At 39.8% G+C, this 72089-nt stretch overlaps 1 protein-coding gene and 1 long non-coding RNA gene across 14 annotated transcripts, besides 3 other annotated features; one reads left to right on the forward strand and one right to left on the reverse strand.

Annotated features, from left to right (window-relative positions):
- Window positions 2708–2944: a silencer, noted in NCBI's record as "fragment chr16:71289688-71289924 (GRCh37/hg19 assembly coordinates)". NCBI's record gives its function as "represses an EF-1alpha promoter that drives an FKBP-Casp9 reporter gene in an ReSE screen in HepG2 liver carcinoma cells {active_cell/tissue: HepG2}" and the evidence as "EXISTENCE:reporter gene assay evidence [ECO:0000049][PMID:32094911]".
- Window positions 28315–36645, reverse strand: CMTR2 (cap methyltransferase 2). Of its 11 annotated transcripts, none has more exons than NM_001324377.2 (3): window positions 36610–36645; window positions 35801–35860; window positions 28315–32862 (listed from the first exon to the last, which is right to left on the reverse strand). In NM_001324377.2, exon 3 carries the CDS (start codon window positions 32841–32843, stop codon window positions 30531–30533), a length of 2313 nt encoding a protein of 770 aa, NP_001311306.1. In that variant the 5' UTR covers window positions 32844–32862; window positions 35801–35860; window positions 36610–36645; the 3' UTR covers window positions 28315–30530. The 11 variants fall into 11 exon arrangements, with proteins under 11 accessions (NP_001311306.1, XP_016878933.1, NP_001311303.1 ...); XM_017023444.2 differs by having other exon boundaries at window positions 35479–35860; NM_001324374.2 differs by lacking the exon at window positions 36610–36645 and adding an exon at window positions 36275–36325.
- Window positions 35723–56886, forward strand: LOC102723786 (uncharacterized). Of its 3 annotated transcripts, none has more exons than XR_933707.3 (4): window positions 35723–35878; window positions 48506–48718; window positions 49572–49689; window positions 56758–56886. It is a non-coding gene; the product is annotated as an uncharacterized LOC102723786 (long non-coding RNA). The 3 variants fall into 3 exon arrangements; XR_933708.2 differs by lacking the exon at window positions 56758–56886 and adding an exon at window positions 43902–43973 and having other exon boundaries at window positions 49572–49790; XR_429763.4 differs by lacking the exon at window positions 56758–56886 and having other exon boundaries at window positions 49572–49790.
- Window positions 36078–36447: a silencer, noted in NCBI's record as "silent region_7675". NCBI's record gives its function as "represses an Ori minimal core promoter by ATAC-STARR-seq in GM12878 lymphoblastoid cells {active_cell/tissue: GM12878}" and the evidence as "EXISTENCE:reporter gene assay evidence [ECO:0000049][PMID:35858748]".
- Window positions 36528–36597: a silencer, noted in NCBI's record as "silent region_7676". NCBI's record gives its function as "represses an Ori minimal core promoter by ATAC-STARR-seq in GM12878 lymphoblastoid cells {active_cell/tissue: GM12878}" and the evidence as "EXISTENCE:reporter gene assay evidence [ECO:0000049][PMID:35858748]".
- Window positions 56887–72089: the final 15203 nt, after the last annotated feature.

Consider the following 72089-nt stretch of genomic DNA (forward strand, 5'->3'; position numbering starts at 1 on the left):
ATGACCAGATGAGATCACTAAGGAAGTGACAGCAGAGAGAGAAATGTCTGTATGGCCATGGCTGTGCTACCTAGGATGAAGTTTGCTGGCCAATAGTCCCTCCATAGCCTCTCTACCTACGTTCAATGGATCCATCACAGCAGAAGGCTCAGTGCACGTTCATGGGGAGGCAGTAGGTACAGGACAAGGAATCTCAGGTTTGGAGACAGAAGAGGGCCTGGAGGGCCAGACACGGTGGTTATGCCTGTAATCCCAGCGCTTTGGGAGGCCAAGGCAGGCAGATCACTTGAGGTCAGGAATTCAAGACCAGCCTGGCCAACATGACAAAGCCCCATCTCTACCAAAAAAAAAAAAAAAAAAAAAAAATATATATATATATATATATATAGATATATATATACATATAGATATATACATGTATATATATGTGTATATATATACATATGTATATATATGTATATATGTATATATGTGTATATATGTATATATGTATATATACATATGTATATATACATATGTATATATGTATATATACATATGTATATATGTGTATATATATACATATGTATATATGTGTATATATATATACATATGTATATATATGTGCGTGTGTGTGTATATGTATATATATGTGTATATACACATAAATATATACACATATATATATACACACATATATATGTATAAATTAGCCAGGCGTGGTAGCGTGTGCCTGTAATCCCAACTACTCAGGAGACTGAGGCATAAGAATTGCTTGAACCCAGGAGGTGGAGGCTGCAGTAAGCAGAGATTGAGCCACTGTGCTCCAGCCTGGGCAACAGAGTGAGACTCTGCCTCAAAAAGAAAAAAAAAAGAAAAAAAAGAAAAAATGGAGAAGAGGGCCTGGAGCTTAGCTCAGCTCTGCTGCTTCTGGGCTCTGGGCTATGTTATTTTGGGAAAATCACTTAATCTCAGTGAGCTTCAATTTCTTCACCTGTAAATTGGAGATAACATTGCCTCCCTCAATGACTGCTCGTTCGGACAGCTATAACAAAATACCATGGACTGCGCAGCTTACACAACAAACATCTATTTTTCATAGTCATGGAGGTTGGGAAGTCCAAGACCAAAGTTACAGCAGGTTTGGTGTCTGGTGGGGGCCCACTTCTTGGTTCATAGATGTCCATCTTCTCACTGGGGTGAGGGAACTCTCTGAGGTTTCTTTCACAAGGGCATTAATCCCATTTATAAGGCTCCACTCTCATAACTTAATCACCTTCCAAAGGACCCTCCTCCTAATACCACTCCTAATACCACCATCTCAACCTATTAATTTGGGGGGTGAGTGGGACACAAACATTCAGTCCATAACACTCCCTTACAGAATACCTGTCAGTGTTAAATAAATTGAACAAAAATACTTTGTAAAATACCTTACACTTTACACTTCAGTTATCACTTATCCCATATAATTTCTGATAATTTCAGGGAGAAAATGCTTTAGTGATTAGATATAAAGTTTAGGACATTATCTACCAATGTTTAAAATTCCTATACCATACCCTTCGACGCAGCCATTCCAACTCTCCTACAGATACAGTTGTACATGTATAAAGATAAATGTGCTAGACATTGGTAATAATAATGAGAAATTGGAAACAATATGTATCAGCAATGGACTGAGTAAATAAGCCATATATATGCACACTGTGGAATACCAGCTGTTAAATGTAATGAGAAAATGTACGTATACTGACATGAAAAGATGCCCAGGATATTTATTTAAAGTAATAATAAGCAAGTTGCAGGTGTATATATGGCATGATCCCATTTCTATGTATTTATATTACACATTTTGATACATGCATACCAAAAAGACCGAAGGCCATGCATGACACTGGAGAACAGTCACTAGGGTCTCTATGCGTGTCACTTACCTCTGGGGAAAGTGACTGGTGTTGCAGAGAATTACTTTCACTTCCTCCTTTATATGCTTAGGAATTCTTTGAATTTGTGTAACAAACAAAATACATTTAAAGACATACCACAAACCAATCCCTGAGCCCTGAGATTCTTAAGAGGATGGGGGCACCAGGAACATAAATCATACTGCCAGGCCAGAAAACAATGTCTCTGTTGGGTTCCCAACTATATTTCAATTCTGCAAGCCACAGCTGTGCTTCCCACCAACCCAGGCGCTAACACAACAGCAGCAGTCCAGAAAGGGGAAAACATAGGCCCTAGAGTAGGGCCACTTTGGGTAGGAAAAAAAAGTGCAAATGTATTCTGAAAGCAGATGGTGTCTGGAAGAGAAAGTGTGTTTGGCAACAAGAAGGGAATCACAGGGGAAGGAGAGAAAAGCAGTAAAAGAGAGACAGCCAAAGGAGGTGGTAATTAAGTGCAAAGCTGAAGATTTCCAAGGGATTTTTCAGCATTGGCAAGAGTCGGGCCTCTGGACAATTCTGTGGAAGTGTGTAGAGATTGTTTTTCATTTCTTTTCTTTATTAAAAGTATTCCACTAGAACAGTGCCTCTGAACCATGATATTCTGACAAGAGTTTGTTAGCAATGCTCCAAGTATTAAAGTTTTCCAATAATTTACTTTTCTTTATAAAGAGGAGCTGAGGTTGGCTGTCTCCTTGCTGCCATTCTAATATGCTTCCTAGGGTGGGAGACAAAGCCACAGCCAGCCAGGGTTGAGCGAGTTGTGTACAACCCACACACTATTTGTCTCGCCACCTCCTGACACTGTCACTCTTCTCCGGGCTCTGGAGCTTCCTGTGGGGTCACTGTCTGTAACAGACAAGAGTCACACCCTTCTCAACCCTTTTACAGCATTAACCAAGGCACAAGCGTCTGAACTGTCCAATAACAAAGAGATTAATTGATGGATTGTTTTGTACCAAACTGCTTGCTGCCACAGCTGCTCAAAATGTTAATAAGCACTGCTGAACTATGGCCGCTCCAGCAGGGAACAGCTGTAGAGGCTAGAGGCCAGCTCCCCTGCCCAGTGAGGGACAGATGTCCTTATGTCTATATCGGCCCCTGTGCTCAAACCAGCAACAGTTCACAGACAGGATTATGAAAGGTTTTGCATTTGGTCCTAAGTAATCTTTTAATGTCACATAACCTGAACCAAAGCCAAGAATACATTATGACAGTACAAATTATCAACTCTATCTTTGAGATAAGATGTATATTATGCACTAAACTCAAGGTCAGGAGACAAGTCTTCTACTCCAGACATATCAAAGCCTTTCTGGGTCTTATAAAATGGGGCTTGTGATTCAAGTTTACTTTCAACAGGAAGCTTTTGGTTTAAATGAGTTCAAACATTGCATGTAAAGCGCTGAGACTTCAGATACTTGTAAAATAAGCTCAAGTTTAATCTCACATTATATATATATATAACGTATAATAAGCTCAAGTTTAATCTCACATTTTATATCTATACATACAATATGTGTGTATGTATGTGTGTGTGTATATATATAGATATGGAATAATAAATTAGATAGTCCTTTCTATATTCCACCTGTATCTCACTTACCCCACTTGAAGGTAGAGTTCACTTGTAAATATGTCAGCTGCCTCTCTCAGATAAGGACTTCTTTTTTTTTTAACATGACTACAATGACTTTGTCACGTATAACAAAATTAACAAGTCCTTGATATCATCTAATTCTCAGTTCATATAAACTTCCCCCAACTCTCTCAAAATGTGTTTTTACAACTGGTTCATTTGAACCAGAATACACACAAGGTTCACTCATTGCATTACATACACACACACTCACACACACTCATACACACTTACATATTTTTCTCTAGTTCTATCCACTAGGAGTGTAAAAGGGGCTGGGAGCAATAATGCCCTAACGGTAATGACACCTGATCTTGGTTTCTAAATACTATTCTTTACTAAAAGGAATCAGAAGTCCTTGGAGAAATGTCTGTTTCAAGAGTTGGAGTAAAGAGAACACCAGATATGCCTGAACATGCTGAGCCAGAAAGCAAGGATGCACTCATGCACTCAAAGAAAGATGGGGTGTGCCAAGTGGACACAGAAGCCAGATTGATGGAGGGCTGACATTTCTAATCTGAGAAATGTGAGCATCAAAATCAATGATGATAGTAACAAATTATCTACAACTCATTGAATAAAATGAGAATCCAGGAGTCCAACTGATATAAATAAATGAATAAAATGAATGTTTGACGAGGAACAGGATATTTAAATATTTTCAAAGTATCTCCTCATAAAATACTTGTTAGTTACAAAGAGAAGAGAAACTTCACAGTGAAGAAGGCTGACAGGCACTGCCTTAATCAAGTGATCAAAGTGAACCTCATCAGAGATGGGACACACCAAAACAATGTTTCATGGGATAATAAGATGCAAAAGGAACAACACAGCTTCAGTTCTGTGATATTCCTTCCAAAACTGCACGACCTGAATCTCATCACAAGGAAGCATCAAACAAATCCAAGTTGAAGGACAGTCTACAAAGTAACTGACCTGTAATCATCAAAAGTGCCAAGGTCATGAAAGTCAGAGATTAAGAAACTATTCCAGAATGAAAAAGACTAAAGAAACTTAGGAAATAAATGCACCACATGATTGCAAGAAAAGGATCCTTTTGCTACAAAGGATGTTATTGGAACAACTGGCTTAACAGTGTTAAATTTCCTAATTTTACTGATTGGACCATGGTTATCTAAGAGTGTCCTTGTTTGTAGGAAATGCACACTGAAGTGTTCAGGAGTGATGGGCATCAGGTTGGTAACTGACTCTCAAATGGCCCAGGAGGAAAAAAGTAGTTTCTTATGCTCTACCCTGACATCTTCAGTAACTTTCAAAATCAGAAAAAGAAAAAATAAAAATACAAATACAAAGAATAACTTGCCTCATCAGCTATTTTTCCCTGAATAGAGTTCATATAGAAAAAAACAGAATAAATTCTTGATTCTGAACCTTCATTAATTTCCAGAGTAATGAGTTGGTACCATAGAAATTTAGAATGACAGTTTTCTAACGTATCATAATGAGCTCAGATATTTTTATGTTTGATATGCTTCAGTCAATTGCAGTGATTATTCTTTTTGATTCTCGTAATTGTTCCTGTTCCATTCACCACAACTCTGGCAGTCAATGGTTTTCTTCCTTCCTGAACATAACAAAAGGTTCCAGGTTCATCATTTACATTTCCTACACCAAACCTGGAATCAATTTTTAGACCTTGAATTCAGAGGAGAATTCCTTCCCTTTTAAATGAACGTAATTAATTCCTCTTTAAAAAAATAGATGGGCATGTTGGCTCACACCTGTAGTCTCAGCTACTCTGGGAGGATTGCTTGAGCCCAGAAGTTCAAGGTCAGCCTGGTAAACAAAGCAATAGGGAGAAAAAAATTCAGAACACTGCATTTTCTCAACTCCCTTGAAATTTGTTCCTTTTTTTCCCCTCAAATGTCTGGCTAGTTTTGGACTCCTTCCAAGAGGAATGGCACACAGAAAAGAGCTTACTCCAAGTCAGACTCTGTGGGCATGACAACCACCTGCTTCTTAGTGTAAGGAGAAGCTGGTAGAGGAGGACTAATCTAATCCTTTTATTAACTCCCTTGAATCAGAAATGACAGACAGTGATTAAATTTTGTAACTTTTCTCATTGCAAGCACTGAGAGACGGATCAGTGGGTTGACTTGTTTGTTTTATTTCTTCAGTAAAAAACCTGTACAAGTAGTAAGCAGGTCAATTTTCAGAAGCCTCTCATCCTAAAACGAGAGCTGGCCAGTGTTGCATTGTTCATCCCAGCCTCCCAGTGATCAAGTGAGGTCTTCATTATTTTGATGGAAGGAAGGAGAAAACAAAATCCACTCACTGATGCTAGAGAGAATTCATTCACTCATTCACGCACCCATTTAATTGAGAATCCACTACGCGCTGTTCTTAGTACTGAGGATATGCAGCGAACACAAAGAATAAACTCCTTCCTCTGTGGAGTTTACTTTCTAATGGAGGAAATAGACCATAGCAAGATAGATAAGTAAATTATAAAGTGCAGGAAAAACAAAGCATAAAAGGGCAATGTAAGAGAGATACAATTTTAAATAAAAGGTTTCGGGGTGGCTCCCACTAAAAAGGCGACATTTGAACAAACACTTGGAGGAGGTGACAGAGTAAGCCATGTGGTTTTTTAGAGGCAGAGAGTTCCAGGCAGAGGAAACAGCTTGTGTGAAGATCTTGACGTGTGAAAGTGCTTTGAATATTTGTGAAATTGTAAGGAAGCTGCTGTGGCTGGATGGCTCGTGCAAGGTGAAGAGAGAAGGCCAAAGACAGAATGTGAGGGCTGGGGACACAAAGCACCTAGCGCCTTGTAGGCCATTTTAAGGACTTGGACTTTTGCTCCAAGTGACATGGAAATTTGTCTCTGGTTTTTGAACAGAGGAATGACTTTACCCAACTTATTTTTCAATGAGATCACTTTGGCTGCTGTGTTGGGTATAGAATGAAAGGGAGCAAGACAGACACAAAGACACCATTAGAAAGCTATTGTAATGGTCTATGGGAGGTGATGGTTGCTAAGAAAGGGCAATAGCAGTGAAGGAGGTGAAAAGTTGTCACACTATCAATAACTTTTAAAAGTAGAGCCAACAGGATTTGCTGAAAGACTAGATACAGGAGCAAAAGGAAGAGAGGAGTCAAGGGTAATCCTTAGAGTTTTGGCCTGAGCAATTTGAAGGGCAGAGGTTCCATCCACTGACATGGTGAAGAATGTGAGAAGAGCAGGTTTTGGGGAGGTTGCTCAAGAGCTCAGTTTTGGACAAGGTAGGTTAGAGATGTCTACCAAACAGCCAAATGGAGATGCCAAGTAGGTGATTGAATATACAGTTCTGGAGTTCAGGAGAATGGTCTAGTCTGGAGACATATATTTGGCCATTGTTGTAGGCAGAACAATGTCCTCCCAAAAGATGTTCATGGGCCAATCCTCAGAACCTGTGAATATATTTCCTTACACGGCAACAAAAGGACTTTGCCAATGTGATTAAAGGATGGACCTTGAGATGGGTGATTATCCTGGATTCTCTGGGCAGGCCCAGTGGAATCAAATGGGTCCTTACAAGCAGATAACTCTTCCTGCTGTGGCCAAAGAAGGCTCCAAGAGATAAGATTTTGTGGGCTTTGAAAATAAAGGAAGGTAGCCACAAGCTCAGAAATGCAGGAAGCATCTGGAAGCTGAAAAAGGCAAGGAAACAAATTCTTCCCTAGAACCTCTAGAAAGGAAGGCAGCCCCACTGACAGGTTGATTTCAGCCCAGTGAGACCCATGTCAGACATCTGACCTAAAAACTGTAAGGTGAATTCATGTTGTTTTAAGCTGCTATAGAAAATTAATGCCAACATCATCAATATAGAGATGATATTTAAATCCATAAGAGACAGAAGGGAGACGATGTCTTGGGACTGAGCCTTGGGGTATTTGAATGTTAAGTCGGGGAAATGAGGACCCAACAGAGATGACTGAGAAGCAGTGGACACAAGATAGGAGGCAAACAGGAGAAAATGGTGCTCTAGAGGTCAAGACAACAATCTGTGTCACATGCTGCTACATGGTTAAGTAAGATGGGGATCAAATTAGGAAACAAGACAGAACAGGGAGAGCATATGTGCTCAGGCCAGCTGCTATAGAGAAGGAAGAATGTGGACCCTGGTACTTACTACAGGAGAGACAGGCAGGGTGCAGTGGCTCATACCTATAATCCCAGCACTCTGGAAGGCTGAGATCATGGGAGGATCACCTGAGTCCAGGAGTTCAAAACCAGCCTGGGCAACACAGTAAGACCCTCATCTTTACAAAAAATACAAAAATTAGCTGGGAGTGGTGGCACACACCTGTAATCTCAGCTACTCATGAGGCTGAGATGAGATGATTGCTTGAGCCTGGAGGTTGAGGCTGCAATGAGCTGTGATTGCACCACTGCACACCAGCCTGAGCAATGGAGGGAGACCTTGTCTCAAAACAAAACTAAACAAAGCAAAAACTTACAGAAGAAACACATGAATGGCACCCACTCAGAGTGCAGACTTTTTCATACAGAGGGACTCTGGTCACTAGGAAACTTGGCCCAACTAGAATACTGGAATATTTCCAATCATATTGGCACTCCTTCCCTTTGGGGAGGGAGGGTATGAAAGTCAGCAGTACAGAGGAAAGAAGAGGAAAGAGGAACAGAATGAAATTTCAACTTTCTTTTACATTATTGCCTTTCCTTTTACCACCCAACATAGTCTTAGCCCTCCAAGGCCATTACTTGTTAAATAGCACATTCCCTAACCCCAGGGCAGTTAAAATAATAGCTCAAGACCAGAATATCGTTTTCTCTTAAAGAAAATATGACCAGCCGGGCACGGTGGCTCACGCCTATAATCCCAGCACTTTGGGAGGCCGAGGCGGGTGAATCACGAGGTCAGGAGTTCAAGACCAGCCTGGCCAAGATGGCGAAACCCTGTCTCTACTAAAAATACAAAAATTAGCCCAGCATGGTGGCAGGCTCCTGTAATCCCAGCTACTGGGGAGGCTGAGGCAGAGAATTGCTTGAACCCGGGAGGTGGAGGTTGCAGTGAGCCGAGATTGTGCCACTGCACTCCAGCCTGGGCGACAGAGCAAGATTCTGTTAAAAAAAAAAAAAGAAAAAGAAAAAAGGAAAAGAAAATATGACCTCATCAAAATTAAAATACACAACCTTCCAGTACCTGGCATTTTATATCAACCATAGCTTCAGACAATGTTTTGTTTTGCCTTCCTTCACCTCAAAACTCAAGAGTTAGCTGATCATCTCTAAGAGACTGATTGAAGTCAGGTGAGGAGAACCCTTGTGACTTCAGACAAATATAGCCCTTATCACACTGTCTCATACTGAGCTGTAGTTATTTGTATACTTGTTCATCTTCTTCACCAGACTTGAAGTCCTCTGAGAGGGGAGACTGTGCCCTTTCATCACTGAATTACAAGAACAATAATTCCTGAACTTCCCATTCATTGAACTTGTCATACAAGTCAGACATGGTGCTAATTGCTTTCAGGCATTTAATTGTCAGGCAACTCTGTGAGATGGGCATTATTTATTCCATTTTGCAGGAAGGTTAAGAAATTTACATAATAGTCATATTAAATTGGAGACTGACAGAGCAGTCCAATGCCCAAATCTGTGCTGAATGATGGCCCCACAAAGATGTCCACATCCTCGTTCCTGGAACCCATGAACGCTACTTAATATGGAAAATTGGACTTTGCAGATGTGATTAAATTAAGGATTTTTGAGATGGGAAGTTTATTCTGGATTATCCAACTTGGCTCAATGTAATCACAGGGGTCCTCCTGAGAGGGAGGCAGGAAGTCAGGTTGAGTAAGAGGAGATGCGAAGAGAGAAGCAAAAGTTGAAGGGATGATGAAGGAGCCATGAGCCAAGGAATGCAGATGGTCTCAAGAAGCCGCAAAAGACCAGGAAACAGATTCTTCCCTAGAACCTCCAGAAAGGAACAGAAACAGCCCTGCTAACATCTTGATTTTGGATTTCCGGACTTCAGAACAGTAAGATAAGAAATTTGTGTTGTTTTAAGCCACTGAGTTCATGGGAATTTGTTACAGCATCCATAGGAAACAGACGCAGTGCTCTTTGCCTCTGTCATTCTGTGATCCTTACACCCCAGGACCTGAGGCAGTGCCGGATATGCAGAGCACTCCATGAATGTTTGCTAAGTGAACTGCTGAAGGAGGAGGAGATTCTCCTCTAAGCCTTCTCCTGCCTGGCACAACCTAAACTCCTGACCAAGAGAATCCAGCCTACCCCAGAAAGAGGCAGGAAGGAGCAGCCCAGGTAAATCTGAGTTGATATGTCTTTTCCTTATTGCTAAGTTGGATGGATGAGCTAATTATAGTCTGAACCATGTTTTGTGTCAGTCATTGCACCCCTGGAAGACATGACAAAATATAAACCTAATTTACAGCTGTGATTTAGAGCTCTAGGGCTGGAGGTAGGTCAAAGAAAGAGAATTATCTATTTTTATATCAACAACTTAGGACATTTTTTCCATTTTCTACAGCACTGCATTAAGCATCACAAATGATCCAGTTGAAATTATAAGCAGTGTTAGTAAAAAGATGAGCAGAGATCATATTTCACAATCGAATTCCTTTATAAAAGTATTTCATGGCAAATTGGAGAAACAAATACACACATATATATGTAATGCAAATAACTACCTTCTCCTTTCTCTGAAACCATCCTTGCCTGTCCTTTAAACAAGGAAGGTAATATTTTCTATGTCAATATTCATAAGGGTAAAGTTTTCCAAATTAATAAAATCAATATGTCAGAGGCATTCAAGCCAGAGCGACTCCATCTTGAATAGGGGCTGGGTAAAATGAGGCTGAGACCTGCTGGGCTGTATTCCCAGGAGGTGAGGCATTCTTAGGCACAGGATGAGACTGGGGATTGGCACAAGATGCAGGTCACAAAGACCTCACTGATAAAACAAGATGTGGTAAAGAAGCCGGCCAAAACCCACCAAAATCAAGAGGGGGACAAAAGTGACCTCTGGCTATCCTCACTGCTTATTTTATGTTAATTATAATGCATCAGCATGCTAAAAGACACTCCCACCAGCACCATGACAGTTTACAAATGCCATGGCAACATTGGGAAGTTACCCTATATGGTCTAAAATGGGAAGAATCCTCAGTTCTGGGAATCCCCGCCCCTTTCTTGGAAAACTCATGAATAATCCACCCCTTATTTAGCATATGATCAAGAAATAAACATAAAAATGCCAACCCGCTTTTTATGGAGCAGCCATTCTTTTGCTTACTTCCCTAATAAACTTGCTTTCACTTTACTCTATGGACTCCCCCAGAACTCTTTATTGCAAAAGATCCAAGAACCCTTTCTTGGGAGTCTAGATTGGGACTGCTTTCCAGTAAGAAATACACCCCATAGCTTAGGGGCTTAAGAAATGAAGCTGCTTTGGAAACCTGAAAATTATTTAGATTTCACAAATGGCTCATGATGCCACGGAGAGTTATTTCCCTTTTGGCATCCTGGTTTCTCTAGTCAGTGAAAATCCTACACTTACAAAGTAGAAAGTTCAAAACAGTTTCTGATCTTTTAAACACACGTACTATATAAGCACAAAGATAGTTACAACCCCAACTAAAAACAATCATTTAGAACTGAATCTCAAATTCATATGTTTGTAGTTCATAATCTATCTGTAGTTGACCAAGAAGGTAAAATAAATTATTGGGTAGATGTAAGCTAAGATCAGTCATTGCCCTTAGTCTAGAACTTCTGATTAGATTGGTAACTCCCATGGCACTCCCCCAAGGCTCTAAGTGGTCCTGAGTAGCTTTAGAATCTGAATAAATCACACATACTAGGGATCCATCGAGACCACTAGAAACTCAATTTATTTGTGACCTGAGGCAGGATTTTATTGCTTCTCAGATTAACAGTTAAAAACGTTTTGCTTTTCTGCCTCAGGGGTATTCGTTTGATGTATGAGGCAGGGAGATTATTAAATCTTTGCTACCTTCCAAAGATGTAAATTAAACCACAGCACCTCCTTAGCCACTTTCCCTGTATGAACTGCTTATTTATTAACTTGTCACTCTTGCATGCTCATCAAAACAACCACACCTATGATTAATTATTCCTGTTTATTTAAGGGTGCTTGTCATTCTAACTTTTTGCGGACAGGATATTTACAAAGTCTCCTGATTTCTTTGCAGAACTGTGGCATGAAGACTTTTAAAGGACTAATCATTTCTATGGATATATTTTAAAAGAACAGTGGCATGAATGTAACTATATCTTGTTCTATTCATTTTAAATAAAGCTGCCCTTCATTTTGGCTTCCCTTGCCTGGTCATGAACATCATATTGGCTGATTTTGTCCATCTGGACATCTCCAAAAGACTTTGAAGAGGTTCGACATTAAATGGTCCAACATAAACTCTAAAGTTATTTTTTCAATTTTGTCACTCACAATTCAATTCAATGTAGACAGTATTTATTTATCTTCTATGTGGCAAGCAGCAAATATGGATTTGTTCATTCATTCCTTCATACAATATTTATTTAATGTATTTTATCTGCCAGTAATGGCAGTAGGCATATTGTTCACTGTTCAAAACAGTGAACAGTCCTTTCCTCCACTGGATTTACAGCCTTGTTACTACCCTTCCCAAGGCATTTGTCTCTACATATTATGAGCAGGAGATAATAAAACGACAATGAGAACCTGGATAAAAGGGAAGAAAAGCACAGTGTTCTCCCTCTGAAGTTTGCACAGAATACACAGTAAATTGAGTCAGGTTTAAGAAGACACCTGCAAGGCTCTTCCCCCATCCTGGTCCAGAGTGGGTCTGCAGGACTGAACTGCATTGAAACTATGGCATTTCACCTCTTTCTGTTCTCCTTGACCTGCCATATCATAGATCATCTGGTTTGCTGAATAATCACTGAACCAAAAAGTTTTCAAATGAATTTTGGAGGCACAGCTGCCTAGCCTCTGCCACAAGAAAAAAATCACCTTACTAGTTTAAATGGTTGAATAATCATCTTATTTTTTTTTTTAAGATATAGGTTCCTGATCATATCCTTGTCTCTCTTTAAAAGTTTTTATTTTCTTGGGAGGCCAAGGGAGGAGGATCACTTGAGGCCAGAAGTTCAAGACCAGCCTGGTCAACATATCAAGATCCCATAACTACGAAATGTAAAAAATTAGCCAGGTATGGCAGTGAACATCTGTAGTCCTAGCTACTCAGGAGGCTAAAGCAGGAGGATCGCATGAGCCCAGGAGTTCAATGCTGCAGTGAGCTGTGATCGTGCCACTGCACTCCAGCCAGGGCGATAGAGTGAGACTTTGTCTCAAAACAAAAAGTTTTATTATGGAAATTGTCAAACAGAAAACAATTAAGATAATAAAATAATGAATCCCCAAATACCTATCACCTAGCTTCAGTGATTATCAAAATTTTGCTGTTCTTGTCTTTACCTACCACCTTTCTCTCTCCCTTCACTTTTCTTTTTGTGTTTGAGTATTTTAAAATAAACCTCTAGCTGGACATGGTGACTCACGCCTGTAATCCCAAAACTTTGGGAGGCTGAGGGGGGTGGATCACCTGAGGTCGGTACTTTGAGACCAGCCTGACCAAAATGAAGAAACCCCGTCTCTATTAAAAATACAAAATTAGCCAGGCGTGGTGGCGCATGCCTGTAATCCCAGCTACTCGGGAGGCTGAGGCAGGAGAATTGCCTGAAGCCAGGAGGCAGAGCTTGCAGTGAGCCAAGATCGCGCCATTGCACTCCAGTCTGGGCAACAAAAGTGAAACTCCGTCTCAAAAAAACAAACAAAAAGAAACCTCTGCTATCACACCATTAAACCTCCAAATCCATTAGAACGTATCTCTAACAAAAAATAAGATTTTAAAAACATAACTATAATATCATTGCAATATCTAACAAAATAATAACATTACTTTAATACCTTGTAATCCCTAGCCCAAGTTCAAATGCTCCTGATTCTCTAAAAAAAAATCCTTTTGGATTGAAATAGGATCCAAACAAGGTCTACACATTAGATTTGGCTGATATGTCTTTCACTTACACCTGTTCTCTCCATGTCCTTTTGAATATCACCAAAATGATCTTCAATATTTGATTTTTATCCAGGATAACTAAATCTGTCCAAACCTAACATATGCTGCTGGTGAAACCTCATTATGTAATATTTTTCAAGGACAAACTACCAAAAGAAAAGGTGATCATACAAGTTATCATGCAAACAGAGAAACTGAGTGAAAAGTGAGTGCTGTTAATAATTATACTGGTGTAAACCAGGACGAACAGTCACCCTATGAATAGAAGATATTAGGGGTAAAAAGGAGGATCAGGTTTCTGGCTTCAACTCTGGAGCTGGGGAGCTGGAAAAGAACTAGAAAGAATACCTCTCCCACCCTTAAAATTAATAAAAAAAATAAGTTGAACGAACTTCAAGTTAACAACTTTTCTTGGATCCATCAAAGAGTTGAAGAAACAACTAGTTTATTTGAAGAAGCACCAACTAGCCCAAAATCAAAGTAAAGAGAAGTGCCTACAGGAAAAGTCAGATGCAAGCATTTGTTTACGTGGGGCAGTTGAACACCCAGAAGAACTGTGAAGAAACTGGTGGAATCTGAGTATTGGCAGGTGACAGAATATGGCCTCAGATACAAAGGGAGTTTACACCACTCACAGGCTTCTCTCTACAGGCCCTAGTGGGTGCTCATAAACAATGATGGCAGCAGTGCTGAGAAGACATGCTTAGGGGAGGGGAGAAGCAGTTGTTGCAGGAAGGGCGTGGATACCTGCCCAGATCCTTCTTCCCTATCTCCCCTGTTAAAACAAAAGCAATACAAGAAAACCCAACAACTTCACCTAGAGTGGGGAATAAGAGCAACAAGCACTATTGCCCTTAGAGCACTCCTGAATACCAACTGCAGCTTTGGGAAGGAAATTGTTAAAAAAAAAAAAATCCTCCACACCTCAGGGAGGAGCAGGAGTATATGCTGGGCTCAGAACTATCACTGGGGAGAAACAGAAGCATGAAAAAGGTCACACTCCTGAGACCCAGAGACACAGTATCCACTCAACACTGAGGCTTAGTTAGAACGACAGGGAACACTTCCTTCACCTGCCACCACCAGAGCAAGAAGCATCACACAGCAACAGCAGACGACTGCTGAGAGGGCCCAGAGAGAAGCAAGGACATGGAGAGAAACTCTCTGGGGTCACTGCATAAGGAGAAAGTGTAAGGCTAAGGGTAGGCCCAACATTGAGAAAAGTCTATTCAGTGGGTAAACCAGCCCTGCTCCTAATACAACATTTTATTAGAAGAATTTGAAGTCTCTGGTACACTGAGGATAGCCCTATGAACAACAAACCCCCAAAGCCACCTCAACGCCTGTCTAGGTTGATTCACATTCCACACTAAAAATCTAGAAAAAGAGGCCAGGCGCGGTGGCTCACGCCTGTAATCCTAGCACTTTGGGAGGCCAAGGTGGGTGGATAGCCTGAGGTCAGGAGTTCAAGACCAGCCTGGCCAACATAGTGAAACCCTGTCTCTACTAAAAAATATATAAAAAATTAGCTGGGCGTGGTCGTGGGCACCTGTAATCCCAGCTACTAGGGAGGCTGAGGCAGAAGAATCGCTTGAACCTAGGAGGCAACGGTTGCAGTGAGCCAAGATCGTGCCATTTCACTCCAGCCTGGGCAACAAGAGTGAAACTCCATCTCAAAAAAAAAAAATCTAGAAAAGGAAAAAATGTACCCCATTTGCAGGCATAAAAACTATTTACCTCAATCAGTGCTGTCCAGTGTTCAATAAAAAAGTAAATAAAGTACGTGGTATATAAAACAAAAACGAAAATAAAAAGCCCCACAATGCCAAGAGACAAAGCAATCAACGGAACCAGACTCATATATGACACAGATATCGGAACTATTAGATAAGGAATTTAAAATAGCTATGACAAATATATTGAAGTGTCCAGTGAAAGAACTGGACAACACGCATTGTCAGATGGGTAATTTCAGTAGAGATAATGAGAACTGTAAGAAAAAAATCTAATGACGCTGTTAAAAGTGAAAAACGCAGTAAAAGATCAAGACCAAGTGACATCAAGACTGTCACTGACAGGCTCATCAGTAGACTTGACAGTGCTAAGGGGAGAGTTGGTGAACTTGAAATCATCCAACCTGAAAGAGAATAAAGAGTAAAAAATAAAAACAGCACCAAGCATCCAGAAACTATAGGACAATATAAAATGATCTAACAGATGTATAGCTAGAATTCCAGAAGGAAAAAAGAGACAGAAATGAGGTAGCATAAATATAAGAAGGGATAATGCCTGAGAATTTCCAACATTAATGACATACATTGAACTACAGATCCAAAACAACAACCAAGATAAATACCAAGCCAGAGATAGACATATCATATTCAGGTTCTGAAAACACAAAACAAAGTCTTGAAGGAAACCAGCAGGGGTAAAAAAGACACATTAACACAGAGAAATAAACAGCCCATCTTATTAGAAAGCATGCAAGTCGGAAGACAATAGAGTAACATTTTCAAAGGACTAAAAGAAAAAATAGTGTCAATACAGAATTCCCTACCTGGTGAAAATATCTTTCAAAAATAAAGGATAAAAAGACTTTCTTAGAAAAAAAAACTAATTAAATTAACTGTCATCAGTACTAAACCATAAAAATTTTAAAGAATATTCTTCAGAAAAGAGAAATTTGATACCAGATACATACATTTAGATGAAGAAACAAATAATGCTAGACATGGCATAAATAAAAATAACAATTTTGCTTTTATCAGTTTTAATTGCTCTGAAAAGGAACAATTTAAGCAAAAAAAGTGGAATTATATTGTGCCTTGTAGCATACATAGAAGTAACATAGGAGACAAAAATAGCACAAAGAATGAGACAGACTGATTGGAAACATGAGTATAAGGTCCTCATAGCACACATAGGAGTATAATATTACTTGAGGGTAGACTTTGATTAATGTGTTATATTGTAACTACTAAAAACTTTTTAAGAGCTATAGGTAGTAAGTCAATACTATAGATAAATAGATGAAATAATAAAAACTGCTCACTTAACCCAAAAAAGGCAGAAAAAAATGAAATATAAAGAATTTATAGAAAACAGGTAGCAAGACAGATTTTAATCCAATATCAGTATTCACATTAAATGCAAGCAGTTAAAACATCAATTGAAAGGAAGATTTTCAGATTAGATTAAAAAGGAACCGTATGCTGTCTACAAGAAACCCACTTTAAATATTTTGAAAATGAAAACTAAACACATGAGATGCCGCTAAAACCATGCTTAGAAGAAAATTCATTGCATACAGTGCTTATATTTAAAAAGAAGAAAGATCTCAAATCACTCACCTAAGCTTCGACCTAAGAAACTAGACAAAGAAGAGCAAATAAAATCCAAAACAAGCAGAAAGGAGATTTTAAAATACAGCAGAAATCAATAAAATTGGGACAAAGTACACAAAAATAAATAAAACCAAAACCTGTGTTTTTAAAGAGATCAATAAAGTTGATAAAAACCCTAGCCAGATGGAGAAGGAGGAGGAGGAGGAAGAGGAGGAGGAGGAAGGGAGGGAGGGGGAGAAAGAAAGAGGAAAAAGAAAGAGACAGAGAGAGAGAAAGGAAGGAAGGAAGGAAAGAAAGAGGGAGGGAGGGAGGGACGGAAAGAAAGGAAAGAAAGGGAGGGAGGGAGGAAGGAAGGAAGGAAAAAAAGGAAGGAAGGAAGGAGAAAAAGGAGAAGGAGAAAACTGAAATTACGAATTTCAGGAGTTAAAAAGAGGATGTCACTACAGATGCCACAGATATTAATAAGATAAAAGAATAGTATGAAAGACTCAATGCCCATAAATGTAAAAACTTGCATGATATGGAGCAATTCCCTGAATGATATCAACTACCAAAACTCACTTAACAAGTCAACCAGGACAGTTGTATATCGATTAAAGAAATGAAATTTGTAGTTAAAAACCTTCTAACAAACAGAAATTCCAGTCCCAGATGGTTTCACTAGAGAATTATACCAAACACTTAAGAAAGAAAAATCAATTCTACAGAATTTTTTCCAGAAAAATAGAAGAAAAGAGAACACTTCCCAGAAAATAGAAGAAAAGAGAACACTTCCCAAAGCATTTTATGAGGCCAGCATTACTCTGATGCCAAAACCAGACATTACAAGAAAAGAAAACTGCAGACCAATATTTATTATGAACATAGATATCAAAATTCTCCAAGAAATTTATCAAATCAAATCCAGAAATATATGAAAGAGATAAGCCAAGTGGAGTTTATCCCAGGAATACAAAGCAGATTCAACATTCAAAAATTAGCCAATACAGCTGGGTGCAGTGGCCTCACGCTTGTAATCCCAGTGCTTTGGGAAGCCAACAGGGAGGATGGTTTGAGCCCAGGAGTTCAAGACCAGCCTGGACAACATAGTGAGACCCTCATCTCTACCAAAAAAAAGGTTGTTTTTTAATCAGCCAATATAATTCACCATCTTAACAGTCTAAAGAAGAAAAACCACATGGTCACCTCTACAGTTACAGAAAAGGCATTTGACAAAATTCAACATCCATTCATGTGTTTTCTTTTAATCTCAACAAAATAGGAATAGAAGGAAACTTTCTTAATAGGATGAAGGACTTTTACTGAAAAACCCTACATCTAATACCATAATTATAAAAGACCATTTCTTCCTAAGATTAGGACTAAGGCAAGGAAGTACTGCCTCACAGCACTCCTACTCAACATCATAGTGGAAGTCCTAGCTAGAGCAAAAAGGCAAGAAAATGAAATAAAAAGCAGAGAGAGTGGAATAGAAGAAATAATAAGTACACAAATAAACGACTCAAACTAAGAAAAACAAAACCAGATTCTGTGTTACAGAATGGTGATGGTTGGGGAAGGTGAATGGGGCTAGGGCTTAGGTGATCTGTGAAAGTCTTTCTGAGAAGATGATATTTGAGATGAAATTTTAAGGATAGAGTAAAGCCAGCCATGAAAAAAAAATTACACACACACACAATGAATTTGTATGTTATGATCTATCCAGGATTTCTCACATCCTAAACTTACAGCTTCAGAACTCACTCCTCACTGCCTCTCTCTAAGTTCTCCAATTGCAAAAGACTCTGATCAGCTGAAATCATCTTTTGGTCTTACATTCCAGAGAGCTGACCAAACTTGGTCCAATCAACTGATAAGGGAGAGGGTGGGCTGGAAGGTAAGAAGGTCACAAGGTTTAAGCAACAGGAATTAGGCAGGCAAATCTTAAAAGGTGATGGGGAGCAGTTTAGCAATTATTGACACTTCTCTGCAGGAACAAAATTAATAAGCCTCTATCCTTATGTAAAAACTAATTGACCAATAAATTCCAAATATTGAAAATTGATAAATCCAGATGAAGGATGTAAGACAGTCATTGTACAATTCTTGCATGTTTTCTGTAGGTTTCAAATTTTTCAAAAAATAAAGTTGGAGGGAAAAAAACCTGCATATCTTGAATTATACATTCTTGAATACATGTTACAGATGACATAATTTGGAACTCTTTGTGAGTCAAAGCAATTTTAAACAAAATACAAAGATTAGAAAACAACTTACCTGTATACTATTGCATTCCTGGTCTTTGAAATCCTAGTTAAAATTCCTCTGCTAACTATCAGAGTCTCCAAAATTCACCCCCTTAATTGCAGAGTTTACAGAAAAAAAAAAAAAGTCTTTAACATTATCTGCCATTTCAATAGGACAAGGACAGAAATAATATTTAAGTAAGCAAAGTACAGTGTAACTCTGTAAGTCTAGTTAATGGAACCTTGGAAATTAAAAAGCATAATTACTTGCCCCTTATTCTGCTAATTGATTTAGGAACCAGAAATACAATAATACAGCTATTTCACACAGAGACCTATTTAGCCTGAAATGAACTCCAAGTTTTCTGTACCACCTCAATTTTCATAAGAGATTTAATCAACATTAGCAGAAATATGCATATTCTTAAAACTGACGTGCTTAGGCATTAGTAACTATGTTCAAATACCACAGGTTCTTTGGTGACTAATTCGTGACTACTAGGCCAGGTGTGAACTACATTAATAAAACCACTTTCATTACTGTAATTAAATTTAAGTATAGAGAAGCTAAAAACAAATACTGTTCTAAAATACCTCTGCATTTATAGTGGAGTAGCTTGTATAGGTTTAACTCTCTCTAGCAGATAATAATTATAACTCTGAATGAAATGTTTTTTTGAAAACAGTTATTTGAAGGCACTGGAGAGAGACAGACCAAAAGGTGGCAGAAACTAGAGGGGAGTTGACCTCTAAACTAAGGTAACTAAGATGGAGGAATATTTGTATTTCAAAGGCTTTTTGCTTAAGGATACTCTCTAGTCTGTTCCCCATAGGGAGGCTAAAATGCAAGCAGAAATCTGTAATCCTATGGGCTTACTGAGTCAGATAATACAGTTGAGGTCTCCAATAGTAGCTGAAACGGGGGGAATCCCAATAAGAAGGAGGTTAAAGAAATAGGAGTTCTAAAATCTCTCTATATTTTCTACCCAATCTTTGACCAACCTCTGAACTACAAATACACAGAGAAGACTATGAGGCTGCCAGCAAATGACAACAGCTGGAAAGGCTGAAAAAACTAAGCAGAACTTTCAGGGGCTGCCCAAAACATGTGAGTAGTCTGGAATTTGAGCCAGCCAAGTTAACTGCCCATCAGAACAAAAATCCACACTCTTCAGAGTAATACAAGAGATTCAGAAATTATCACAACATATCACCCACAATGTCTGGTGGCCAAAACAATTACTAGACATATGACGGTACATTGTAATCCACAGTTAAGAGAAAAACCAGTCAATAAAATCTGACCCTAAGAGGACCCAATTGCTAGAATTAGTAGAAAACAAGTTTAAAGTCACTATTATAAGTAGGTTAAAAGACTTAAAGAAAAATATGATCATATGATATGAACATATGGAGGATATCAGCAGAAAAATAGAAACTATAAAAGAGAATCAAATGGGAATCACAGAACTGAAAACTAAAACACCTGAGATGAAAAATTTTCTAGATGGAATTAACAGATTGAAGATGGCAGAAAAAAGAATCAGTAAATCAAGGCTAGTAATGTCATGGAGAAACTTGGCAGACAACATCTTAACCAAGTGATCAAAGTTAACATTACTAACATTGGGAAAAAACCAACATCCTGTGCCTCCTGACATGATGCACTGAAAAGGAAATACTATCAGTTTTATGGGGTTTTGCCAAAAATCTATAACTTGAATCAAAATACGAGGAAACATAAAGCAAATGCAAATTGAGGGCCAATATATAAAATAACTGACCTAAACACTTTGAAAATTCCAAGGCCAAGAAGACAAAGATTGGCTGAGAAATTCTTCCAGATTCAAATAGACTAAACAGACATAAAAACCAATACAATGAATGACCATGGATCAGATCTGGACTAGGGACAGAGGGGCAGAGGAGCTATAAAGAACATTAATTAGACACTTATTGAAATTTGAATATGGACTATGGATTAGATAATAGTACTACATCAATGTTAAATAGTCTGACTTTGATCATTACACTGTGGTTATATAAGAGAATATCCTTGTTTTTAGAAAATGTATACCTAGGTATTTAAGGGGGCAAAATGTCTCCAAGTTACTCTCGAATGGTTCAGATAATAAAATTATATGCACCCACAGAATGATAAATCAAATAGGGAAAAATGTAAACAACTGATGAATCTTGATAGAGGAGACGTGGGAGTTCCTTGTACTATTCTTGCAATTCTTCTGTTCATTTTGAAATTATACTGAACTAAATAAGGTGCCAAACATTACTATACCCTATTGGAAGTCTGACACATGACTACTTGGAGTGTAGATTAGTATACTACTGTGGAAAACTGTTGGTAGTATCTACTAGCCACTTGATAATTTAGCAATTCCACTTCTGGGTATATACCTGTCATGGTCTAAATTGTGTCTGCCAAAAATTTGTATGTTGAAGTGCTAACCCCAGTACCACAGAATGTGACCTTATTTGGAAATAGAGTTGTTGCAAATGTAGATAGCTGGTGTCCTTATGAAAAGGGGGAATTTGAACCCAGAAGCACTTACATAGGGAAAATTCCCTGTGAAAACTGGAGTTACGCTACTGCAAGTCAAAGCTGTCCCAGAAGCTAGGAGAGAAGCCTGGAACAGATCCTTCCCTAGTGCCTTCAGAGTGAGGACAGGCCTGGCTAACATCTTCATCCTGGAGTTCTGGCCACCAAAAATGTGAGATAATAAATTTCTGTTGTTTAAGTCACTTAGTTTGTGGTACTTTGTTATAGCAGCCCCAGATAATTAATCCAATATCCAACAGAAATGCATTCATATGAGCATCAAATGGTATATAGAAGAATGTTTATAGCAGCCCAAACTGAAAATATCCCAAGTATCAAGCAATAGTAGAATAAATAAGTTATATATTTATATAATGGAATCCTATACATGAAACAACATAAATTAATCTCACAAACATAATGAGTGAAAGAAGCCAGACATAGACGAGGTAAAAGAAAAGAGAAGGTTCAGATACTGGTGAGGGAGAGAACCAGGGAAGACATAGCTTTAAAAGCACTATAAAGGTGGCTACACACAGAGGGCATATTTTAAAATCTTTTAAAGTAACACTAAAGGAGAAAGCCCTGAAAATACTGTGCTAGGAAAGCTATCTATTTTGGTCCACTTCCACTATCACACAGGAACCTAAAACTTCCTAAAAGTTCAGGAAAATGCATCTCATTTAAACAAGAGCCATAGAAAATGATTGTAATTAAACATATATATATAGTGATATTGCAAGGAAAAGGCAGAAAATGATATGAGAAACATACCCCAAAGGAAGCACACTAAGAAAAGTCACAAGATGTGAACCCGGGAGGCGGAGCTTGCAGTGAGCCGAGATCGCGCCACCACACTCCAGCCTGGGTGACAGCGCGAGACCCCATCTCAAAAAAAAAAAAAAAAAGTCACAAGATGGATTTAAGTGCTATTAAAGAAGAAAACAGAAGCTCTAAAAGAACAACATAAATTAAAATAGAAAAATACAGTTTACATGATTAGTCAGCAGGAAGATAAAAAAAAATAGAGCTCAGTAATGTTAAATCAAGTTTAGCCTGAAGCTGCCACCTTACATATTTTAAGTTCAGCCTAAAGGTTTCTCTGTACATCATGAACTATAACAAGTGGAGGTATAAACAGATCAGAGCTTACGCTTGTGCCAGTCACCGAGTTTTGGCCAATCAAATGTAGCCAACTGTTTGAACCCTGTTCAAATAAGGCAAATGCCAATCTGTAACCAATCCAGCTGTTTCTGTACCTCACTTCTGTTTTCTGTATATCACTTTCCTTTTTCTATCTATAAATCTTCTTCCACCACATGGCTGCACTGGAGTCTCTAAGCCTACTCTGGCTCAGGAGGCTGCCCAATTCACAAATTGTCTATTGCTGAATTAAATGCCTTTAAATTTAATTCAGCTGAAGTTTTTCTTTCATCAGTAAGGAAATAAGAAGAAACCAATTACTTCACATATGAATGTTAAACATAAGAGCTAACATACATAATGGAAAACAGTAACAGAAATAGAAAAAGGAAATTAAAAATCAAACAAAAATAAAAAGATAAAAAATAATTTAAGAGAAAGTAATAGATACAGAAGACAGGTGCTAATATACAACATACATTAACAGCAGTCCCTAAACAAGGCAATCAAAGAAATAATGTAATTAAAACAATTAATTATATTAACAGAATTAAAGAGAATATGTTCATATCCACTGATTTAAAAAATGGAAACATTTAAACAAACATTTATGTTTTTTAAAAACTCCAAAAACTAGGAAAACCTCCTTAATAAAAATAGTAAACTAAAAAATCAGCACCTAATGGGAAAACACTAGAGTAACAGTTCTAAAAGTGTGGCCCATGGACCTTTTCAAGAGTCTGTGAGATCAAAAACTATTTTCATGGTAAAACTGAGACAGGAGATCAGCAGGACTTGTGTTCCCAGCACCCAACTCAGCAAAGAAACCAGCGAAAACCAAGATGGTGACTACAGCAACCTCTAGTTGCTCTCATTGCTCATTATATGCTAATTATAATTAATTTGCATGCTAAAAGACACTCCTACCAGTGGCTTGACAGATTACAAATGCCATGGCAACCCCTAGAAGTTACCTTATGTGGTTTAAAAGGGGAGGAATCCTTGGTTCCAGGAACTCCCCAGCTCTTTTCCAGAAAAGTCATGAATAAACTGCCCCTTACGTAGCATATAGTCAAGGAATAGCCATATATACTGCTAGCCAGCAATCCACAGGGCTGCTGCTGCTGTCTGTTGTTCGAATAAACTTGCTTTGGCTTTGCTCTGTTGGTTCACGCATGAATTATTTCCTGTGTGAAGCCAAGAACCCTCCTGGGCTGAGCCCCAATTTTGGGGTTTGCCTGCATTGAAACTAAGACATTATGCATCTTTTCACAATGTCAGTAGTTGCACTGATGGTGCAAAGCAGTGGTGAGCAAAACTGCTGTTGCCTTAGCACAAATCAAGGCAGGGCACCAAACTATACTAGTAGGCATTGTATTCTTCATCATACATGCTCATAATGGGGGTCAGAGGGAGCCATTTTTACTTAAGAATGTCCTTGATGAAGTAGCAAAAAATATTAATTGTATTAAGTCTTGCTCTTAAGAGTACATGACTTTAATAATATTGAAGAAATGGAAAGTTGTGTACACATAAAGCTCTTGCTGCACCCCAAAGTAGAACGAGTGCCTCCAGGAAAACCATTTGTGTAACTGAGTTGCAAAGTCAAATGGTGCATTTTTCATGAAATACCATTTTTACTGGAAAGAAAAACTGGCAAACGATAGTTAGACGAGTATTTGGCAGATATTTTCTCAAAAATGAATAAAGTGAGCAACGCTTCAAGGAAAACAACTGTCAGTGTTTTTTGACATGATAAAATTTGAGCATTCAAGGAAAAATTAGAATTTTATAAAACATGTGTCCATCACTCTGAGCTTGACAGCTTCCCAATACTTAGATTTGTTTGATGAGATCAGTGGTGATGTTTTAAAATGTAACTTTTTGCATAATGTATAATCAAATGTGTCAACATTTGCATGATCTGCATAACTCAGTGAACCAATATTTTTCAAATGACAAATTCATGGTGTTAAAAAAACCACATATGGGTAAATGATCCATTCAAAGTACAAGACAGATCAATGGATTTTAGTGTAAGAGTCAAAAAAATTCATAATATAGCTTGATTCTTCATTGCAACCAATGTTTAAGAAACTATTACCTGCCAAATTTTGATGTAACATCAAAAAAATCCATAATTACCTTAAAGGTTATTAAAATACTCCTCCCTTTCCCAACTTCATATCTATATGAGGCCATATTTTCTTAAATATTTCAACCAAAACAATGTATTCCGACAGATTGTAGAATCAGATGAGAATCCAGCTGTCTCCTATTATAAAGACAAAAGTGATTCACAAGAATGTAAATATCACATTTCTCACTACATTTTGTTTTGAAAGATATTTTTCATAAAAAATTATGACATGCAATAGTTTTATCATTGTTATATTAACATTAATAAAATTTGTCTCAGTTATTAATCTGACATGAATTATATCAACAGATATAACTCTCAAACAAAAGCTCTTTGGGTTCCTTGATAATTATTGAGAGACTAAATTTTGAGGCCCAACATTTTGAGATCCACTGCACTATAGCCACTAAAATCAGGGGGATGTGAGCCCTGGGAAGAAAATATACACAATGAAACAGGTGCATATTATGCCAGAATGTGTGAAAGCTATCAGACTGTTGAATTACATTTTAAAAAATGACACAGGCATCAACATGAAGGAGCCCTTCCCCTACCCACCCAAGCCAAATTTGAGTAATTTGAACATCAAGTAAGAATAGTCATAATTGATTAAAATGTATCCAGTATACAACCAACCATGAGTTCCTAGAGAGTTTAAAAACAACCACAACCACAACAACGAAATCTCATTGGTCACCTTTCAAGGTTGGTAAGACACAAACTTATCTTTCTGAAAATTGATAAAGGTTAAAGAAATTAAACATCTGTCCAGCTTTTCCTAAACTACTTCAGAAAAAAAATAGTTGATGAATTCATCTTCATTAAAGTTCAGTTAATACAGAAGGAACCTGGTTAGGAAAACACTGCTTGCAACCCTTAATAAATAGAGCTAGTATCAATATTCAGTGGATGCTAAACCTATTAAGTGAAAGATAGAAAATTTAATTGATGGATCAGGTTGACAATATCTAAACTGATTAACCTTAATATAACTGAGGGAAGCAGCTAGCCATTTTGTGCTTGTGAAGTGATGAAAAGAAAGTACACACCACCCTCACGAACTATTCTTGCAAAAAGCAATCAATTCTGCAAATCTACCTACCAATCTATGGGAAATCTGTGGCATAGAAATGCAATTAAAAAGTAATCACAAATAACTAATCAGCCAAATTCAGATTATAAAAAAGGTTACAGGATGAATAACCAGTTCTTCAGCCATTTAAATGGCATGGCCAACAAAATGTTGGGGCTGGGCTCGGGGACAGGGACTAAATCGATTAAGAGAGACCTCAGAAACATCAAATAAACAGAAGAAGCCTTATTTGGCTCCTTATCTGAAAGGAAACAACAACAATAAAAAGGTATTTCTGAGACAACCTGGAAAACAGGCATTGGGTGATATTGAAAATGGGTATTAAACATGGACTGGGTATTGGGTGATATTGTTAGGTGTGGTAAATTGCTTAACTGTGAAAGATATGTATTTGTATGTCTGTATGTATTTAGAGGTATGTATTTCATGAATTTAAAATACTCCAAGAAAAAAAGTGGAGGGTGAAACAAGTTCAGTAAAATGCTGATAGTTACGAAAACTGGGTGCAGGTACATGGGGTGAGGGTGGGGGTTGTTACATCATTTTAATTTTGTGTATGTCTGAAGGTTTTCTATAATAAAAACAAAATCAAATAGCATTCTGTAGAAACCTATATTGATGATATAGCATACAAAATAAGTACATATCATATACTTATTCACAATGAGCACGTGCTTGAATTTATAATCCTAAAAAAAAGAAAATGAAAAAAGACATAACAACGTAAGATCACTCAAAGTAATGCTGAATCTGAATGATGCAAGCAAGTTAAGTGCAATAGCTCCACAAAGATTAACATTACTGTAGTTGCAGGCATGTTGTTTACCCTACTAAAAAGAAATCCACTCAAAAATATTTCTGTTTTCAATTTTCCCAGCTATTCTATTATAGATACAGATTTTTGAATCCTGGGATTCAATGGAAACAAAATAGAAACTCTCAAAAGTAGACAGAAAAAACACATCTGTCTTGCCCAGTAAAATAATTTGGTGTTGAAGCACAATCTTAAATAGCAAAAAAATGCAGAAACACATAAAATATGTTTATCAGCAAAGATCAGTATAATATTTCAAGGTAATGAACACAAATAGTTTAAAGAAAAATCTTTACAAACGTTTTCCTTAAATCACAACAATCCAAGCCATAAATTAAAATATGGCCATAATATTAATACTACATGTCCCATAATAAGCTAAACTGATGTGCTGCACTTGGTATGAACACAGAATGATCACACCTAGTTGATATGGCTCTGAAAAGACACAAAGATCAAGATCTCAAAAAATTCAGAGAAATATTATCATGGATACAATTTGTACATGAGTACACAACCTATATGTGAAACAAGCAGATTGGACTAAAATTTTCAGTTGAGTGAAATTAGACCGCTCAGCCACACTATCACCCACAGGCTGGGTTGAGTGAAATTAAATGCTAACTATGCTTAATGACAGATAATTTTTAAATCTTTTCACTAATAATGCACTTTCATGTATCTGTGGTCATAAAGAAGCTTCACCTCCTCCCAAATCATTCCAGTATAAACTTATAGTTATCAAAAATAACTTATTTGCATTTCTGTTTTGGCCAACAAAGAAAAAGCAAATATTAAACAGACAATAAAAGAATAAGGGGGCAGGGGAGAACTCATTATTCAAGGCCTGCAATTTTATATAAACTAAAAAATGCATTAGAGGCTCAAAATAATAACCCATATACATCTATTGAGCATTATTCTTTTAATTACATGTCCTAAAACATACCTACATACTATGAGTTACCATACGTAGTATCAAGCTTTGAGTTTACTTGCTACTTGGCCCATTAGGCCAACCCTAAAAAATGCTTACCATTGAAATGGAAATTCATTTTCCATTTCAATATTGAATTTGAAATATTCATATTTTGTTCCATATTGAAATTTTTGCTTTATATTGAGTTCTGCTCCTAAGATCAGTCCGAAATGTTTTATCCAGCTTTTTTTTTAAAGGTGTGGGAAGCCTATTATAAAATAATTGAGTCTCTCTTTTCAGTGTCAACTATGTAGTAAACAAATTTGCAGCCAAGTCTTGCATATCTGTCCCATCTCGATATAATAATTTGTCATCATTTTAAGAGTATAATACTTACACTAAGTGTATGTTTTGTTCAAATTAAACAGATTACAAAGGAAACAATTTGATGTTTGTTTTTTAATAGATATTACAAATTAAAAATCTCAAAACCTGTGGAAAAAAGTTTTTAAGAACAGTCTACCTTGGTAAAACATGCATACTCTCACCTCTTCCTGTCTTCTTCTACTTTTCCATTCATCTTTTGAATAGCATTTTTCCTCTCCTTTCTCTTAAAGAGAAACTCATATAAATCATTAGTACCTGTCATCTATTAATATATCCAGTTCAATCTGAACCTTCCTCAAGTCATGTCTAACCTCTAAAGCAATTTGAATCCAATGAATCAGATGAGCAATTGATTCCAAAACCCACGTTAAAAAGCAAAATACATTTGAGAATACTTCAGTGTTATATATTCCAGTACAGATTAGTGTCAACAAAACACTAAGCATTCAATACTTATTTGAAGGGCTTAAAGACAGTAATAATGCTAGAATCTGGACCCATGCCTTCAACTTCATTCTTATCAAATAGTTAAAATAAGTAAAAAATAAGCTGCATTATTAGTATATTGAATCCCACTTAGCAAGGCATAAAGACTATTAAGTGCAAAATGGTTTTCCAAGAGTGTTTTTTTTTTTCCTCCTGGTAATCAACCTTCTGTCAGACTTCCATCGTCATACAACTGGAATTGCTTCCATAGAGTCACCAGTAGGAAATCAGATTTCTTTCAAAAATCTACTTCCAGGCCTCCACACACTCCTCTTCCAATCCCCCTTAAGTATTCAATTTCTTTCCTGAAGTAGGCCTTCCATAAGTATTACAATATTAAGGACTAAATTTTAATGAATGCAAATCAGAGAAAATGAAAGAACATTAACTATCATTCAAAACTCCCTTTAAAAATGTCTGTTTCCAACTTATATTTTTAACTTCTCCCATAATTCCATTTAAAAAAGATGAACACAAAATCTCTCTAGTAATGACTTTATTCATGAATCTATAATGGAATTCAAAATAGCAAAGAACATGAAAATGTTCAGATTAATATTTATTAACCAAATGCATCAGAAAATACATCTATTTTCACATATCAAAAGTGCCTAAAATGCATGTGAGAATATAAATATTCTCCACTTTGTGGAACTTCAAGATAATGAAAAATTGCTTAATACACTTTGCCACAAAAACTCATTACACTGCAAATACAGAAGAAATAAAATAACTCATTACATTGCAGATACAAAAGAAATCAAATGTAACTGGCAAAATAACCATTTCATGGCTAATCTTTTGGTAAAGTGCTATTTTCACACTGAAAAAAAGAAATTAGAAAAGATTAAAAATTTTAAATTCTGAACCATCATTCTGAAAGTCTGAAGCGTTTTCTTTAGTATTCACTATGTTCATCACATTCATGTGTTCCCAACATGAGACTAAACACTATCTCAAAATCTTAAAAAATCTTTCCATTCACAGATTATTTCCTGGAAGTTAAAAATTATTACATCATTGCTAAATGAAGCTTTTCACAATACAGGCGTGTATTAGATACAACAAATAATTTTTCATTGTTCTAAACATGATCTTTGGTTTAAAGCTGTCCCGTTATATTTTTATAGTTGGATGGTGTGGTCAGTAAAAGATTCATACAACAGCATACTAGTTTTATTTGAGCCATGTAAGAAAATAGGGTCAATCACCTAAGGGCAATGAATGGCATGTTATCAAGAATCTGGCGAGATGAATTCCCTGAAATTCATAACTGATGTGTTAACGGAAATCAGTGTTGCTGAACAGTGATTTACTCATTTCCTTTCCTCAATTACCTCTCTCAATTCATTAACAACATTAACCAATGAGAGGAAATTAGTTGGAAAATTCACTAACAGCATTAGCCACTAAGAGGAAATCGGCTGGAAAAAAAAAACTAATCTGAACAAAGGTACACAGATGCAAATCTTAAGCAGATTAAGTAAGACCAACTAAATGGCATAGGTAAGCATGGCTGTGGCCACCCATACACATACACACACCTCATATTTAGAGTGTGAATATCTATCATTGCATAGATTCCACCACGTGGAAGAGCTCTATGCCTGTGGGTGTATATACCCTAGAGATCAGAATGGATGGTTTTCCAGAATTAATGAGACTTTGAATGATGCAAATGTTGGCCTTTCCCCAAAATAAAAGGTTTTTAAATTAATAGAGCAACAGGATGCAAATACTGGGCAAATTATAAGAAATCATAAAGTTGAATCTCAGAAAGCATATGTTCAGTTTTGTAACTGAAGGCTGTTGATAATTTCTTCTCTCTCTCTTTGAATAATGAAATGCAAATGCCTTTTAGCAATGGCAGCATTCAAATCCCACAAAAAATCAAGCAGGGCCCCCTTAAGGAGTACCTCCATTGGCACAAACTGTAAAACCTGCTGGGGTGAGTCAGAGTTGAGCAAAGTGCTCAACAATTCATTCACACTCTGCAAATATCGGAAAACTGGATTTGGAAGGTCCTGATAACCAACACATAGCAGGACTGCGCAGGTCCTCAGGGGATCAGAGGATGTGGGACAAACAAAAGTGATGAATCTAAAACAACTGTGGAGTACAAAGATCAAACCAGCCATAAATCTTGTGAAGCAAGAAAGTACAGGCAAAATCATAACATCTCCTGTATGAAGCTCCCGCAATGAATGTAGAAGGCAGTCCAAAAATAAACGCTGGTAAGTTGGATCTCCATCATGAAGCAATGAACAGCTAAAAGTTGTGAGTTCAGCTGATTCTAGGAGTCGAACTTCCAACGGTATATGCATTTTGATATTACGGAGAGTCGAAAAGCCCACCAGCAGGCACTTTATTTGATTGCTGGGTACTACAACCTGCTCATCCTGAAGGCACTCAGTAAGGCTACACAACTCGGAAAATATCAGTTCTTCAGAAAAAACATGACAAGAACAAGAATACTGCTGTTTTGGCCTAAACTTGGAATCCAAATTAAAAGCTCCTCCTAATGACTTTTCAATTGCTTCATTAAGAGTTTTTAAAATTTCACCATTGCAAAAAGGAGAACATTTTACCTTTGGCAGTTTCTTTCCCTCCAAAATATGCCATAAGTGACACTCAAGATTGGAAGCTGTTCCTTCTAAAATAGAACTCTGCCCAGGATGATATACACCATGTTCTTCAGCCCAACTATTAAAGTATCCTTTGGCTACTTTATCTTTCCATGAAAGGGCTTCTAGCATCTTCCTTTCATTATAAGTTTTAAAATATTTGTTCCTCTGCCCAAACCATTTTGTATTTGTACTACAACCAATACTAGATTTTTTTACTAGCCAATTATTTCTGGAAAGATGTTTCAGTTGAAATTTTTGCATAAAATATTGTATAGCACAATCCCTTAAATTATTCAGCTTTTCTTGTTCCGCCTTTCCCATGCACTCAAATAGACGAATGTTTTCAGAAATAGTCTCTAGCTGATATTTATGAAAGAACACACAACATTCTTCATGTCTCTTAAGAAAAGAATCAGGAATCACATGATGGGGAAAAAGGGCTTTCCTTTTCATTTCAGTCCCAAAATTCAAGGTCATCTTAGATAACAGAGGATGGATGGCCTCTCTCCCCTTATAGTGGAGGCAAACCACATAGACTTCGGAGTTTCCTGCCTTGCTAGTAGCAGGTTTGAAAACATGGACTTGGTCAAAACAACAGTTTAGCAGGTACATCAAGTTTATGGAACAATGTTCAAACATAGTAAACATCTTTAGAACAAAAGAGCCACCGTTTCCAAGAGTGGTCAGAGCAGTGACAACTTCACAGTAATGCAAAGAAGAAACTAAAGCTTCTTGTTCACCTGGGTTTCCTTGGCAATCAAAACTCCCATCTGCAGTGACCAAGTGAACAGTAGCCATGCTGCTTATGAAATTCTGAAGTCCAGTCAAGAATTTCAGGGTCATGATATCACCAGTGTTATCTGGACCAAAGTACCACCAGTGCAAGGTATTTGCAATAAGCCGGTCATCCATAATCATCATGAGGTCGTCATTTGCTTCATGGTATGGATTCAGAGTATTCGCTACCCAACTCCAATGACAAGGAAACCGATGGGATTTTAAGTAGTGGTTGAGACTAGCTATAAAAGCTCCTGGAGCTTCACAAAGGTGTAGAGAATTCAGTTTTCCATTCTGAAAAGCTTCCTGTGGAATAAGTGGAAAGCTGCACAAAATCTCATGGAACTTACACCATGCTTGAGTACAAAGTTCAGCATTCACAGATTTTCTAACATGAGAAATGATTTTCCCCGCTTTATTAGTGAAAGCAGTGTGCTCATGCCACTCATCCAGTTTCTTATCACTCAGTAGGTTTTTTACTTCATTTAGGGAGTTCTTCAAATCAAGAAATGCATTAAGTTCAGTGTGGTCACAGGTGAAAATCTCACTGGGATCTGGTAACTGCCACTCATTATTAAGTGGCTTGCCATAAGAAAAGTTCTTGGCAAAGAGTTCAAAAATGTCAGCAAGAATATCTGGGCTGAATGACGCGGGACTTGCTAGCTGCTGAACTGGTGTCTTTCTGCACTTACTCATTTTCAAATCAAATTAAAATCTAGGAAGAGAAAACACATAATTAAATGAATCAAATTTATTAGTGAGCGAAATCTCATGAGCAGCAAATACGATCACACTCATGACAAACTCCATAAAATGGGAAGGCTAAAGTCAGCATACTCTGTTATTTAACCAAGTAATCTGGAATAATGAAAAAGGCTTTGATATCCAAGACCTGGGTTCAAATTCCAGCTCTGCTAATTATGGCTTAATAAGCACCCTTGGGCAAATTCCATCTCTTGGATTTGGTTTCTTCTCATTAAAAAAAAAAGCCTATCATTTTTTAAGAAGAAGATAAAACATACTAGCATATAAAAAACATATAACAAAGCATAATCATCAGTGAATGACAGCTCTGATTATCATAGTAACCCATCTAACTCTTCCCCAAAGTTCTTCCCTACCAATGACTGTGACAACACCTACATGACCTCAAACAAATCCATCCTTAGAGATTCATCCCTGGACATGACCTTTGTTCAAGCTCTAACATGTGACTTTTCGTTTTTTTTTTTTTTAGTTCCCGTCATACTTTACCTCCTTCAGGGAGAGGATCATGTACCTGAACCCAGTACTGATCCTGCCACAAGCCACTTACCTCACTAGTAGGATTGTTGAATACATCCTCTGTCCAGATTTCATTCTCTAAGACAGGCACTTTGGTGGTACCAATCACCTATACAGGTCATCAACTAACGTTCATCATCATACTGCTTGTAAACTGTGCTGTACTTGAGTGGTTAGCCTTTTTCTGCTTGATGCTGAAAGTGACCAACTGTTTACCCGGTATGTCTCAAACTATAGATTCCTGGCTTTCATATGGTTCAGACAGCTCCACACTTCCACCATAACATATCATTATTTCTTCTAGCCACTAAAACTTAACACTTGGATAGCAGAATTTTATACTGAAGAAATATACATATTGAATATACAAATTACAAATAGTCACTCTACATACTCTGGCAGTCAACACTGCCAAAGAAACCAGAAACAAAGAAACCTCTTCCTTCTGAAGAGGAAAAAGGATATGAGAAGTATGGCTTAATGGCATAGTTTTGGAAAAGTTACAAATTCCAGCAGGGAGAGCAATGAATATTACATGGTACCTGTTAGTGCAATGTTAATCAATAGATGCTTTAGTTCACAAATTCTGCACTTATTTAGCATACACAATGCATTCTACAAATGATTTTCAAAAAAATCTGAATTTGTTAAATATGAAAAAATTGGCAATCAAATCATCACTCCAGAAAAGCAGATGTTCAAGGACAAAATGAGAAACAAAGGGAACTACTGCTGTAATACATACAATAATATTCAGATGATGTTTCTTTTAGCATTTACTTTGTACTGTTCTTTTAGCACACTTTTTTCATTCTTTCTTATTTTGTTTAAATTATTTGCAAGTCTACTCTACCAGTTTGTAATTTCCTTGAAGTAACAGGTGTCTTCTTAGTCATTTGTTTGCCACGGTATATTTATATTAAAAAAAAGTTTTTTTTTGAGACAGGGTCTCACTCTGCTACCCAGGCTGGAGTGCAGTGGCACAGGTCATAGCTCCCTGCAGCCTTGACCTCTTCCCAGGCTCAAAGGATCCTCCCACCTCAGCCTCCAAAGGAGTTGGGACTACAGACGTGCACCACCACACCCAGTTAGTTAAAAAAAAAATTGTGGAGATGGGGTCTTGCTCTGTTGCCCAGGCTGGTCTCAAAATCCTGGGCTCAAGCAATCCCTCCAACTCGGCCTTCCAAGGTGCTGGGATTACAGGTGTCAGCCACTATGCCTGTTTTTTGTTTGTTTCTTTTTTACTGGTAGAGCTATATTTAGACAAATTTCTAAAGGAAGACAAAACTGAGGTGTTTCCACATTCACTAAAATCTTAAAATAAGGGCATATAAAAGTTTTTTTCAACAAGCTCCTCTGTCTTAATTCGCATTGTGCTTGCTGGAAACTACAGCCATGTTTAGATCTCATCTATACTCTATTTCGGAAAAAGTCTAATTTTAATCATTAACTTCACATACTAATTAACGGCTGTAGTTAAGCTGTGAAACCTTACCTAAGCTAATAGGAAATTACCTTCACATGAGGACAACTTAAGTGATTCAGACACTCCACCGTTCTGACTATACTTTTGCTGTGTTGCCACCTAATTTTTATTACTACTCCCTTACTCACTACTCCAGCCAAACAGGCCTTTCTGCTGTTCACTGAAGACACCAAGCACATTCCAAGACAAAAGTCTTTCTGCATTGGTGGTCCCTCTGCCTGGAATGCTCTTTCCCCAGCTGTCAGCACAGCTAACTCCTTCACCTCCTTCCAATATTTGCTCAAATGTCATTTTCTCAGTGAAGCCTACCTAAGATTGCATCTTGCATTCCCCATGCCTCTTACCTCGCTGTATTTTTTTCCTATGGTACTCATGTACTTCCAACCTATAACTTCCTTCTTTTTGTTTACTGTTTATTATTTGTCTTCCCCAAACTAGAATGTAAGCTCCACAGGACAGAGATCTTTGTTTTGTTTACACATAGACCATTCCAAGAAGTTGGACATTGCCTGGTACACAGTAAGCACTCAGTATTACTGAATAAATGAGTGGATATCATACTTAGCACAAAAGGGATCTCTCTCTTCAGGTTCTGAATATGAGTCATTAATAGTGCACCTCAACTTCACTCCAGCACTTAAATGCATGACTTAAAAAAAAAAAAAAAAGCATGTGGCTTACAGCGTGTGTGGAAAAATTTTCCAGTATATGATCCTCTGAGCCTTTCATTAAACAGTCCTTTGAGCTTTGTGACATCATAATTCTGCTAAGTGGGTCGCTATTACCATTCTCATATTGCAAACTCAAGTAGGCAGTTATGTAGCCCCCGCCCAAATTAGTGAACCCAAAACAAAACCCACAAGATCTCATCAACAGTTTTTACCTCACAGCTGACACTTATAAAGGAGTTCCAAGTGCTTCCGCCAACTCCTCCTACCAGCAACTGTGAAAACAACGGCCAGTGAGTATCCAGGGCTGACTTTGGGCCGGGCACCCCATATCTCATTTCATCTAGTGAAGTAAGTCCCAAACCCCACTCCAGAGGCCCGGTCCCTGACCTGGAGGAAACTCAGTCCCAGCCCCTGGCTCACCCGCTGGGAAGTCGAAGGAGGGCCCGGAATCGTACCCAGGCCTGGATTACCTTCGCCCACGCCCACTGGGGCCCCAGTGTCTGGAGAGGCTGCACTTTACTCTCTCGAGGAAGCCATTCTGCACTTCCGCTCTCGGGGCTGCTTCCCGGGATGGTCCCTCCCTTTGGGTCCGCGGCGCCTCCAGCCACAAGGCAGGGAGATGGTGCGCCGGACTGGGGGGAAGGCTGTCCGGACCCGCCCTCGCGGCACCGGGAAGCCAGTCCCACCTCCGGGCCCCGCAGCCGCGAATGCCGGCAGACAGGGACCAGGAGGCACTCAAGTCCCACTGCGCACGCGCCCTGTAGGCCGGGCCGGAGTCACGTGCGCCAACGTTACGCACGCCGGCGACTCTCGCCTCGCCTAGGCCTCAGCTCCCTAGGTTTTGCTTCGCGGAGTACAGAAGCTGGGAGGCGCCAGCCTCCCGCCCCCGGCCACTATGGCAACGGAAGCGGCGCGCGCAGGCGGAGCATTCTTTGGCTCCGTCCCGAAGAGGGGTGAAAGGGAGAGGGACAGGGAGGCGAAGGGGAGGGGGAGGGGGAGGGAGGGAAGGGACGGGGCAAACCTGTCTGTCAGGACGTGCTGGTTCCGCTCACTGGCTGCTGGCCCCAAGGGCTTTCAGACTCTTCTGGACAGTTGTTACTTCCTGTACAGACTGGGTTGAAACTGCAGCTCAAAAGACGATAGGTTAAAAGCCAAACTAGGGAACTGCAAGATAAGATTGTTTATATATACATGACATAATATATATTAATTATGTTGCTTAATAAGCCAATAAGAAAAAGGCCAACAACCCCAGAAGGAAAATGAGCAAATATTAGAACAGGCCTCCCAAAAAACAAAAAAGTCAAACAAATAGCCACTAAGGATATACAAAACTGTTTAAACTATTATTAGACAAGAATGGAAATGAAAACAGCAAGTTTTCTTTTTACTCGGTTTAGCAAAGATGTAAAACCTTGGTAATGACCACTGTTGGTGTGACTATGGGGAAACAGGTTTACATCTGTGGATGGAAGAAAAACGTTATTAGAAACCTTACGGAAGGCAAACTTATTTATTTGTTTGTTTACTGAAACAAGGTCTTACCCTCACCCAGGCTGGTGTGCAGTGGCTCGATCTCGGCTCACTGCAGCCTCAACTTCCCCGGGCTCACGCGATCCTCCTAGAGAGATGGCATCTCCCTATCTTAGGCTGGTCTGGAACTCCTGGACTCAAGCGATCCGTTGGTCTCGGCCACCCAAAGTGCTGGGATTACAGGCATGAGCCAAGCCGCCTAGCCCAGAAGGCAAACGTTGAAAAGAGACATGCACTTTGGCTGGGCGCAGTGGCTCACGCCTGTAATCCCAGCATTTTGAGAGGCCGAGGCGAGCGGATCACGAGGTCAAGAGTCCGAGACCAGCCTGACCAACATAGTGAAACCCCGTCTCTACTAATAATGCAAAAAATTAGCCAGGCGTGGTGGCGGGCGCCTGTAATCCTAGCTACTTGGGAGGCTGAGGCAGGAGAATCGCTTGAACCCGGGAGGCGGAGGTTGGAGCGAGCCGAGATCTCACCACTGCACACCAGCCCGGGCGACAGTGCGAGACTCCGTCTCGGGAAAAAAAGAGGACATGCATTTTAACCCAGCAATTCCTCCTCCTCGCAGTTTATCCTTAGGAGATAATTAAACAGCTGGCACTCACTTTGGACAAAATGTTCATTTCAGCATCTCAATAACATAGCCAAATGGAAATACTCTAAATGTCTACTTTAAGAGAATTAATTAAATTATTACAGTACATCTATATAATGCACATATATGCATTATATGCAGCCATTAATAGGCTGTATGTGTCAACAGTATTGCATGAAAATAGAAGAATATTAGAATTATGTGTAGAGTTTTTAACCATTTATGTAAATAGATATATAGACATAAATGTAAAATTCATTTTTTACAAGTCTTCCAGAACATGGACCAATGGAGAAAAGATTATATTTTCACAAAATAGTGGTAGGTCATTTGTGTCTCTCCATGCAAAAAAAATTGTATTTGGACCCTCCTTACATCATAAACAAAAATACATTTCATTTGGATTGTCAGTCTGTATTTTAAAAGTTAATAAGAAAACATAAGAGAACATCTTTGCAACCTTGAAGTAGTCAAAAAGTTTATAACAGGACACAAAATACTAATCATAAAGGAAAAATGTATAAATTGAACTATATTAAAACTAAAAATATTTAGAGCCTGTAGTCCCAGCTCTAGGGAGGCTGAGGCAGGAGGATGGCATGAACCCAGGAGGTGGAACTTGCAGTGAACCGAGATTGCACCACTGCACTCCAGCCTGGGTGACAGAGCGAGACTCCGTCTCACAAAAAAAAAAAAAAAAAAAAAAAAAGAAAGCACGGGCTGGGTGTGGTGGCTTATGCCTGTAATCCCAGCATTCTGGGAGGCCAAGGCGGGCAGACTGCTTGAGTCCAGGAGTTTGAGACCAGCCTAGGCAACATAGTGAAACCCCGTCTCTACTGAAAAACAAAAAATTAACCTGGCATGGTGGTGTGCACCTGTAATCTCAGCTACAAGGGAGGCTGAGGTGGATCACCTGAGCCCAGGAGGTTGAGGATGCAGTGAGCTGAGATCACACCACTGCACTCTAGCCAGTACAACAGAGTGAGACCCTGTCTCAAAATAATAATAAAGTACAGGGATTTATTGCAAAGTGAATAGCATTTATACAAGTAAGTGCTATATTGTGTGGTACAAGTTAAGTGTTGTAGGAGTCTAAAGAATGAAGTTAGTAGGAAAAATATAGGAAAAGACTAGGGAAAAAGAAACTTTAATTTCTGTTCTTTTAAGGGTGAAGTTACGTGGGGAAGGGGAGTGCCAGCCTAGCTCAGGAAAATAATGAGTGAAAAAACAGGCAAGAGGACAGGTAATGTAGATTTGCAGAAAAGGGATGGAAAGTTAATACGTTTAAATGCTAAATAGGTGGCTTAGGTGCTATATATAGTGTCTTAGCTTGGGCTGTGTATTAGTCTGTTCTCATGCTGCTAATACAGACATACCTGAGACTGGGTAATTTATAAAGGAAAGAGGTTTAATGGACTCACAGTTCCACATGCCTGGGGAGGCCTCACAATCGTGGCAGAAGGCAAAGGAGAAGCAAAGGCACGTCTTACATGGCGGTAGTCAAGAGAACTTGTGCAAGGGAACTCCCCTTTATAAAACCATCAGATCTCATGAGACTTATTTACTATCATGAGAACAGCATGGGAAAAACCTGCCCCCCATAATTAAATTACCTGCCACCAGCTCTCTCCCACAACATGTGGGGATTATTACTTTAAGAGTTAAAGAAAGAGGAAAGAAATATGAAACAAGGCTTAACAGTCAAAGACAGGTTTATTTTAGAGAAAAAACCTGAGGGGGCTTCTGGCTGATTTTGGTCAGGAGCACTTTCTCTTCCCGACTAAGAGTATAAATTGGTTTTAGGGTGAGCAGGTTTATCACAAGCTTGGATGTTTCTTTGGGGGTGGGGGGAGAAGTTTATGGTGGGGTTGGAATGTTTCTATTATCTTGGCCTGACATCTTCCTGGCCAGAGGGGAGTTATCTGAGGCTAGCATCTTCCTGGCCAGAGGGGGCTTATCTTGGGGCTAGCATGTTTCTGATCAGGGAGGAGTTTGGAATGTTTCTGGTCAGAGATGTTATTTGTGGTTTATGTTCATGCTGACCTTAGCCATTAGGCTGATGCCCTTTGGATTTAGGTGGTTTTTGATTAAGGTGAATTTTTAAATGACAGTCCTTGTCCAAGATGGCGATACTCCTGCTCTGTCAATTATAATTCAAAATGAGATTTGGGTGGGGACACGGAACCAAACCATATCAGGCTGTTACAACAAATACCAGAGAGTGTGGCTTAAACATCAGAAATTTGTTTTCTCAAGTGGGAGATTAGAAGTTCGAGATTGAGGCTCTCTTACTGGCTTGCAGATGGCCAGCTTCTTGCTGTATTCTCACATGGTGGAGAGAAAGCAAGCTCTCTTGTCTCTTCTTCAAGAAGGGCACTAATCCCATCATGAGGACCACATCCCCCTGGCTTCACCTAAACCTAATTACCTCCCAAAGGCCCCATTTCCAAATACCATCACACTGGGGATTAGGGAATTTGGGAGGGTGGTGGGATTCAGTCTTTAGCAGGTATTGAGGAACCAGAGTACAGAAGACCATGGAAGGCAGACTGAGGCACCAGATCTGCTGCAATAAGAAATGGTCAAGAGGGAAAGAAATAACTAAGCTTGGTTCTTACAGAGTTAGGAACAGTCATGGCGTAGTCAAATGGAAATATCCATAGGGGAGCTGGAAATCAATGGGTGGCTAAAGTTCAGGTGAGAAAACTGAACTGAGGTAACACTCAGCCCTGTGGATTTTCAAGTACCTACTTTATTATTATTCATTATTAGCAATCATTATGATACTTAATTTAGTAGTGGAATCACTACCCAAAATTGTTAAAGCACTAGCCCTGGGGACTCTCACTTTTCATAGCTTGCCTAACACTGTGGGAGGCTGGGATCAACATGACTTTTTATTTTGAATAGGGAAGGGCATCAGCTCTGGCATCTCAATGCCTGGGTTAAAATCACCACCTACCCTGGGCTAGGAAGACACCTCTGTCCACTAGGTTGTATTGAAGATTACCAAATAAATGTAAAGTGCTTAGAACAGATTCTTGCACTTCGCTGGTATCTGACAAATGTTAGCTGCTCCAAAAAAAAAGTCCGTTCTTTTTTGGAAGATAAGGTGCTAAATTCAGACCCTCCATGAAGAGTTTTCTCTCTTCTGCTATTTCCTTTTATATTCAAAATCCTTAATAGAGCAGAAGAGGAAAGGGGAGGGGAGAGACTAAGAAGAAAAAAGGGAAAAAAGAGAAAACAATTGAGGCCAAATGATTTCATATCTGCTACAGAGAAGCTGTCGGATATATCTGCTTTCTGTCTTCAACAATTTGGACAGGTTTCAAAGAATAGAAAGAAGACAGGCTATAAAATGAATGAACACATGAATCAACACAAAGGCATTTCAAAACCATAGTATGGAATGATAAAGGCAAGTTGCAGAACAATTTTACATTGCCTTAGCATTTTTGTAATGTTTAAAAACATGTGAAACAATTCTGTTTAGTATTCATTTATATAAATATAGTAAAAATATAAAGACGTGGATGAAGAGGATACACACCACCCTCTGAAGAGTGGTAACCTCCAGGGAGAAGGAGAGAATTCAGGATGGGAAGAAGGCATAAAATGAACACCAACTGTATCTGTAATAATTGTATTCTTTTCATTAATCTCTGATGCAATGGCAAAATGCTAGTACAGATGGCCCTCTGTATCTCTGGCTTCTACATCTGTGGATTCTGCCAATCACAGAAATATTTGGAGGAAAAAATCTATGTGGCATCTGTAGTGAACATGTACAGACTCTTTTTCTTATCATTATTCCCTAAACAATACAGCATAGCAACTAGTTGCACAGTATTTACATCGTATTAGGTATTACAAGTAATCTAGAGATGACTGAAAGTATATGGAAGGAAGTGCATTGGTTATATGCAAATACTCCACTATTTTATATAAAGGACTTGAGCATCCATGGATTTTGGTATGCTGGTAGGGAGGTCCTGAAACAAATCCCTCATGGATACTGAGGGATGCCTACTTTTAAAATCTAGGTAGTGAATACATGGGTGTTATACTTTTCTCTTTACTGAATGTTTGAAATATTTCCTTAAAATGTTAAACATAATAAAGGGGACTATCTGCCCCATTCCTAAATCCATTCAATCTCCCGTACATTTTAGAAATTCCTTATTTGCTCAGTTAAATTACATGTAGGAATGATTTCCAGGAATGAGTATGCATCCTAGACTCAATTTGAAAAGAGTATAATGAATTTATTAAAGATCAGTTATGTATTTGTGTTACATTTACATTGCCAAAATATATTCCAGATTCCAAAACATCTAGGTTGAATGTCACACATATTATCATGTCATTGTTAGGTTTTTATTTTGTTTAATTTTATTAATAATCAATAGTAATAGTAATACCACATTTTAAGGCAAGGGTGCTTTGTACTTTACAAACTGCTTGGGTATGCATTAAGACAGGGGATAACACATTACTGGGTATATACCCAAAGGATTATAAATCATGCCGCTATAAAGACACATGCACACGTATGTTTATTGTGGCACTACTCACAATAGCAAAGACTTGGAGCCAAGCCAAATGTCCAACAATGATAGACTGGATTAAGAAAATGTGGCACATATACACCATGGAATACTATGCAGCCATAAAAAATGATGAGTTCATGTCCTTTGTAGGGACATGGATGAAGCTGGAAACCATCATTCTCAGCAAACTATCACAAGGACAAAAAACCAAACACCACATGTTCTCACTCATAGGTGGGAATTGAACAATGAGAACACATGGACACAGGAAGGGGAACGTCACACACTGGGGCCTGTTGTGGGGTGGGGGGAGTGGGGAGGGATAGCATTAGGAGATATACCTAATGTTAAATGACGAGATAATGGGTGCAGCACACCAGCATGGCACATGTATACATATGTAACAAACCTGCACGTTGTGCACATGTACCCTAAAACTTAAAGTATAATTAAAAAAAAAGAAAATGTGCTTAAGAAGGCAGTAGCTGAAAATGGAAAGAAAGAAAAACACTATTTGCCGTCTTCAAAGAGTTTGATCAATGCTAAATTAAATAATGGAAAATCAAGTGCAAAATTTTTATCAAATACAACCAGTAGCATTTTTATAGAGTTTTTTTTTTGTAATGGGAAATTCAAAAACATAGATTCTAAAAACTAAAAAAAAAAAAAAAAAAAAAAAAAGACGGGATAAAAAATAAGATAGATTTCATTTCAGGGGCCAACTCCAACTGATTGGTGGTGGCTGCCCAGAAAGCTCTGTTGAGACACATTGTGAAGCCACATCTGGACTCAGCAGGGAGGGCAATGATCAGCTAGGGAGGTGTATCAAGGGCAGAGTGATAGAGTGGTATCCTATGTGTGTCCCATTGATATTTCACCTAATAGTTGTATAACCCTGGGCTAGGAAGACATCCCTCTCCCACCAGCTTGTATTGAGGATTACCAAATGAATGTAAAGTACTTAGACAGATTCTTGCACTTAGCCAGTATCTGATAAATGTTAGGCTCTGGAAAAATGTCTGTTCTTTTTTGGAAGATAGGGTGCTATATTTCTAAAATCAACCAGGAACACATTCCTTGTTCTCCTTCTACCTCTCTCACTGCTCCTTCTCAGTCTCCCTTCCCTTAGCCCTTCTATCTTAGTGCTTTCCAGAATTCTTCCTCTTTGATTCTCTTTGATCTTTACTTGTGCCACACTAATCACTGACTGGTTTCATTCTCAACCATAGCAACCTCATATGCCAATGATTCCTTCCCAGCCCCATCCAAGCCAGGTAAAATGCCTCCCCTTCATCTGCATAGCATGCACGTAGCATTGGACTCTAAGTATTCCAACTATTTGTTTATCCATCTATCTCTGCTACTAGACCATGGGCTTTCAAAGGACAAGGCTAGATCTTATTGATCTCTGCACTCCCAGCTTCTGGCACATAGTAGCAATCAATAAATGTTTGTGAAATGAAAGACTGATTTAATGAATGGTGTCCTTATTTTGCAGAAAAGGAAACAGACTCAGAAGTTGGATTTTTCTGAAGGTTGCCTTTTCTCCAAAACCTTCCCATCTTTCCTATAGAACAGGGATTGACAAAAATTCTCTGTAAAGGGCCGATAGTAAAACTTCTGTCTTTGCAGATCATAAGGTCTCTGTCACAACCACTCAACTCTGATGTAACTGTAAGGCAGCCATAGACAATGTGTAAACAGGTGGGTGTGGCTGAATTGCAATCAAACTTTACCGCAAAAACAGGCAGTGGGCTGGATTTGGCTGGTGGATCCTTATTTGTGGAAGCTTGCTGTAGAAGATGATAAATAGACACTCTTGCATGTCTAGTTTCTTTTTCTTTGTTGAACATTCTCTTGTTACCTAGCAAAAGCAGCTCAATGCTCAGTGTGTTAGAAGCCAATACTATGATACTGGGTGTTTGAGAAGAGAATGGCTTTTATTACAAGTTGACAAATGAGAAGAGAGGAGTCCAGCTCAAATCTGTCTTCCTGTGCTGGCTTCAAGGCAGTAATTGCATTAGAAACTGTTTGGGAGTGGATTCTGGGATTAGCCGCTGGTGATTGGTGGAAGGAAAGGGGAGGTCTGGAAGGTCCTTGGGCATGCACAGTTAATGCTTTATACTTCCTGATGGGAAAGTATGCAGCGGAAATTCAGGCTATGATGTCAGCAAGCTCAGTCCATTGCCATATTGGTTCCAACTGATTTCAGATAGTTTTATTATTTTATAAGTGGAGGAAGTTTCAGAGTTCTTTCTCCCCTCCTCCCCTCCTCCCCTCCTTTTTCCTCCCCTGCCTTCCTCTCCCCACCCTTCCCTGCCTTCCTCTCCCCACTCTCCCCTCTCTCCATCTCTCTTTTTCTCCTGGAAACCTTCCATCAACGTTTAGTCATGCATAGCTCTACCATCTTGAAAGTAAGTCTCTCCTCCTCCAATTGTTGCCCTTTCTCTCGCTCTACCTCCTTCACAGTCAAAGTTCTTGATAGGGTTCTGTGTTCACTGTCTCCAGTTCATCATTCCAATAATTTCTCAACTAATGACAAATCTCCTTCTCTTCCATTATATTCCTGAAACGTTCTCCTTGAAGATCCCAAATAACTTCCTATGGTGCTACATCCAACTCAGAATTCTTTGCTCTTTACTAAATCTCTGGCACTCATCAACCCTATTGAAATGAAACATTCTTTTCCGTGGTTCTTGTGACAACATGATCTCCTGATTTTACTCCTGTGGTCATTCTCCTTTAGGCTTCTTTGTTGGCTTTGTAGACCTACAAAGAAGCCTACAGAAGAATGACCATAGGAGGAAACCATGCCCCCAACACTCTGAAGATACAGATTTTTAACAACTAACTCTGCCTATTTGTTAAAAAACTGTATCTTCAGGGTTCTCTGCTAGGCCCTTGACTCTTAGTCTACATACTCCCCTAGGACATATCATCTCATCTCTAGGCCTTTTTTTTTTTTTTTTTTTTTGAGACAGGGTCTAGCTCTGTCGCCCAGGCTGGAGTGCAGTGGCTCGATCTCACCTTATTGCAACCTCCGCCTCCCAGGCTCAAGCGACCCCTCTTCAACCTCAGTCTTCCAAGTAGCTGAGACTACATGTGCACGCCACCATGCCCAGCTAATTTTTGTATTTTTTGTAGAGACAGGGTTTCGCCATATTGCCCAGGCTGCTCTTGAACTCCTAAGCTCGATACCCCTGCCTTGGCCCCCCAAAGTGCTAGGATTACAGCATAAATCACCTCACTGGGCCATCTCTAGGCAATTTTAAATCTAATGATGATCCTCAAGTTTATTTTTCCAACCCAGAGCTCATTACTGAGGCTAGAATCAGCTGGCCAATTGCCTAACAGAATTAGAAATCACCCCTCTTAACCTTACTCACCACATCCAGTTCCATCTTGAAAAAATAATTATCTTGGCCGGGCGTGGTGGCTCACACCTGTAATCTCAGCACTTTGGGAGGCCGAGGAGGGTGAATCATGAGGTCAGGAGATTGAGACCATCCTGGCTAACAGTGAAACCCGTCTCTACTGAAAATACAAAAAATTAGCTGGGCGTGGTGGCAGGCACCTGTAGCCCCAGCTACTCGGGAGGCTGAGGCAGGAGAATGGCGTGAACCCAGGAGGTGGAGCTTACAGTGAGCCAAGATAGTGCCACTGCACTCCAGCCTGGGCAACAGGGCAAGACTCCATCTCAAAAAAAAAAAAAAAAATTATCTCAACCTCACCACCCCAGCCAGCTTTCACCTATTTATCTGCCCCATTTGCAGCAAAACTTCTTGAAAAACTTGTCTATATTTACTGCTCCAATTCCTCTCCAACTCTTTCTCTTAAACTCCCTCCAAGCCGGCTTTCAACTCGACAGCTCCAGCTCCACTGAAACACTCTTGTCAAAGTCGCCCATGACTTCTGCATTGCTAAAAACAGTGGATAATCCTCAGATCTCATCTTACTTTGATCTTTCAGCCACAGTTGACACAGCTGATGGCATTTCTGCTTGATACCCATCCTTCACTTGGCCTTCCAGATACCACCCTCTTCTGGTTTTCTTCCTTCCTCACTGACTTTCCACCTCAGTCTTCTTTGCTCATTCCTCCTCCTCTTCCTGATTTCTTAATACTGGAGTGAACAAAGGCTTATTCCTTGGCCTTCTTGTCTACACCCTTTGAGTGATCTCATCCACTCTCAAGCCTTAAATACCACCTGTATGTCTATGACTCCCAAATGTGTATCTTCATCCCAGACCTGTCTTCCAACTTCTAGTCTCTTAGATCCAACTGCCTATTCAACATCTCCACTGGGATGCCTTGTAAGCTTCTCAGATGGAGTTAAAATTGAATTTCAGTTCCAAACACCTCTTCCACCCATAGCCTCCCACAGTCAACTGTTTGGGACTGGAATGAGATGGTAACTCATTCTCCAAGTTGTGCAAATGCAAATCTTTTTATCATCATATATAAAAGTTGATTCCCTTTGAATCCTTTAGTAAGAGGACTCTATGGTTTTTCTATTTATGCTTTTTTCAAGAGGGTTCATAGATGCCAAGTTTAAATAGGGCAAGTTTAAAATGTCTCCTATTGGCCAGGCATGGTGGCTCACACCTACAATCCCAGCACTTTGGGAGACCGTGGTGGGAGGATAGCTTAAGCTCAGGAGTTTGAGACCAGCCTGGGCAACATAGTGAGACCTCATCTCTAGAAAAAATAAACAAAATTAAACAGGCATGGTGGTGCGTGCCTGTAGTCCCAGCTACTCAGGAGGCTGAGGTGAGAATATTGCTTGAGCCCTGGAGGTCAAGGCTGCGATGAGCTATGAACATGCCACTGCATTCTAGCCCGGATGACAGAGCGAGACTCTGCCTTAAAAAATAAAAATAAATGTCTTCTATTGCCTTTATCCCCAAAGGACATTTATACTTTCTTTCCCCCACAGGTTTGCAGAAGTTGCTCCAAGATTGCCTGGGAATGAGTGTTGCATTCATTCTTCTTTCTTTGGCTTCTCCGTTTGTCTTTTGGTTTGTTGAATTTCATGACTGAAGTATTTGGGTTTTGTTTGGTTTTGGTTTTGGCTCTTGTCTTATTGAATTCATGTTTTTAACAATTTCCTCTGCAGCTTGAAGCAATTGCAAGAAACTTTTCCTAGGTTCCTTGGGTTATTGTTTCTTGCAGTCTTTCCTCTGTTTTATGCCTGCCATGCTTATTTAAGTCTTTGCTTTCATTGTATTCTTCTGCAAAATGCTTGCTTAGTAACCATATTGCTTCTTTTCATCTTGCTCATGCTTCAAGCAGACAGCTCTGTCCAGTTCTTCTTTTGGCTCTGACAAAAAGAAGAGTAATTATCAGTGAAACCCTCCCAACCTTACCTGGGGTCTTTTTTCCCTTCCAGATACTATTTTAATGCAAGGGGACAGGAACTTGGAAAAAGCTTGGCAAACTTTCTGCAGCCTTTGGTATAGTACTGGGCTTACCCTCTCTTCTAAGGTTTTGGTAATGTCCAGTTTGGGGTACTCCCTTTCTCCCTCTTCTCATGGAGTGGGAGTATTCTCAGACTTCAGATCAGTCCCCGGATTCAGCACGGGGTCCTGGGAGATGGTAACACTTTGGGGCTTTTCCTGGCTCAACTTGTATTGAGCCAGGAAATATTGAAACCACACATAGGAGCCTCTGCACTTAAGAAGATTTCTTTGACTTTTTTCTAAGCCCCCTATTCCCAACTTTGTCTGCTTCTATCCAAATCGGGGGTATTTGGTGAGAATTTTCAAGGTTTTGAGACTCACTTACTTTTGTATCATTCTGTAGGAAGAGGGGCTACATTAAGTCACACTAAAATCTCCTGCTTTTCTTCTTGTTGGATACTTTTCAGTTTATAGCAAGAGGATCGCCTCTTTCCTTGTGTACTTGTTACTGGTAATTTTTTTAATTGGTTTATTTCATTGAGGATTGGAGGAGGGTGATTCTGGAAGCAAAAACAAATATAGATAGATAGATAGATAGATAGATAGATAGATAGATAGATAGACAGACAGATAGATATACCGTCAATTTTTTTCTAGCATCCTTAGGGACAGGGTTGGCGTGAGGGAGATGAAATGCAGTGACCCCCACCAGACCCCAGAAGCACCCAGCTTCATGGCAGAGACAGTCTGTCCTCAGGGGGCTTGGCATTTTTTTTGTAAAGGGTACCTGCCCACCATACTTCTCATTCAATCTTTCTGCTGCCCTTTGTTTTCTCAGCAAGGAGTAATGCTGCTTTTCACACAGAAAGGGCTTCTACTGTGCCTGACCTTAAGACAGGAAAAGTAGGGGAGCTAAGGAAGCTACCTACACCGCCCTCACCCCCAGTAGCCAGGCTCAGGAAGGAAGAGGCACAGCGGTGTGAATGGATGGAGAAGAGGAGGCTGGTAGGCTGAGCCCCTGGCTCCTGGAACGAACACACAGCCATGGCAGGTAGGAAATCTGGGCTCCAACAGTGGCCCTGGGCTGGAGCAGTGAAAGGATGAAGGTGAGGTGCGGTTGGGGATCTGCAAATCTAGCCTCTCTCACTACTAAACAAGGTTTACAGTTCCCAGTGGTAGAAAGACCACATCTCAAGGAGGAATGAAAACACAGGAACTGAGCATTTGTGCTTGGAATTAATAAGCAAATCCCATCAAACCCTTGACATCATGGATTTTGGCCTCAGAAGGCAGAAACCTTGAAAGTTCCAGTGACAACCCCTGTGCCCCTCATCTTCAGGCTCGTCTCTCTGGTGGATTGCCACCTGCACAGCGCCCTGGCATTTCCATGCACAAAATAATTGGCTGCAGAAAGTTGTCAGATGCCTTGCTGTGGGAGGAAACTACAAAAACAAACTTTATTCCATCAACTCAAATTGTTTTTTTATATTTCAAATCTGAGAGCACTGGTTCAATTTCTATTTGTCTTCTCCATGATATGCAATTGTCCTTTGCTGTATGACCAAAATGAGTTAAATGAAAATAGTTCTGTATATTTAGTAGTTAAATAGCCATTTGCTTCAAGATTTTTGGATATTTTATGTTTCTTTCCATATCATTTCTGTAAAGAGCATAAAATTCTCCAGATTTCTTTGAAGATGGCACTGAGGCACCAATGACCCAAATATGTAGGGTTAGAAGAGCTGTGACAGCTCACTAACAATAGCTAAACTTTACTGATATTGCTAATATTCATTTTAATTAGTCAATATTAATATACCTAAACTAAGTGGAAGCACTGGGTTTATATTATCTCATTTAGTCCTCACAGCAACCATATTGTTATTATTATCTCTATTTTACAGAGGAGAATGTGGCTTGAATAGGTTCCATGACTTGTACAAGACCACAGCTGGTACATGATGAAGCAAGGACAAGACACGGGCATCTGACCTCAAGAGTCTCTCCAATCATGAAATACCTGTATGAGTTATCTATTGCTGCATAACAAATTGCCCCAATATTTAGCAGCTTAGGAGCAGGATTGCTGGAATGGTGGGATAAAACTTAGTGGCTTAAAACAACATCTGTTATCTCACAGTTTCTGTGGGTCAGGAATCTGTGCATGGCTTAGCAGGGTGACTCTACCTCACCGTCTCTCATGAGGCTACTATCAAGGTGACAGGCAAGGCTGCAGCCATCTCAAGGCTGGACTGGGGAAGGGTCCACTCCCATTCTCTCTCTTTGGTTGTTAGCAGGATTTAGTCCCTCACTGGCACTAGGCCAGAGGCCACCCTCTGTCCCTTGCCACATGGACCACTCCCCAGGGCACACACAGCAGCTTGCTTTCTCAGAGCAAGTGAACAAGAAGAACCAGAGAGAAAGAGTGTGCAAAATGGAAGTCATGGTCTTTTGTAACCTAATTTTGGAAGTGACAGCTCCTTACTATTGGCAGAGTTGATTCATTAGAAGTGAGCCACCAGGTCCAGCCCTTACTCAAGGGGTAGTGATTACACAGAGGTGTCGATACCAGTAGGTCGGGATCATTGGGAGGCATTTCAGAAGCCGCCTACCACCGCGCCTTTCTCAGACAACTGCCCACCCCATCACTCCCAGGGGCAGGCTAAATGGTGTGCTTGTGTTCTGTGACTGTGACCCCCCACCGCCCCCAGCCACAGCTGACTGGACCAGAGACGGACACCTGATCCAAACTAGGCCAATTAGATTCTCTCCCCCAGGAATTCTGAATTGCAATTCAGAGACCCTGGTTGGTTTCTGCTAGAGGTTTGAAATGAAATAATTGGGAGCTTTGGGACAGCCATTTTCTGCTGTGTTCAAAAATAAGTAGAGATGGCTGGATAGGAGTGTGAGAGAGAGAGAGAGGCATAGAGACAGAGAGGATGGTTGTGGTTCCTCCCCTGGGTTTGGAAAGGTACAATAAAAACTAGGTTTCTGTCACATGCAACCAGCGGTGATATTTCCATTTTTTTTTTGAATCAGTAATTTTGCCCCAGGAGAGATTTTGAATTGAAGTATATAGTATATGTTACTTTTTTAACTAAAGGAAAAACAGAATATATATATATATATATATATATATATATGCAATGATAATTCTTTTTTCAAAGCTTTAGATGAATTAATGTTAACATTTAACAACCAATAAGGTCCAAATACCAACCAATCCAGAAGGAGCCCAATCCAGAAGGAGCTCACCATAAATAGCTGGTGTGGTCCCACTGCTGAATGCTGGGTACCCACCAGCTGTCTGCCATCTCAAGGCCACTGCAATCTGGCCTCGACCACACTGCAGCCCGAAGGCAGGCAGGCTGGGGAAAGGTGGGGCCTGAGAACCTCAGATCACCAGCAGTGAGTCATGGTGGCGTAGCACAGAAACCTCTGTATGATTGCAGATTTGCTCTGTAACCCACTGGGGTGTCAGTATCTGTGGCAGACAACTCACAGTGGAGGCTTTTGAGACAATGTCCAGTGCTTTTCTGGCTCACTCACTGTGATTCCCGGAAGAACACACACGAGTATCCTAGACAGGGATGAAAAGCCTACATCTGATATGAGTGAGAAGAGGCTGGAAAGAGCCACCTCTGGGTGGTGGGATTTAAGAAACTTGCCACTTCCTCTAAAACAGGACCTGCAACCTGGGTCTGTGGATAGTAAAGCCCTTGATCTTTTTTTTTTTTTAATTATACTTTAAGTTCTAGGGTACATGTGCACATTGTGCAGATTTGTTACATATGTGTACATGTGCCATGTTGGTGTGCTGCACCCATTAACTCGTCATTTACATTAGGTACGTCTCCTAATGCTATGCCTCCCCACTCCCCCCACCCCACAACAGGCCCGGGTGTGTGATGTTCCCCTTCCTGTGTGAACAATGAGTCCAAGTGTTCTCAATGTTCAATTCCCACCTATGAGTGAGAACATGTGGTGTTTGGTTTTTTGTCCTTGCGATAGTTTGCTGAGAATGATGGTTTCTAGCCTCATCCATGTCCCTACAAAGGACATGAACTCATCCTTTTTTATGGCTGCATAGTATTCCATGGTGTATATATGCCATATTTACTTAATCCAGTCTATTGCTGATGGACATTTGGGTTGGTTCCAAGTCTTTGCTATTGTGAATAGTGCCGCAATAGACATACGTGTGCATGTGTCTTTATAGCAGCATGATTTATAATCCTTTGGGCATATACCCAGTAATGGGATGGCTGGGTCAAATGGTATTTCTAGTTCTAGACCCTTGAGGAATCGCCACACTGTCTCCCACAATGGTTGAACTAGTTTACAGTCCCACCAACAGTGTAAAATTGTTCCTATTTCTCCACATCCTCTCCAGCACCTGTTGTTTCCTGACTTTTTAATGATTGCCATTCTAACTGGTGTGAGGTGGTATCTTATTGTGGTTTTGACTTGCATTTCTCTGATGGTCAGTGATGATGAGCATTTTTTCATGTGTCTGTTGGCTGCATAAATATCTCTTTTGAGAAGTGTCTGTTCATATCCTTCGCCCACTTCTTGATGGGGTTGTTTTTTTCTTGTAAATTTGATTGAGTTCTTTGTAGATTCTGGATATTACCCTTTCTCAGATGAGTAGATTGCAAAAATTTTCTTCCATTCTGTAGATTGCCTGTTAACTCTGGTAGTTTCTTTTGCTGTGCAGAAGCTCTTTAGTTTAATTAGATACCATTTGTCAATTTTGACCTTTTGTTGCCATTGCTTTTGGTGTTTTAGACATGAAGTCCTTGCCCATGCCTATGTCCTGAATGGTATTGCCTAGGTTTTCTTCTAGGGTTTTTATGGTTTTAGGTCTAACATGTAAGTCTTTAATCCATCTTGAATTAATTTTTGTATAAGGTGTAAGGAAGGGATCCAGTTTCAGCTTTCTACATATGGCTAGCCAGTTTTCCCAGCACCATTTATTAAATAGGGAATCCTTTCCCCATTTCTTGTTTTTGTCAGGTTTGTCAAAGATGAGATGGTTGTAGATGTGTGGTATTATTTCTGAGGGCTCCGTTCTGTTCCATTGGTCTATATCTCTGTTTTGGTACCAGTGCCATGCTGTTTTGGTTACTGTAGCCTTGTAGTATAGTTTGAAGTCAGGTAGCATGATGCCTCCGGCTTTGTTCTTTTGGCTTAGGATTGTCTTGGCAATGCAAGCTCTTTTTTGGTTCCATATGAACTTTAAAGTAGTTTTTTCCAATTCTGTGAAGAAAGTCATTCGTAGCTTGATGGGGATAGCACTGAATCTATAAATTACCTTGGACAGTATGGCCATTTTCACGATACTGATTATTCCTATCCATGAGCATGGAATGTTCTTCTCTTTGTTTGTGTCCTCTTTTATTTCGTTGAGCAGTGGTTTGAAGTTGTCCTTGAAGAGGTCCTTCACATCCCTTGGAAGTTGGATTCCTAGGTATTTTATTCTCTTTGAAGCAATTGTGAATGGGAGTTCACTCATGATTTGGCTCTCTGTTTGTCTGTTATTGGTGTATAAGACTGCTTGTGATATTTGCACATTGATTTTGTATCCTGAGAGTTTGCTGAAGTTGCTTATCAGCTTAAGGAGATTTTGGCCTGAGACGATGGGGTTTTCTAAATATATAATCATGTCATCTGCAAACAGGGACAATTTGACTTCCTCTTTTCCTAATTGAATATCCTTTATTTCTTTCTCCTGCCTGATTGCCCTGGCCAGAACTTCCAACACTATGTTGAATAGGAGTGGTGAGAGAGGGCATCGCTGTCTTGTGCCAGTTTTCAAAGGGAATGCTTCCAGTTTTTGCCCCTTCAGTATGATATTGGCTGTGGGTTTGTCATAAATAGCTCTTATTATTTTGAGATATGTCCCATCAATACCTAATTTATTGAGAGTTTTTAGCATGAAGGGCTGTTGAATTTTATCAAAGGCCTTTTCTGCACCTATTGAGATAATCATGTGGTTTTTGTCATTGGTTCTGTTTATATGCTGGATTACGTTTATTGATTTGCATATGTTGAACCAGCCTTGCATCCCAGGGATGAAGCCCACTTGATCATGGTGGATAAGCTTTTTGATGTGCTGCTGGATTTGGTTTGCCAGTATTTTATTGAGGATTTTTGCATCAATGTTCATCAGGGATATTGGTCTAAAATTCTCTTTTTTTGTCGTGTCTCTGCCAGGCTTTGGTATCAGGATGATGCTGGCCTCATAAAATGAGTTAGGGAGGATTCCCTCTTTTTCTATTGATTGGAATAGTTTCAGAAGGAATGGTACCAGCTCCTCCTTGTACCTCTGATAGAAATCGGCTGTGAATCCATCTGGTCTTGGACTTTTTTTGGTTGGTAGGCTCTTAATTATTGCCTCAATTTCAGAACCTGTTATTGGTCTATTCAGAGATTCAACTTCTTCCTGGTTTAGTCTTGGGAGGGTGTAAGTGTCCAGGAATTTATCCGTTTCTTCTAGATTTTCTAGTTTATTTGCGTAGAAGTATTTATAGTATTCTCTGATGTTAGTTTGTAATTCTGTGGGATCGGTGGTGATATCCCCTTTATCATTTTTTATTGCGTCTATTTGATTCTTCTCTCTTTTCTTCTTTATTAGTCTTGCTAGCAGTCTATCAATTTCATTGATCTTTTCAAAAAACCACCTCCTGTATTCATTGGTTTGTTGAAGGGTTTTTTGTGTCTCTATTTCCTTCAGTTCTGCTCTCATCTTAGTTATTTCTTGCCTTCTGATAGCTTTTGAATGTGTTTGCTCTTGCTTCTCTAGTTCTTTTAATTGTGATGTTAGGGTGTCAATTTTAGATCTTTCCTGCTTTCTCTTGTGGGCATTTAGTGCTATAAATTTCCCTCTACACACTGCTTTAAATGTGTCCCAGAGATTCTGGTATGTTGTGTCTTTGTTCTCATTGGTTTCAAAGAACATCTTTATTTCTACCTTCATTTCATTATGTACCCAGTAGTCATTCAGGAGCAGGTTGTTCAGTTTCCATGTAGTTGAGCAGTTTTGAGTGAGTTTCTTAATCCTGAGTTCTAGTTTGATTGCACTGTGGTCTGAGAGACAGTTTGTTATAACTTCTGTTCTTTACATTTGCTGAGGAGTGCTTTACTTCCAACTATGTGGTCAATTTTGGAATAAGTGCAATGTGGTGCTGAGAAGAATGTATATTCTGTTGATTTGGGGTTGGAGAGTTCTGTAGATGTCTATTAGGTCTGCTTGGTGCAGAGGTGAGTTCAATCCATAATTATCAGATTCACCAAAGTTGAAATGAAGGAAAAAATGTTAAGGGCAGCCAGAGAGAAAGGTCGGGTTACCCACAAAGGGAAGCCCATCAGACTAACAGCAGATCTCTTGGCAGAAACTCTGCAAGTCAGAAGAGAGTGGGGGCCAATATTCAACATTCTTAAAGAAAGGAATTTTCAACCCAGAATTTCATATCCAGCCAAACTAAGCTTCAAAAGTGAAGGAGAAATAAAATCCTTTACAGACAAGCAAATGCTGAGAGATTTTGTCACCACCAGGCCCACCCTACAAGAGTTCCTGAAGGAAGCACTAAACATGGAGAGGAATAACTGGTACCAGCCACTGCAAAAACATGCCAATTGTAAAGAGCATTGAGGCTAGGAAGAAACTGCATCAACTAATGAGCAAAATAACCAGCTAACATCATAATGACACGATCAAATTCACACATAACAATATTAACCTTAAGTGTAAAAGGGCTAAATTCTCCAATTAAAAGATGCAGACTGGCAAATTGGATAAAGAGTCAAGACCCATCAGTGTGCTGTATTCAGGAAACCCATCTCATGTGCAGAGACACACATAGGCTCAAAATAAAGGGATGGAGGAAGATCTACCAAGCAAATGGAAAACAAAAAAAGGCAGGGGTTGCAATCCTAGTCTCTGATAAAACAGACTTTAAACCAACAAACATCAAGAGAGACAAAGAAGGCCATTACATAATGGTAAAGGGATCAATTCAACAAGAAGAGCTAACCATCCTAAATATATATGCACCCAATACAGGAGCACCCAGATTCATAAAGCAAGTCCTTAGATACTTACAAAGAGACTTAGACTCCCACACAATAATAATGGAAGACTTTAACACCCCACTGTCAACATTAGACAGATCAATGAGACAGAAAGTTAAAAAGGATATCCAGGAAAATCCCTTGATCTTAAGTGCAACATCCACAAGCATGTAGCTAACACCAGATAGGACAGGATAGGCATCCAAAGACAGAACCAAGATAAGACAAAAAAGTGCAAGAGCCAGTGTTTGGGGACAGGGTCAAGTTTATTTTTACCTTTTTTTTTTTTTTAATTAACTGAGAATCAACAAAATCAGTGAGTGTTCACACAGCATAATTCTGTCCGGGAAAGAGGAGTTGACACAGCATTCCTCTGTAAACTGGAGAATTTCTCCATGACTCCTATCTGCTCCCCAGTTTCTCTTCTCCATGAGGAATAAACACCATGTACAATCTGAAAGCTGGTAAGGGACTGATCCTTGAAGTGTCATCCTGAATTTGAATTAAACCTAAGTCTAGTTTCCTTTTGAGATCTCCTGATGAGTTAAACCTTTACACAAGAGCTACCTAGTCGGATGATTTTTTTCTCACCTGAGCTATTGTGGATAATTGCTCTGCTTCCTTGTTCAACAAAATATAAGGTAAATCATTACCACTCACAACCCGAAGAGATTTATGCCATCGTCTAACAGAAGAGCACAGTGTGCACGTTTCTTTTCTAAGAAAATTAAGTTGACCTCAATGCAGTGGAGTTTGATTTTCATAATTATAAGTCATAACTCACAATTCAAATTTTTTTGAATCAGCATTTTTGCCCTAGGAGAAATTTTGGATTCAGGTATATAGTATACGTTACGTTTTTAATTAAAGAAAGAAGGAAATATGTATATATGTTGGAATATATATATATAGCAACATATATGTTACTTTTTTAATTAAAGAAAGAAGGAAATATATATATATATACACACATACATATACAATATATGTGTAATTGTAATTCTTCTTTTTTCAAAGCTTTAAATGCATTAATTGCAAAATTCTATCCTGGATTATCAACTGGATCTTCAGCAAACACATGGTGGTGTGTAGAGATGTTCTTTGAAGATTTAATTCATCACTGTTAATAAAAATGTTTAACCTTTACAGAGTGCTCACTATGTGCCAGGCACCATGCTAAACACTCTACATAGATTATCCCATGTAATCCCCACCACTATTCTTCCCATCAACTATTATCATCCCCACTTTGCAGAAGACGAGATCGAGGCATACAGCAGTTCCCAAATTTGGTCAAAGGTGGAGCAGGCATTTGGAATCAGCACTGTCTTATTCCAGTGTTTACTCTGAATCATCATGCACCTATCATTAAACTTGAGACTTTAAAAATATCACTACTGACTTAAGTATTTAGTAATATAGCTAATACGTTGGTCACTTTTCAGATAGTCCTAGCCAGCATTTCCCCCTCCTTCAATGAAACGCTGTAAAACTTTAAGTAGTGGATCATTAGCTATTGCTGTGAAACAGACTCTCTCAAAAGTAGGTGGCATCAAACAATAAGTATTTATGATTGTTCCCAAGTCGGTATGGGTCAGCTGAGAAGTTCTTCTGGTGGCAGGTGGACCTACTCATGTACCTGGGTCAGCTGTGGTCAGGTGGCAGTTCTGCTGATGTTAGCTGGGCTCTCCCACATGACTGGAAGTCCAGTGTCTGAGCCTGGTCCAATAATAACCTCAGTTAGGAAACTGGACTCGCTCTGCTCCATGTCACTCTCATCCTCCACTAGGGTAGCCTGGGCTTTTCCCTACAGTGGTGGCAATGTTTCAAGAGCAAGCAAGAGAAAACAGAAGAGTTCAAGGATACTGGAAGCCAGGCTTGAAACTATCACAGAGTCCCTTTAGCCAAAGTCACTTTGGCATTCCATTGGCCAAAGCAAGACCCAAGTCCAGTTTGGACTCAGAGTGGGCAGAGACTAGAAGGTCCCATAGCAAAGGGTAGCTACAAGCAGGCATTAACCAAGACCATCAATATAATCAATCTTTCACACAGAGTAGCTATGAAAACAGTCAGTTTCTTATTTTGATACTAATAGCAATATTGATTGAATGCAGAGTATGTGCAGGACTCCATCAAAACTGCTCTGTGAGATCAACACTGTTACAATCACCCCTCATATGAGAGGAAACCAAGGTTTAAAGAGATGGAGGAAGGCACTCATAGTCTCACACTCCTGTACGGAGGATGTAGTCTTAGCTTTCACTGGCTCGGTCCGGCCACCGAGCCCTGATCCAGGAGCACTGGTGACGTATTTTCTTAACAAGCACAAAGAAAGATTTCTTCCCACCTTGTCCCAAGTGTGTCTTCAAAGGATATATAGTCCTTTGACTTTTCATCCTTTCCGTGGAGGGCCTGATGAAATTGACGGTACCCCAGAGTCCATGCCTCTGAACAAGCCCCTTCTCAATTTATTACTTTGGCAGCTCTTGCTCTAATTCCAACGTGTGTGTGCAGTGCCCCTGGGGGTAGAAGAGCCTTCTCTGCAATGAAAAACAATGTAACCCTGGGCTGTTGACTTTCATGTCCCCTAAGTGTATGGGAAGAAAGAACGGGGGCTAGGGACCAGGCGCCTCTCTGGGTCTCTGTTTCTTCATCTGCAAAATGTTCGATATTTAACGTGGCCCCATCTCTCATAGAATATCTGGGAGGACCCAAGAAGGCAATGGGTATGAGCATGCTTTGCAAAGATAAAAGGTAGGCGGCTGAGCAGAGGGAGCAAGGAAGCAAAATAGAAGAAGAGACAAGAGAGGGAAGAGTAGAATCCTGGAGGCGAGAAAGGGAAAAGGTAGAGTCTTCTACTCAGAGCCTGCACAGCTAGGCGCAGTTTTACGTTGCATGAACTTTTTCCCCAGACCCTCCTGTGGAAAGCAGACAGCCCCTCACTCACAAGTAATATGTTGGCTACACTGCCCCCTGCTGATCATTATGTGTAACAGCACAGATGCCGACAGCCAGTTGAAATAATGAGCTTGGGTTTCCGAGACCAGCAGAGGCTGCAAGGGGGTGAGAGGCTGGTGGTCTTTGAGACCACACATATACCAAGGAACCTATGAGGACTTCTGCCTGACCAGTCCCAAAGCCACTTATTAGCCCTAAGTTCAATGAAACTCCCCCTCCTCCACTTTCCTTTTTCTTTTGCCCCAGGGAGCCAGAGAATCAGCGTTTTCCCTTTCTTTCAGGCATTGCTGCCATATCCATTCTACAAACTGTGGCTGTTACATGGGACCCAGCTTCTCTGTTTTTCCATCCTTTGCAAAGACAAAGTTCAGGGGTCATATTTCTTTCCCGAGTTTTATTATAATACTAATCACCATGGGAACATGGGGAGGGGAAAGGATGCAAGATAGTAAACATTGCAATCACATCACAAAAGTTCTAGAATCTCGTTAGGTCATTGGATTTTTGTCTTGGTTCCGAATCTAGAGTGTCTGGCTCTCCCTGAAATGTTACCTGAAAATGAAAGCCTTAAATATTTTTCTCTTTGTTTTTATGCCTGAGGAGGGACCTCTGTAAACAATTTCCCTAACCACCACCTGACATGAAGCTCGATCCCCAGGACTCACTTCCTCCCTTCTCCTCCTCTTGTTCTGAGGATGAAGCTGTGGCAGTTACTCAGTTGCCCCCTAGACAAAGCAGAGTTTCCAAGGGGGACACACCCAAAACTAGGGAACACTAGCAGAGACGGATCACTTGCATACTTCCTCCCAGCTCACCTGGAATCCAAATGAGTAAGAAGTTCATCTGGCCTCAAGAAAACAATATCTTCAAACAAATGTCTCTTGAGCCCCTGCTCTGGGCTGAGCATTTCAGCTACCCAGAAGATGAAGGGAGGAGCTTCTTTGCATTATAGTCTAAAATGTGGCTCACATTCACGTGGTGTGACTACACAGCAATGACAGTATTTGCTGAATGCTTCCTATGGCCAAACACCATTCTAAACTCTGTGCATACGTTAAATCAATGAGTCTATGAAGCATAATCTACTCTTCTTCTTCTTCCTAGTTTATAGATGAGGAAATAAAGGCAATGAGAAGTTAATGAAGTGATTCACCCAAGGTCACAGGGTTCATAAGCAAGAGAGCTGGGATCTGAATGCAGGCTTTCTGGCTCCAATACCCACCTGCATGACCACCCTACTATCTGCCCCTCACTACAACTAGTGAGACTGGTCTTTGAGGCTTATGGGTTCTGGGACAGTCTAGGTTGTAGCCCCACCCTGCCACTCTGTCACTTGATATCTGTGTGAACATGGGAAACACACTTAAATTCTTGAGGCTTCAGTTTCCTCATCTGTAAAATAGAAAGAATAGAATCCACCTCAGAGAATTATGACAAATTTTAAATAAAATGGTGCTTAGAAAGCAGTCAATTAAAGTGATGCCTATAAAGGATCTGGCAAACACTAAGCACTTAATAAATATTAACTACTCTTTTATTTGATATTTTTTAACTTTACTGAATTCATTTGTTGTTGGAGGAAACCTGAATTTTTACCCTAGGATCTGCCAGTAAGTCACTATACGATTGAGGATTTATCTCTCATTTAGATCATAGCATAGCCTCTTACCTATACTTTTCCCATGCCAACCCCAATGGACTAGTTTCTTCTTGGACAGCTAGAGTAATCTTTTAAAAATAAATACATCACTTTACTTCCCTGCTTAAAGCTTTCCAGTGGTTTCCCATTGCACAAAGAATGAAACCCAAAACGCTTGGCCTGATTTACACAGCTATACCTGACACAACCATTGCCCATACCTGACACAGCCACTGTGTCTCTCTCCTCCCCATTCCTCACTATGATCCAGGCAAACCGGCTTTCTGATTTGAATTTAGCAACTTATTCCTACCTTGTGATATTTACCAGAGAGGCAGCCAGAAAATCCTTCACCTTGAACTCTCCAAGCCTGGCTCCTTCTTGTCAGAGCTCAAATCAGATACCATTCCTTGTCGAGGCGTGTTCCCTTATTCTTGTGTCCATCCCTTGCTTTATCTTCTCCACAGTATTCACCACTATCTGAAACTATGCTACTCATTTATTTATCAACTGGTTTTCTCTTCTGTGTCATTCTACCAGAATGCAAACTACATAAGAACAAAGAGTGTGGTTAGGAGAACCTTTTTAGTTGTGATATTGCAGTCCATGAGTTCAGTGCCTGGCATCTAGGAGATCTTCAATACATAGATGTTGAATAAATGAAGGAGTTTATTAGCTCAAGCCTCATTTATGAAACACAGTAACTTGGATACAGTAATATTGAAATTTCTTTCTGGCTCTAAATTCCAAGAATCTTAAGGCATTTTGGGGTCCTAAGCCAACAGAGAGATGAGAGAAAGGTCTGGATTGTGGAATCCTAGGACATGCTATTGATAATATTTACCAGATATGAGAACAAAGCTGTAGCCATCTTCCATGTTACTGAAAAAAGATACATTTTGTCCAAATGTCCCCAAAATTTATCTCACTGTAATATTTCACAAGTCTCTCTTAGGTTTAACTTTCTCACTTCTTTATAGCTCTGTGATCACATCTCATTACAAGCATAAAGGCACTGTCAGAAAAGATGGTTGTGATCAACTAACTGGCTGATGTGAACTTTGCCCCAAATCCAGAGATGTTTGTTGACTCTCAGACTTCCCATAAGTATTTCTCTTGAGAATGTTCCATCAAATACCACCCAGGAACAATGAAAAGTTTCTAGATGAATCTGGAATTTATTGAAAATATTTGCACTATGAGTATCACTTGGGTACTTACTCACATCATTTTTTCATTAATGAATTCAACAAACATGTATTCAACACCTACCGTAAAAAGTCAAAGGGTGATCAAAAGAGATATCAGTACCTACTCTTACAGTGTATCAATTAATCAAACACCAAAATTATGTGTTACTTGCCAACCATGATAAAGATGATGGTAAAATAGTCTCAGGAAAAAAAGTATAGATTATTATCTTGTATAGTAGCTAAGAGAATGCAGGTTTAAAGAGCAGAATAGTATTTTTTTATGAGAAAAAAAGGATAATAAGTATTAACCCACAGTGTTAGTGGAATTCAGAATAGCTTTCCACACTTACCCTGTTTGAAACCACCCTCTTCTGAGCCTTGGCTTGTTTATGGGGTTCTAATTAGCATGTTTGATTAGAAGTCAAGGAATCATGGAGAGCTGAGCCTCTCATTTCTACACAGAGAAAACTGGCTTCCTTAAAATTCTGATGTAACCATGTGCTGGCCTCCAGTACACCCATTAATTTGTGTTTATCCCTGAGGAGAGCAAGGAGGAGTTTGCAGAAACAGAAGAAAAGAACAGAAAGAGAAAGGTAAAGCCTCAGGCAATACACAAAGATCCATAATAAGCAGTTCTGGAAGGAATGAGATTGCATCAGCTTCAATAGCAGATGAGCCTTGTCTTATTTTTCTTTGCTCATCTGACCAGGTACTCCATAAATGTCAGAAGGAGGATGAGAAGAAGTAAACACGTTGTTATAAAAGAAGAAGGGGGCCATTTGGTTCGTGTCAGTTGTCTGGATTGTAAAATATTGCAATGCCCAGCTGACCTTGAGAAAGCTTGCACTGGTATACTATTGACCATTTAAGTAGCTATATTAAACTCTCTGGTTTAAGCTAGAGAGTGTATTTATGGGGATTGCAAATATAGGTGCTCTTTGAACACACGTGCTCTCTTCCTGCTTTCTTGAATTGGCTGTGTTCTAGTTGGCTGAATTTGCTCTAAATCAACATATAGGCATGTGGAAGGTACATTTGCTGCTATGGAGGGTCTGCTGTGTTTAGCTATCCTCCAAAACATAAGGGAAGCATTTCTCCAGATGGCAGTGTGCTTGGAGTTCAGAGGAATGTGTTTTTGGCCATCAGCAAGGCTCAGTCATCAGTGTTGGCCAGTCACCCATACTCAGCATCACGTGCAGTTGTGCACTCTGACAATCCACCAGCAGCTCTGGGCCCTGGGGTGAGTACTGTTATTTGGACAGAAAACTAAGACCTCCTGTCAAAAGTAAATACTGTGCACTGGTATTGATCTAAATTATTCAGCCTGCATACCTACATATATTAAGGAGAAGATTTTACTAAAATGTTTGAAGGCAGAAGAGGCCTGGACTTAAATCTCCACTCCACTCTATGCAACTGTGTAATTTCAAGGAAGTTATACAATCTCCTTGAGCATCAGATTATTTATCTGGAAAATGAGGATGAGAATGGTGCCTACCTCTTATGAATGAGGTGATCGTAAGAATTAAAAGAGATACCATATGCAAAGTGCATGGGACTGTGGCTGACTGCTAGCAAGTCACACACTTGCACACAATTCTGCATTGATATATCCAGCACTGTAGACAGAGAATATATTCTAGGATGGGCAAAAGAAAAATCTGAGCATAAAAGTGCATCTTTCTCAAAAGGCCTTAGGATTTTTTTTCTTATGTACCAAGTCAATTTAGTGGGCAGAAATCAGCACTGTGGACAGCTCCATTAATTGCAAATGGAGCGAGTGGTGCTGGCTTTAAAATTAGACCATCAGTGTTTTTTTGCTTTTGTTTTTTGTTTGTTTGTTTTTGAGATGGAGTCTCACTCTGTCGCCCAGGCTGGAGTGCAGTGGCGTGATCTTGGCTCACTGCAAGCTGCGCCTCCCAGGTTCAAGAAATTCTCCTGCCTCAGCCTCCCGAGTAGCTGGGACTACAGGTGCCCGCCACCATGCCCGTCTAATTTTTTTGTATTTTTAGTAGAGATGGGGTTTCACCGTGTTAGCCAGGATGGTCTACATCTCCTGACCTCGTGATCCGCCCGTCTCGGCCTCCCAAAGTACTGGGATTACAGGCGTGAGCCACTGCACCCGGCTATATCAGTGTTCTTAAAATTGTGGGCCTATGCAAAATCAATACTAAAGGGCTGTGAGCAGCACTTTAAAAATAAAATAAAGAAGGAAAGAATGAAATAAAAATGTATAGTGTATTTGCAAATAGTCAGGGTAAGTATTGTTTGATGAACCTACTATCTTGTTCTGTTTTTTTTTTGTTATTGTTTGGTGTCTGTGTGTGTGTGTGTGTGTGTGTGTGTGTGTGTGTGTGTGTTCAGTGAAGACAAAAGTTGGGAGACCACTGATCTATTAGATCACTTTTCTCTAGAAAAATCCATTCTCAAACTATTTCCGGCTGGACTATTTTGTCTCTGCCTCTGATTAAAGTTGTACGTGTCATTTCTCCTGGTCTAGCCACAGTAAATAAAGCAGTCCCAATGGCCCTGCAAATTACATCTCTGGGGAGCTTAGGCTAGTACCCTAAATGTCAAACACCTGAGTCAAAAATTCAGTCAGACATCTGGGACTTGATCTACTTGATGCTAAAGAATAAACTGAAATATTTTTCTCCAGAAAATTTATAAATTAGGGAATTTTCACTAGAAGTTGGCTCTCTCACTGTTGGGCATCAATAAAACTGCTTATGAATTGAAGAGGCCTCTACAGAGTCACTTTTTTTTTTTTTTTTTTTGAGACAGAGTCTCACTCTCTCACCCAGGCTGGAGTGCAATGGTGTGATCTTCGCTCACTGCAACCTCCTCCACCTCCCAGGTTCTAGCGATTCTCCTGCCTCAGCCTCCTGAGTAGTTGGGATTACAGGTGCCCACCACTATGCCTGGCTAATTTTTGTATTTTTAGTAAATACTGGGTTTCACCATATTGGTCATGCTGGTCTCGATCTCCTGACCTCATGATCCGCCCGCCTCAGCCTCCCAAAGTGCTGGGATTATGGGCATACAGGCATAAGCCACCGCACCCAGCCTACAGAGTCACTTTCTGCCTTAGAACATCAATCTGTGTAACCATCAACCCAAGACAGATACTGGGAAGTTTGTCTTGGTCTCTGACTCCAGAAAAGGCTCCTAGAAAGTATCTCACCAAAGATCTCACAAGTTACTCAATGAGAGGGCTGGGACTCACAGAAAAATATCCTGCTCCTTAAATCTCTCGTGTGTGTGTGTGTGTTTTCCCTATACTAAGCTCAGAGTTGAACAAAGGCAAAATGAGAATTTTTCATTCCAGGTACAATGATCCTTCTCATTAAATATACAAGTGTAGTTAGTATAATTGTGTAATAAGGACATATGTAACAATTGAGAGAAAAAGACACTTCTTTCTCATAAATGGTTAGGGCATAAATATTGCCAACATTTTTCAATGATTATTTATGGCAAAACTCATCTTTCCATCCCACAATTACTCTACTGATTAGCAAGGGACCTATGTTTTTCTCCCCCATAACTGAAAAGGCAATGTATTTGGATATGTGTTGCCTTTTGACCACTCAGCATCCACTTCTATCTTCTAAAAACACTCCTATTTCCTTTGAAAATGTGCCTCTTCTCTTTGGGATACAAGCATTCACGTCTTTCCTTTTGCCACTCAAGGTGTGTCCTTGTGACCACAGCCTTCAGCAGTCAGACCCTCCTTCCCTAGAATTTTATTCATGAGCAGAGGGCCAAAGAGACTAACCCTGGTGGGGTCAATTCCTGACCAGCATCCATGTTCTAATTAGCTGGGGACTCCAGCACTGTTGCTTTCCAGATTGGCCTTAGTTCTGCCCTGTCGCCAGCCTGGTTCTTCAGCCTTCAAAAAAAAAAATCTGTGAGCTCTCAGTTCCTTCCATTGAATTCCCTTGTGCTTAAATTAATTTGAATCTGTTTCTATTGCCTGCCACTAAGGGGGGTATTCAAAATATTGAAAAACGATTCCATCTGAACCAGATGCACTAAGCAATTAGAACAGGTGTCAGCCACGGATCTGGTGTGACTGTGCTGGTGTGTCTTGGCTAAAGATCAGCCCAGTTTGCAGCCAAAGAAGCACAACAAAAACCCAGGCCAAAACACCCCAGCATTCGTGACCCACAGAAATAATCTCACTTAGAAGGAATCACAGGGATGGGGACCTTTGCCAGGCTCAGAATAGAGATTTAAACAATGTCAAGTCAATGAATGAATTAATGAACTAACAGTTCCCCAGAAAAAGACATAGGAGAATAGTAAATCTGACCTGCCACCTATAGATAATCCAGAGCTGGGCATACTCTTCTTTCCTTACAGAAGGATTTAGCCTAATGTATTCTGCTAGTGAACTGCAAGACAAGTGCAATTAATACATAGATAAACATTGATAAAATGATAAAAATGATGTGACATTATCACACTTTTTTGTTACCTCCTGTTTATGGCAAATAATATTGGTTTTTGATTAATGGTAATGAGATAAATTTTCTTTTTCTTTTTTTTTGAGACAGAGTCTCACTCTGTCGCCCAGGCTGGAGTGCAATGGCGTGATCTCGGCTCACTGCAACCTCCGCCTTCCAGGTTCAAGCGATTCTCCTGCCTCAGCCTCCTGAGTAGCTGGGATTACAGGCATGTGCCACCATGCCTAGCTAATTTTTGTAGTTTTAGTATAGATGTGGTTTCACCATGTTGGTAAGGCTGGTCTTGAGCTCCTGACCTTGTGATCTGCCCGCCTTGGCCTCCCAAAGTGCTGGGATTACAAGCATGAGCCACTGCATGCATCCAGCCTCTTTTTTTTTTTTTTTTTTTTGAGACAGTCTCACTCCGTCACCAAGGCTGGAGTGCAGTGGCATGATCTCGGCTCACTGCAACCTCCACCTCCAAGGCTTAAGCGATTCTTGTGCCTCAGCCTTCCGAGTAGCTAGAACTACAGACATATGCCACCACGCATGGCTCGTTTTTGTATTTTCAGTAGAGACAGGTTTTCTCCATGTTGGCCAGGCTGGTCTTGAAATCCTGACCTGAAGTGATCCGTCCACCTTGGCCTTCCAAAGTGCTGGGATTACAGGCATGAGCCATTGCACCTGGCCATTTTCCTTATAAAATACATTATTTGAGTGAAAATGTGGGTGCATTTTTTACAATTATGTAAATAAGAGCGCAGGTGGTATAAAGATATAGTAAGATTCATTCCAGCAGCATAAGAACACCTGATATTTAAGAAACACTGTATAACACATGGTAGACAAAGAATCTAAACTCAAGACGAGGACTTGAACCTTGGCTTCTTCTCAGGCCTTCCAAAATAGCTTCCCCTTTTCTCTCTCTGCCTCTGTCTCTACATCCACTAAACAGGGATGACAATGCTAGCAGTATTCACATAATTGTTATGAAGAGCAGCACCTAAGCACAGCCACAGCATGGTATAGAAAACCCAGCGATGATAGCAAACTGAGATCCTGAGTCCCTCGCACATGGTCTGCTGAGCAGCTGTTGATGCTTGCATGTTTTAGACAGTTTTGCCTTGGGCCGGATTCCACTCAGTGACCTAGACATGAAAGACTGTGTGTGTCCCAGTTCCAAATTTCTGAGCTGTGTTTCCTATTCCTTTGCTTCTACTGTTCATGTAAAAGTACACTCCAAAATACCAAAGGGGTTTCTTGTAATAAATTCCTTTCAGTTTTCATAAGCAAGATGGCTTTTAAAATGAAAGGAACATTCACGTAGCTGAATGTAAGTTTACGCATACATTCATTATGCACACTTTAGTCATCTTACTAGGCAAAAGGCATATTTCAGAGAAATTATTTTTAAGGGCTGATATTAGGACTAAAGTTCCAATCTTGACTTTGTTTAACAGACCAAAAAGCAACAAGATGTTAAATGGGAACTGTCATGCTTTATCTAACCAAGTGAAGTGCTATACAGCAGAAATTGTAAACTGACAGCCCACAGATTGGATCAGACCCATAGAAGAGGAAGTGTGGAATGGCAGGCAGGAGAGGATTTATTAAAATAAATTGCCCAAATCTTAAAATTGGGAGTTCTCACATGAAAGTGTTAATCTCCATCTTCTTGTGACAAAATGTAAATACCTGATAACACTGGGCTCAGGACCACAGTCAGCTCGATTTGAGAAATGACTGTCCCCTTTGGGTGGCCACGTACTTTCCAGGTGGCCGCAGACCCCATCTACCTCTGTTGTGCTATGCCCAACCTCTTTGCCTTCCTTATATTACCAGCCGGAGACCAGAGAATGGTAAAAGGTCACTGTTACTTCCCATCGTGGAATTGGCTACATCTGTCCAAACATACTCAATGTGGAAATGGTAAGTTTCATGAGGGCAAGCGTAGACCTGCCGCTTGTGTATGTATCCCTTTGTCTATTTTATTTTCCATTATATCCCCTGCATCTCACACATATCAGGTACTTAATATACTTCTGGGATAGATGAATGGAGAAGGGACACATGGGAAGGAGGGAGAAGAAGGTAGATAAAAAGATCTTGGGCCCCTCATCGGAGAGGGGAACATGTGGAACACTTCAAAGTCATCAGACACCACTGCCTTGTTAGTGTGGCTCCGGAGAAGTACGGGGGCCCCAAAGCCCAGCCAAAGAAAGGGTTATTACCGCATGTTATATCCACTGTCCTAAAGACTCTTTTTCCTGAAGAGGAAAGAAGCAAATGAAGGAAAGAGAAAAGAGAATTCCCCAAAGATTTTTTTTTTTTTTAAGAGCACATTGGCTAAGACCATGGACATCACTGTCAGAACAATCTGGATTTGAATCTTGGTTCTGTTTGACCTTGGCTAATTTGTTTTACCTCTTTGGGCCTCAGTTTTCTAATATTTAAAATGGGATAATGCTTGCTTTGCAGAATTTGTGTGGGTATTTAATGAGATGATTCATATAAAGCACTTAGCAGAGTGAAGGTAAATAGTAACATCTTAAAACACATTGTAATTACTGTCACCTCTTTTTACTGAAACATCAGTTTTTTTATTCTCCACTGGATTATTCCCATAAGAAGAAAACATATTGCAATAGCTCCTGTTTTAAAATATATATATATAAATTAAAAATCCATCTCTTGATTCACATCCCTTTCCATATACCACCCCATTTCTTTGCTCTTTTTTAGAATAAAACTTCTCCAAATAAAAGTTATTCAAACTCATTGTCTCTAGATCCTCTCTTGCCATTCTCATTTGAAGCTGTCAGGCTTTTATCTCTACTACTTCCCTAAAAGAGCCCTGGTTAGGATCACCACGGATGTTGCCATGACAAAATCCACTGATCAATTCTCAGTTATCGTTTCCCTTGATCATAGACACCGATGATCCCTCGCTCTCTTTCCTGAAAATCTTTCTTCACTTGGCTTCTGGAATCCACTCACCTTATCTCACTGGCCACTCCTGAACCTTCTTTGCTCACTCATCATCTTGCAATTGATAATTGTTTTCTAATTACTAGAAAATTTTATCCAGTCTTATGACTTTATTGTCATTTTCATTATAATGACTCTCAAATGTTTATCTCCAGCCCAGACCCTTCCCTGAACTCCAGCCCTCTCTATAGAACTGCCACTTGTGTATATATATCTACTTGCATGTCAAGTGAGAGGGTTTAGCTTAATATTACCAAAATGGAACTCTTGGATTAGAAACAACAGCATCCCAGTAGCAATAAGGGAAAACCTGGCATCTGTACCCTGTACCTTGGTTTCAAATATCATTTTCCAATAAAAGGAACCAGGGTTCCTTAAAGAAATGGCTGATTCTAGGGCTGAGGCAGAAAATAAAAAGGACCAGCCTTGAGCACATTCTGGTGCCCAAAAGTATGGAAGTGCAACACACACACACACACACGTGGGATGTCAAAAAGACCTAAAGGCTGGGCACGGTGGCTCACGTCTGCAATCCCAGCACTTTGGGAGGCTGAGGTGGGAGAATCACTTAAGTCCAGGAGTTTGAGACCAACCTGGGCAACATAGCAAGACCTGTCTCTACAAAAAAAAAAAAAAAAAAAAAAAAACAAAAGTACAAAAATTAGCCAGGTGTGATGGCATGCACCTGTAGTCCTAGATACTCAGAAGGCTAAGGCATGAGGATCACTTGAGCCTGGGAGGTCGAGGTTGCAATGAGCCAAGATATGCTACTGTACTCCAGCCTGGGCAACAGAGTGAGACCCCATCTCAGAAAAACAAAAACAAAAACAAACAAACAGAAAAAGACCTAGGAGTCAAAGGAAAGCGCTCCCAATGGTCAAAGCTGCAACAATTTGAGCAATGAAATAAAGTAGTATTGGACTATAACCCAAGGTATAAAATAAAAGTCTATGAGTCCATACTCATATAAATGATTAAATAAGTAAGTAAATGGAGACCAGATGAATGCAGAAGAATTCCAAATAATGTATGCAGATACTCCACCACCAAGGAGGTAGAGTATCTACATTCCTTAAGTGTAGGCTGTTCATAAGGACTTCCTTTCAAAGAGTACAGCATGGAAAAGGGTTAAAACTGTAACTTTACTGTAGAAAAACCTGAAAAATCCTACCTTATCCAGATGCTGAAGATTAACACCAACAGGATAAGTCATGTTGACAGTATGCACCCTTGATATGATGTGATGAGAAGGACACCATACCTCTGGGGTCTTCCTCCCAAAAACCCATAACACCAGTCTAATCACGATAAAAAAAAAAAAAAAAAAAAAAAAAGGCCGGGCACGGTGCCTCACGCCTGTAATCCCAGCACTTTGGGAGGCCGAGGTGGGTGGATCACAAGGTCGGGAGATCGAGACCATCCTGGCTAACACGGTGAAACCCCGTCTCTACTAAAAAAATACAAAATAATTAGGCAGGTGTGGTGGCGGGCACCTGTAGTCCCAGCTACTCGGGAGGCTGAGGCAGGAGAATGGCGTGAACCCAGGAGGCGGAGCTTGCAGTGAGCCGAGATCGCGCCACTGTACTCCAGCCTGGGTGACAGAGTGAGACTCTGTCTCAAAACAAAAACAAAAACAAAAACAAAAAAAATCACTGGACAAATCCTAATTGAGGGATACTCTACAAAATAGCTGATTGGCACTCCTCAAAACTGTCAAGGTCATCAAAGACAACGAAAGTCCGAGAAATGGTCACAGCCAAGAGGAGCCTAAGGTGACGTGATGAGTAATGGAATATGGTATCCTGGATGGGATCCTAGAATGAAAAAGGAACACTCGGTAAAAACTAAGGACATCTGGATAATGAATGGACTTCAGTTATTAATAGTCCATCGATATTGGTTCACTAACTGTGACAAATGTATATTAAATATATTAAGAATAGGGGAAATTGAGTGTGAGATATATGGAAACTCTGTATTACTGTCACAATGTTTCTGTAAATCTAAAACTTTCCTAAAACTAAAAGGTTGTAAAATATTAAACTCCTTCTACAATAAAATGCAGTCTTTCCCATCTCAATAAATGCGAACTCCACTCTTCCAGTTGCTCAGGTCAAAACTTTTGGAGTCATCTTTGGCTGCATTCTCTTTTTTACACTCTGTACCCAACATCCAAACATACTCCCATCTCAGGGCTTTCCACCTTATGATCTCTCTGCCTGAAATTCTTTCTCCCCAGATGATCACATAGCCTCTTCCTTCATATCCTTCAAATGTCAACTTCACCACCAAGGCCTTTCCTGATTGTGCCTGTAAAATAAGAGAACACTCCACCACAGTATGACCCATCCCCCTCAAACTGTCCTACTGTTCATAGAATTTATCTTCATGACAAAGAAAAAGCAGTCCCTGACAGCCAAGAGCTTGCCTGACACCTTCAGCTAGGCTGGGGTGTTCTCCTGTTGAACATAAACAACTTCACAGAACAAGATCAGACAAGACCCCTCTGTGTCCACGATGGATCAAAACAAAAACAAGACCACTCCATAATCATGTTTGAACATAGACAAAAACATGAGCATTGTCCAAAACACAGCAGCGATCAAGCATCCTGATATTCTGCTAATAGGAGTGACTGCTGCTGCTTCACCAACAATAGATTTGGCCTTGCTCTGTTCGCCTCGCCTTCTAGATGAGAATTTTTGAGGTACTGTGATAGGCAGAAGAGTGCCCCTCCGAAGATGTTCACAGTCTAATCCCAAGAACTTGTGAATATGTCACTTTATATGGCAAAAGGGGATTTGCAGATGTGACCAAGTTGAAGATTTTTAGAAGGGGAGATTATTCAGAATTATCCAGGCGGGCCCAATGTAATCACAATGGCTCTTGTAAGAGGAAGACAGTCGGGTTGGAGTCAGTGAAGGAGATATGACAACACCATGCTGCTGGCTTTGAAGATTAAGGAAGATGCCATAAGCCAAGGAATGCATGTGGCATCCAGATCTGGGAATGGCAAGAAGACAGGTTCTCCCCTGGAGCCTCCAGGGGAGAAGAACCAGACCTGCTGGCACCTTCATTTTAACCCAATGAATCTGATTTTGGACTTCCTCCAGAACTGTAAGA

This window comes from Homo sapiens, chromosome 16 (genome assembly GCF_000001405.40).
Source record: "Homo sapiens chromosome 16, GRCh38.p14 Primary Assembly".
NCBI classification, from domain to species: domain Eukaryota; kingdom Metazoa; phylum Chordata; class Mammalia; order Primates; family Hominidae; genus Homo; species Homo sapiens.

Coding starts and splice junctions, on each gene's coding strand:
- CMTR2 (NM_001324377.2), bottom strand. CDS start 32,843: ATGAGTAAGTGCAGAAAGACACCAGTTCAGCAGCTAGCAAGTCCCGCG.